General features: G+C 48.4%; 2 protein-coding genes across 5 annotated transcripts; both read left to right on the top strand.

Annotated features, from left to right (window-relative positions):
- The first annotated feature begins 22,583 nt into the window (after positions 1 to 22,583).
- On the top strand, positions 22,584 to 49,320 carry LOC136588110 (oocyte zinc finger protein XlCOF7.1-like). Its single transcript, XM_066587079.1, has 7 exons — positions 22,584 to 22,717; positions 35,579 to 35,730; positions 37,507 to 37,659; positions 41,129 to 41,252; positions 41,337 to 41,431; positions 42,108 to 42,237; positions 45,386 to 49,320. Exons 2-7 carry the CDS (start codon positions 35,653 to 35,655, stop codon positions 46,264 to 46,266), a joined length of 1,461 nt encoding a protein of 486 aa, XP_066443176.1. The 5' UTR covers positions 22,584 to 22,717; positions 35,579 to 35,652; the 3' UTR covers positions 46,267 to 49,320.
- A 5,694-nt stretch (positions 49,321 to 55,014) lies between these two features.
- On the top strand, positions 55,015 to 70,966 carry LOC136588105 (uncharacterized). 4 transcript variants are annotated; one of them, XM_066587072.1, is made up of 15 exons: positions 55,015 to 55,172; positions 58,634 to 58,753; positions 58,954 to 59,139; positions 59,206 to 59,329; positions 59,412 to 59,512; positions 62,259 to 62,361; positions 62,448 to 62,536; positions 63,003 to 63,140; positions 65,095 to 65,283; positions 65,351 to 65,453; positions 65,740 to 65,792; positions 66,318 to 66,389; positions 66,480 to 66,572; positions 68,590 to 68,686; positions 70,707 to 70,966. In XM_066587072.1, the coding sequence occupies exons 2-15, from the start codon at positions 58,676 to 58,678 to the stop codon at positions 70,712 to 70,714; spliced, it is 1,434 nt and encodes a 477-aa protein (XP_066443169.1). In that variant the 5' UTR covers positions 55,015 to 55,172; positions 58,634 to 58,675; the 3' UTR covers positions 70,715 to 70,966. The 4 variants fall into 4 exon arrangements, with proteins under 4 accessions (XP_066443169.1, XP_066443168.1, XP_066443167.1 ...); XM_066587071.1 differs by having other exon boundaries at positions 58,954 to 59,329; positions 62,451 to 62,536; XM_066587070.1 differs by having other exon boundaries at positions 58,954 to 59,329.
- Positions 70,967 to 72,089: the final 1,123 nt, after the last annotated feature.

Raw genomic sequence — 72,089 nt, 5'->3', positions numbered from 1 at the left:
TACAGGGATCAGTGTATAATGTGTCCCCCTCTTGCTATATATACTATACATACTACAGGGATCAGTGTATAATGTGTCCCCTCCTGCTATATATACTGTACATACTACAGGGCTCAGTGTATAATATGTCCCCTCCTGCTATATATACTATACATACTACAGGGCTCAGTGTATAATATGTCCCCTCCTGCTATATATACTATACATACTACAGGGCTCAGTGTATAATGTGTCCCTTCCTGCTATATATACTGTACATACTACAGGGCTCAGTGTATAATATGTCCCCTCCTGCTATATATACTATACATACTACAGGGCTCAGTGTATAATGTGTCCCCCTCCTCTATATATACTATACATACTACAGGGCTCAGTGTATAATGTGTCCCCCTCCTCTATATATATATATATACTATACATACTACAGGGCTCTGTGTATAATGTGCCCCCTCCTGCTATATATACTATACATACTACAGAGATCAGTGTATAATGTGTCCCCCTCCTGCTATATATACTATACATACTACAGGGCTCAGTGTATAATGTGTCCCCTTTCTGCTATATATACTATACATACTACAGGGCTCAATGTATAATGTGTCCCCCTCCTGCTATATATACTATACATACTACAGGGCTCAGTGTATAATGTGTCCCTCCTGCTATATATACTATACATACTACAGGGATCAGTGTATAATGTGTTCCCTCCTGCTATATATACTAAACATACTACAGGGCTCAGTGTATAATGTGTCCCCCTCCATCTATATATACTATACATACTACAGGGCTCAGTGTATAATGTGTCCCCCTCCTGCTATATTTACTATAGATACTACAGGGATCAGAGTATAATGTGTCCCCCTCCAGCTATATATACTATACATACTACAGGGCGCAGTGTATAATGTGTCTCTCCTGCTGTATATACTATACATACTACAGGGCTCAGTGTATATTGTCCCCCTCCTGCTATATATACTATACATACTACAGGGCTCAGTGTATAATGTGTCCCCTCCTGATATATATACTATACATACTACAGGGCTCAGTGTATAATGTGTCCCTCCTGCTATATATGCTATACATACTACAGGGCTCAGTGTATAATGTGTCCCCTCCTGCTATATATACTATACATACTACAGGGCTCAGTGTATAATGTGCCCGCTCCTGCTATATACACTATACATACTACAGGGCTCAGTGTATAATGTGTCCCCCTCCTGCTGTATATACTATACATACTACAGGGATCAGTGTATAATGTGTCCCCCTCTTTCTATATACACTATACATACTAAAGGGCTCAGTGTATAACGTGCCCCCTCCTGCTGCATATACTATACATACTACAGGGCTCAGTGTATAATGTATCCCTCCTGCTATATATACTATACATACTACAGGGCTCAATGTATAATGTGTCCCCCTCCTACTATATATACTATACATACTATAGGGCTCAGTGTATAATGTTCCCCCTCCTGCTATATATACTATACATACTACAGGGATCAGTGTATAATGTGCCCCCTCCTGCTATATATACTATACATACTACAGGGCTCAGTGTATAATGTGTCCCCTCCTGCTATATATACTATACATACTACAGGGATCAGTGTATAATGTGTCCCCTTCTGCTATATATACTATACATACTACAGGGATCAGTGTATAATGTGCGTCCTCATGCTATATATACTATACATACTACAGGGATCAGTGTATAATGTGTCCCCTTCTGCTATATATACTATACATACTACAGGGCTCAGTGTATAATGTGTCCCCTCCTGCTATATATACTATACATACTACAGGGATCAGTGTATAATGTGTCCCCTTTCTGCTATATATACTATACATACTACAGGGCTCAATGTATAATGTGTCCCCCTCCTGCTATATATACTATACATACTGCAGGGCTCAGTGTATAATGTGTCCTCCTCCTGCTATATATACTATACATACTACAGGGCTCAGTGTATAATGTGTCCCTCCTGCTATATATACTATACATACTACAGGGCTCAGTGTATAATGTGTCCCTCCTGCTATATATACTATACATACTACAGGTATCAGTGTATAATGTGTTCCCTCCTGCTATATATACTATACATACTACAGGGCTCAGTGTATAATGTGTCCCCCTCCAGCTATATATACTATACATACTACAGGGCTCAGTGTATAATGTGTCCCCCTCCTGCTATATATACTATACATACTTCAGGGCTCAGTGTATAATGTGTCCCCTCCTGCTATATATACTATACATACTTCAGGGCTCAGTGTATAATGTGTTCCCTCCTGCTATATATACTATACATACTACAGGGCTCAGTGTATAATGTGTCCCCCTCCAGCTATATATACTATACATACTACAGGGCTCAGTGTATAATGTGTCCCCCTCCTGCTATATATACTATACATACTACAGGGATCAGTGTATAATGTGTCCCCCTCCTGCTATATATACTATACATACTACAGGGATCAGTGTATAATGTGTCCCCTCCTGCTATATATACTGTACATACTACAGGGCTCAGTGTATAATATGTCCCGTCCTGCTATATATACTATACATACTACAGGGCTCAGTGTATAATATGTCCCCTCCTGCTATATATACTATACATACTACAGGGCTCAGTGTATAATGTGTCCCTTCCTGCTATATATACTGTACATACTACAGGGCTCAGTGTATAATATGTCCCCTCCTGCTATATATACTATACATACTACAGGGCTCAGTGTATAATGTGTCCCCCTCCTCTATATATACTATACATACTACAGGGCTCAGTGTATAATGTGTCCCCCTCCTCTATATATATATATATACTATACATACTACAGGGCTCTGTGTATAATGTGCCCCCTCCTGCTATATATACTATACATACTACAGAGATCAGTGTATAATGTGTCCCCCTCCTGCTATATATACTATACATACTACAGGGCTCAGTGTATAATGTGTCCCCTTTCTGCTATATATACTATACATACTACAGGGCTCAATGTATAATGTGTCCCCCTCCTGCTATATATACTATACATACTACAGGGCTCAGTGTATAATGTGTCCCTCCTGCTATATATACTATACATACTACAGGGATCAGTGTATAATGTGTTCCCTCCTGCTATATATACTATACATACTACAGGGCTCAGTGTATAATGTGTCCCCCTCCATCTATATATACTATACATACTACAGGGCTCAGTGTATAATGTGTCCCCCTCCTGCTATATATACTATACATACTTCAGGGCTCAGTGTATAATGTGTCCCCTCCTGCTATATATACTATACATACTTCAGGGCTCAGTGTATAATGTGTCCCCCTCCTCCTATATATACTATACATACTACAGGGATCAGTGTATAATGTGTCCCCCTCCTGCTATATATACTATACATACTACAGGGATCAGTGTATAATGTGTCCCCTCCTGCTATATATACTGTACATACTACAGGGCTCAGTGTATAATATGTCCCCTCCTGCTATATATACTATGCATACTACAGGGCTCAGTGTATAATATGTCCCCTCCTGCTATATATACTATACATACTACAGGGCTCAGTGTATAATGTGTCCCCTCCTGCTATATATACTGTACATACTACAGGGCTCAGTGTATAATATGTCCCCTCCTGCTATATATACTATACATACTACAGGGCTCAGTGTATAATGTGTCCCCCTCCTCTATATATACTATACATACTACAGGGCTCAGTGTATAATGTGTCCCCCTCCTCTATATATACTATACATACTACAGGGCTCTGTGTATAATGTGCCCCCTCCTGCTATATATACTATACATACTACAGGGCTCAGTGTATAATGTGTCCCCCTCCTGCTATATATACTATACATACTACAGGGCTCAGTGTATAATGTGTCCCCCTCCTCTATATATACTATACATACTACAGGGATCAGTGTATAATGTGTCCCCCTCTTTCTATATACACTATACATACTAAAGGGCTCAGTGTATAATGTGTCCCCTCCTGCTGCATATACTATACATACTACAGGGCTCAGTGTATAATGTATCCCTCCTGCTATATATACTATACATACTACAGGGCTCAATGTATAATGTGTCCCCCTCCTGCTATATATACTATACATACTATAGGGCTCAGTGTATAATGTTCCCCCTCCTGCTATATATACTATACATACTACAGGGCTCAGTGTATAATGTGTCCCCCTCCTGCTATATATACTATACATACTTCAGGGCTCAGTGTATAATGTGTCCCCTCCTGCTATATATACTATACATACTTCAGGGCTCAGTGTATAATGTGTCCCCCTCCTGCTATATATACTATACATACTACAGGGATCAGTGTATAATGTGTCCCCCTCCTGCTATATATACTATACATACTACAGGGATCAGTGTATAATGTGTCCCCTCCTGCTATATATACTGTACATACTACAGGGCTCAGTGTATAATATGTCCCCTCCTGCTATATATATATACATACTACAGGGCTCAGTGTATAATGTGTCCCCCTCCTCTATATATACTATACATACTACAGGGCTCAGTGTATAATGTGTCCCCCTCCTCTATATATACTATACATACTACAGGGCTCAGTGTATAATGTGTCCCCCTCCTGCTATATATACTATACATACTACAGGGCTCAGTGTATAATGTGCCCCCTCCTGCTATATATACTATACATACTACAGGGCTCAGTGTATAATGTGTCCCCCTCCTGCTATATATACTATACATACTACAGGGCTCAGTGTATAATGTGTCCCCCTCCTGCTATATATACTATACATACTACAGGGCTCAGTGTATAATGTGTCCCCCTCCTGCTATATATACTATACATACTACATGGTTCAGTGTATAACGTGCCCCTCCTGCTATATATACTATGCATACTACAGGGCTCAGTGTATAATGTGTCCCCTCCTGCTATATATACTATACATACTACAGGGATCTGTGTATAATGTGTCCCCTCCTGCTATATATACTATACATACTACAGGGCTCAGTGTATAATGTGTCCCCTCCTGCTATATATACTATACATACTACAGGGCTCAATGTATAATGTGTCCCCCTCCTGCTATATTTACTATAGATACTACAGGGATCAGAGTATAATGTGTCCCCCTCCAGCTATATATACTATACATACTACAGGGTGCAGTGTATAATGTGTCTCTCCTGCTGTATATACTATACATACTACAGGGCTCAGTGTATATTGTCCCCCTCCTGCTATATATACTATACATACTACAGGGCTCAGTGTATAATGTGTCCCCTCCTGATATATATACTATACATACTACAGGGCTCAGTGTATAATGTGTCCCTCCTGCTATATATGCTATACATACTACAGGGCTCAGTGTATAATGTGTCCCCTCCTGCTATATATACTATACATACTACAGGGCTCAGTGTATAATGTGCCCCCTCCTGCTATATACACTATACATACTACAGGGCTCAGTGTATAATGTGTCCCCCTCCTGCTGTATATACTATACATACTACAGGGATCAGTGTATAATGTGTCCCCCTCTTTCTATATACACTATACATACTAAAGGGCTCAGTGTATAACGTGCCCCCTCCTGCTGCATATACTATACATACTACAGGGCTCAGTGTATAATGTATCCCTCCTGCTATATATACTATACATACTACAGGGCTCAGTGTATAATGTGTCCCCCTCCTGCTATATATACTATACATACTTCAGGGCTCAGTGTATAATGTGTCCCCTCCTGCTATATATACTATACATACTTCAGGGCTCAGTGTATAATGTGTCCCCCTCCTGCTATATATACTATACATACTACAGGGATCAGTGTATAATGTGTCCCCCTCCTGCTATATATACTATACATACTACAGGGATCAGTGTATAATGTGTCCCCTCCTGCTATATATACTGTACATACTACAGGGCTCAGTGTATAATATGTCCCCTCCTGCTATATATACTATGCATACTACAGGGCTCAGTGTATAATATGTCCCCTCCTGCTATATATACTATACATACTACAGGGCTCAGTGTATAATGTGTCCCCTCCTGCTATATATACTGTACATACTACAGGGCTCAGTGTATAATATGTCCCCTCCTGCTATATATACTATACATACTACAGGGCTCAGTGTATAATGTGTCCCCCTCCTCTATATATACTATACATACTACAGGGCTCAGTGTATAATGTGTCCCCCTCCTCTATATATACTATACATACTACAGGGCTCTGTGTATAATGTGCCCCCTCCTGCTATATATACTATACATACTACAGGGCTCAGTGTATAATGTGTCCCCCTCCTGCTATATATACTATACATACTACAGGGCTCAGTGTATAATGTGTCCCCCTCCTCTATATATACTATACATACTACAGGGATCAGTGTATAATGTGTCCCCCTCTTTCTATATACACTATACATACTAAAGGGCTCAGTGTATAATGTGTCCCCTCCTGCTGCATATACTATACATACTACAGGGCTCAGTGTATAATGTATCCCTCCTGCTATATATACTATACATACTACAGGGCTCAATGTATAATGTGTCCCCCTCCTGCTATATATACTATACATACTATAGGGCTCAGTGTATAATGTTCCCCCTCCTGCTATATATACTATACATACTACAGGGCTCAGTGTATAATGTGTCCCCCTCCTGCTATATATACTATACATACTTCAGGGCTCATTGTATAATGTGTCCCCTCCTGCTATATATACTATACATACTTCAGGGCTCAGTGTATAATGTGTCCCCCTCCTGCTATATATACTATACATACTACAGGGATCAGTGTATAATGTGTCCCCCTCCTGCTATATATACTATACATACTACAGGGATCAGTGTATAATGTGTCCCCTCCTGCTATATATACTGTACATACTACAGGGCTCAGTGTATAATATGTCCCCTCCTGCTATATATACTATACATACTACAGGGCTCAGTGTATAATATGTCCCCTCCTGCCATATATACTATACATACTACAGGGCTCAGTGTATAATGTGTCCCCTCCTGCTATATATACTGTACATACTACAGGGCTCAGTGTATAATATGTCCCCTCCTGCTATATATATATACATACTACAGGGCTCAGTGTATAATGTGTCCCCCTCCTCTATATATACTATACATACTACAGGGCTCAGTGTATAATGTGTCCCCCTCCTCTATATATACTATACATACTACAGGGCTCAGTGTATAATGTGTCCCCCTCCTGCTATATATACTATACATACTACAGGGCTCAGTGTATAATGTGCCCCCTCCTGCTATATATACTATACATACTACAGGGCTCAGTGTATAATGTGTCCCCCTCCTGCTATATATACTATACATACTACAGGGCTCAGTGTATAATGTGTCCCCCTCCTGCTATATATACTATACATACTACAGGGCTCAGTGTATAATGTGTCCCCCTCCTGCTATATATACTATACATACTACATGGTTCAGTGTATAACGTGCCCCTCCTGCTATATATACTATGCATACTACAGGGCTCAGTGTATAATGTGTCCCCTCCTGCTATATATACTATACATACTACAGGGATCTGTGTATAATGTGTCCCCTCCTGCTATATATACTATACATACTACAGGGCTCAGTGTATAATGTGTCCCCTCCTGCTATATATACTATACATACTACAGGGCTCAATGTATAATGTGTCCCCCTCCTGCTATATTTACTATAGATACTACAGGGATCAGAGTATAATGTGTCCCCCTCCAGCTATATATACTATACATACTACAGGGTGCAGTGTATAATGTGTCTCTCCTGCTGTATATACTATACATACTACAGGGCTCAGTGTATATTGTCCCCCTCCTGCTATATATACTATACATACTACAGGGCTCAGTGTATAATGTGTCCCCTCCTGATATATATACTATACATACTACAGGGCTCAGTGTATAATGTGTCCCTCCTGCTATATATGCTATACATACTACAGGGCTCAGTGTATAATGTGTCCCCTCCTGCTATATATACTATACATACTACAGGGCTCAGTGTATAATGTGCCCCCTCCTGCTATATACACTATACATACTACAGGGCTCAGTGTATAATGTGTCCCCCTCCTGCTGTATATACTATACATACTACAGGGATCAGTGTATAATGTGTCCCCCTCTTTCTATATACACTATACATACTAAAGGGCTCAGTGTATAACGTGCCCCCTCCTGCTGCATATACTATACATACTACAGGGCTCAGTGTATAATGTATCCCTCCTGCTATATATACTATACATACTACAGGGCTCAATGTATAATGTGTCCCCCTCCTGCTATATATACTATACATACTATAGGGCTCAGTGTATAATGTTCCCCCTCCTGCTATATATACTATACATACTACAGGGATCAGTGTATAATGTGCCCCCTCCTGCTATATATACTATACATACTACAGGGCTCAGTGTATAATGTGTCCCCTCCTGCTATATATACTATACATACTACAGGGATTAGTGTATAATGTGCCCCCTCCTGCTATATATACTATACATACTACAGGGCTCAGTGTATAATGTGTCCCTCCTGCTATATATACTATACATACTACAGGGATCAGTGTATAATGTGTCCCCCTCCTGCTATATATACTATACATACTACAGGGCTCAGTGTATAATGTGTCCCCCTCCTCTATATATACTATACATACTACAGGGCTCAGTGTATAATGTGTCCCCCTCCTGCTATATATACTATACATACTACATGGTTCAGTGTATAACGTGCCCCTCCTGCTATATATACTATGCATACTACAGGGCTCAGTGTATAATGTGTCCCCTCCTGCTATATATACTATACATACTACAGGGATCTGTGTATAATGTGTCCCCTCCTGCTATATATACTATACATACTACAGGGCTCAGTGTATAATGTGTCCCCTCCTGCTATATATACTATACATACTACAGGGCTCAATGTATAATGTGTCCCCCTCCTGCTATATTTACTATAGATACTACAGGGATCAGAGTATAATGTGTCCCCCTCCAGCTATATATACTATACATACTACAGGGTGCAGTGTATAATGTGTCTCTCCTGCTGTATATACTATACATACTACAGGGCTCAGTGTATATTGTCCCCCTCCTGCTATATATACTATACATACTACAGGGCTCAGTGTATAATGTGTCCCCTCCTGATATATATACTATACATACTACAGGGCTCAGTGTATAATGTGTCCCTCCTGCTATATATGCTATACATACTACAGGGCTCAGTGTATAATGTGTCCCCTCCTGCTATATATACTATACATACTACAGGGCTCAGTGTATAATGTGCCCCCTCCTGCTATATACACTATACATACTACAGGGCTCAGTGTATAATGTGTCCCCCTCCTGCTGTATATACTATACATACTACAGGGATCAGTGTATAATGTGTCCCCCTCTTTCTATATACACTATACATACTAAAGGGCTCAGTGTATAACGTGCCCCCTCCTGCTGCATATACTATACATACTACAGGGCTCAGTGTATAATGTATCCCTCCTGCTATATATACTATACATACTACAGGGCTCAATGTATAATGTGTCCCCCTCCTGCTATATATACTATACATACTATAGGGCTCAGTGTATAATGTTCCCCCTCCTGCTATATATACTATACATACTACAGGGATCAGTGTATAATGTGCCCCCTCCTGCTATATATACTATACATACTACAGGGCTCAGTGTATAATGTGTCCCCTCCTGCTATATATACTATACATACTACAGGGATCAGTGTATAATGTGTCCCCTTCTGCTATATATACTATACATACTACAGGGATCAGTGTATAATGTGCGTCCTCATGCTATATATACTATACATACTACAGGGATCAGTGTATAATGTGTCCCCCTCCTGCTATATATACTATACATACTACAGGGCTCAGTGTATAATGTGTCCCCCTCCTGCTATATATAATACAGGGCTCAGTGTATAATGTACCCCCTCATGCTATATATACTATACATACTACAGGGATCAGTGTATAATGTGTCCCCCTCCTGCTATATATACTATACATACTACAGGGCTCAGTGTATAATGTGTCCCCCTCCTGCTATATATACTATACATACTACAGGGATCAGTGTATAATGTGTCCCCTCCTGCTATATATACTATACATACTACAGGGATCAGTGTATAATGTGTCCCCTTTCTGCTATATATACTATACATACTACAGGGCTCAATGTATAATGTGTCCCCCTCCTGCTATATATACTATACATACTACAGGGCTCAGTGTATAATGTGTCCTCCTCCTGCTATATATACTATACATACTACAGGGCTCAGTGTATAATGTGTCCCCCTCCTGCTATATATACTATACATACTACAGGGCTCAGTGTATAATGTGTCCCTCCTGCTATATATACTATACATACTACAGGTATCAGTGTATAATGTGTTCCCTCCTGCTATATATACTATACATACTACAGGGCTCAGTGTATAATGTGTCCCCCTCCAGCTATATATACTATACATACTACAGGGCTCAGTGTATAATGTGTCCCCCTCCTGCTATATATACTATACATACTTCAGGGCTCAGTGTATAATGTGTCCCCTCCTGCTATATATACTATACATACTTCAGGGCTCAGTGTATAATGTGTCCCCCTCCTGCTATATATACTATACATACTACAGGGATCAGTGTATAATGTGTCCCCCTCCTGCTATATATACTATACATACTACAGGGATCAGTGTATAATGTGTCCCCTCCTGCTATATATACTGTACATACTACAGGGCTCAGTGTATAATATGTCCCCTCCTGCTATATATACTATACATACTACAGGGCTCAGTGTATAATATGTCCCCTCCTGCTATATATACTATACATACTACAGGGCTCAGTGTATAATGTGTCCCTTCCTGCTATATATACTGTACATACTACAGGGCTCAGTGTATAATATGTCCCCTCCTGCTATATATACTATACATACTACAGGGCTCAGTGTATAATGTGTCCCCCTCCTCTATATATACTATACATACTACAGGGCTCAGTGTATAATGTGTCCCCCTCCTCTATATATATATATATACTATACATACTACAGGGCTCTGTGTATAATGTGCCCCCTCCTGCTATATATACTATACATACTACAGAGATCAGTGTATAATGTGTCCCCCTCCTGCTATATATACTATACATACTACAGGGCTCAGTGTATAATGTGTCCCCTTTCTGCTATATATACTATACATACTACAGGGCTCAATGTATAATGTGTCCCCCTCCTGCTATATATACTATACATACTACAGGGCTCAGTGTATATTGTCCCCCTCCTGCTATATATACTATACATACTACAGGGCTCAGTGTATAATGTGTCCCCTCCTGATATATATACTATACATACTACAGGGCTCAGTGTATAATGTGTCCCTCCTGCTATATATGCTATACATACTACAGGGCTCAGTGTATAATGTGTCCCCTCCTGCTATATATACTATACATACTACAGGGCTCAGTGTATAATGTGCCCCCTCCTGCTATATACACTATACATACTACAGGGCTCAGTGTATAATGTGTCCCCCTCCTGCTGTATATACTATACATACTACAGGGATCAGTGTATAATGTGTCCCCCTCTTTCTATATACACTATACATACTACAGGGCTCAGTGTATAATGTGCCCCCTCCTGCTATATACACTATACATACTACAGGGCTCAGTGTATAATATGTCCCCTCCTGCTATATATACTATACATACTACAGGGCTCAGTGTATAATATGTCCCCTCCTGCTATATATACTATACATACTACAGGGCTCAGTGTATAATGTGTCCCTTCCTGCTATATATACTGTACATACTACAGGGCTCAGTGTATAATATGTCCCCTCCTGCTATATATACTATACATACTACAGGGCTCAGTGTATAATGTGTCCCCCTCCTCTATATATACTATACATACTACAGGGCTCAGTGTATAATGTGTCCCCCTCCTCTATATATATATATATACTATACATACTACAGGGCTCTGTGTATAATGTGCCCCCTCCTGCTATATATACTATACATACTACAGAGATCAGTGTATAATGTGTCCCCCTCCTGCTATATATACTATACATACTACAGGGCTCAGTGTATAATGTGTCCCCTTTCTGCTATATATACTATACATACTACAGGGCTCAATGTATAATGTGTCCCCCTCCTGCTATATATACTATACATACTACAGGGCTCAGTGTATATTGTCCCCCTCCTGCTATATATACTATACATACTACAGGGCTCAGTGTATAATGTGTCCCCTCCTGATATATATACTATACATACTACAGGGCTCAGTGTATAATGTGTCCCTCCTGCTATATATGCTATACATACTACAGGGCTCAGTGTATAATGTGTCCCCTCCTGCTATATATACTATACATACTACAGGGCTCAGTGTATAATGTGCCCCCTCCTGCTATATACACTATACATACTACAGGGCTCAGTGTATAATGTGTCCCCCTCCTGCTGTATATACTATACATACTACAGGGATCAGTGTATAATGTGTCCCCCTCTTTCTATATACACTATACATACTAAAGGGCTCAGTGTATAACGTGCCCCCTCCTGCTGCATATACTATACATACTACAGGGCTCAGTGTATAATGTATCCCTCCTGCTATATATACTATACATACTACAGGGCTCAATGTATAATGTGTCCCCCTCCTGCTATATATACTATACATACTATAGGGCTCAGTGTATAATGTTCCCCCTCCTGCTATATATACTATACATACTACAGGGATCAGTGTATAATGTGCCCCCTCCTGCTATATATACTATACATACTACAGGGCTCAGTGTATAATGTGTCCCCTCCTGCTATATATACTATACATACTACAGGGATCAGTGTATAATGTGTCCCCTTCTGCTATATATACTATACATACTACAGGGATCAGTGTATAATGTGCGTCCTCATGCTATATATACTATACATACTACAGGGATCAGTGTATAATGTGTCCCCCTCCTGCTATATATACTATACATACTACAGGGCTCAGTGTATAATGTGTCCCCTCCTGCTATATATAGTATACATACTACAGGGATCAGTGTATAATGTGTCCCCTTTCTGCTATATATACTATACATACTACAGGGCTCAATGTATAATGTGTCCCCCTCCTGCTATATATACTATACATACTACAGGGCTCAGTGTATAATGTGTCCTCCTCCTGCTATATATACTATACATACTACAGGGCTCAGTGTATAATGTGTCCCCCTCCTGCTATATATACTATACATACTACAGGGCTCATTGTATAATGTGTCCCTCCTGCTATATATACTATACATACTACAGGTATCAGTGTATAATGTGTTCCCTCCTGCTATATATACTATACATACTACAGGGCTCAGTGTATAATGTGTCCCCCTCCAGCTATATATACTATACATACTACAGGTATCAGTGTATAATGTGTTCCCTCCTGCTATATATACTATACATACTACAGGGCTCAGTGTATAATGTGTCCCCTTCTGCTATATATACTATACATACTACAGGGATCAGTGTATAATGTGCGTCCTCATGCTATATATACTATACATACTACAGGGCTCAGTGTATAATGTGTCCCCCTCCTGCTATATATACTATACATACTTCAGGGCTCAGTGTATAATGTGTCCCCTCCTGCTATATATACTATACATACTTCAGGGCTCAGTGTATAATGTGTCCCCCTCCTGCTATATATACTATACATACTACAGGGATCAGTGTATAATGTGTCCCCCTCCTGCTATATATACTATACATACTACAGGGATCAGTGTATAATGTGTCCCCTCCTGCTATATATACTGTACATACTACAGGGCTCAGTGTATAATATGTCCCCTCCTGCTATATATACTATACATACTACAGGGCTCAGTGTATAATATGTCCCCTCCTGCTATATATACTATACATACTACAGGGCTCAGTGTATAATGTGTCCCTTCCTGCTATATATACTGTACATACTACAGGGCTCAGTGTATAATATGTCCCCTCCTGCTATATATACTATACATACTACAGGGCTCAGTGTATAATGTGTCCCCCTCCTCTATATATACTATACATACTACAGGGCTCAGTGTATAATGTGTCCCTCCTGCTATATATACTATACATACTACAGAGATCAGTGTATAATGTGTCCCCCTCCTCTATATATATATATATATACTATACATACTACAGGGCTCTGTGTATAATGTGCCCCCTCCTGCTATATATACTATACATACTACAGAGATCAGTGTATAATGTGTCCCCCTCCTGCTATATATACTATACATACTACAGGGCTCAGTGTATAATGTGTCCCCTTTCTGCTATATATACTATACATACTACAGGGCTCAATGTATAATGTGTCCCCCTCCTGCTATATATACTATACATACTACAGGGCTCAGTGTATAATGTGTCCCTCCTGCTATATATACTATACATACTACAGGGATCAGTGTATAATGTGTTCCCTCCTGCTATATATACTATACATACTACAGGGCTCAGTGTATAATGTGTCCCCCTCCATCTATATATACTATACATACTACAGGGCTCAGTGTATAATGTGTCCCCCTCCTGCTATATTTACTATAGATACTACAGGGATCAGAGTATAATGTGTCCCCCTCCAGCTATATATACTATACATACTACAGGGCGCAGTGTATAATGTGTCTCTCCTGCTGTATATACTATACATACTACAGGGCTCAGTGTATATTGTCCCCCTCCTGCTATATATACTATACATACTACAGGGCTCAGTGTATAATGTGTCCCCTCCTGATATATATACTATACATACTACAGGGCTCAGTGTATAATGTGTCCCTCCTGCTATATATGCTATACATACTACAGGGCTCAGTGTATAATGTGTCCCCTCCTGCTATATATACTATACATACTACAGGGCTCAGTGTATAATGTGCCCGCTCCTGCTATATACACTATACATACTACAGGGCTCAGTGTATAATGTGTCCCCCTCCTGCTGTATATACTATACATACTACAGGGATCAGTGTATAATTTGTCCCCCTCTTTCTATATACACTATACATACTAAAGGGCTCAGTGTATAACGTGCCCCCTCCTGCTGCATATACTATACATACTACAGGGCTCAGTGTATAATGTATCCCTCCTGCTATATATACTATACATACTACAGGGCTCAATGTATAATGTGTCCCCCTCCTGCTATATATACTATACATACTATAGGGCTCAGTGTATAATGTTCCCCCTCCTGCTATATATACTATACATACTACAGGGATCAGTGTATAATGTGCCCCCTCCTGCTATATATACTATACATACTACAGGGCTCAGTGTATAATGTGTCCCCTCCTGCTATATATACTATACATACTACAGGGATCAGTGTATAATGTGTCCCCTTCTGCTATATATACTATACATACTACAGGGATCAGTGTATAATGTGCGTCCTCATGCTATATATACTATACATACTACAGGGATCAGTGTATAATGTGTCCCCCTCCTGCTATATATACTATACATACTACAGGGCTCAGTGTATAATGTGTCCCCTCCTGCTATATATACTATACATACTACAGGGATCAGTGTATAATGTGTCCCCTTTCTGCTATATATACTATACATACTACAGGGCTCAATGTATAATGTGTCCCCCTCCTGCTATATATACTATACATACTACAGGGCTCAGTGTATAATGTGTCCTCCTCCTGCTATATATACTATACATACTACAGGGCTCAGTGTATAATGTGTCCCTCCTGCTATATATACTATACATACTACAGGGCTCAGTGTATAATGTGTCCCTCCTGCTATATATACTATACATACTACAGGTATCAGTGTATAATGTGTTCCCTCCTGCTATATATACTATACATACTACAGGGCTCAGTGTATAATGTGTCCCCCTCCAGCTATATATACTATACATACTACAGGGCTCAGTGTATAATGTGTCCCCCTCCTGCTATATATACTATACATACTTCAGGGCTCAGTGTATAATGTGTCCCCTCCTGCTATATATACTATACATACTTCAGGGCTCAGTGTATAATGTGTCCCCCTCCTGCTATATATACTATACATACTACAGGGATCAGTGTATAATGTGTCCCCCTCCTGCTATATATACTATACATACTACAGGGATCAGTGTATAATGTGTCCCCTCCTGCTATATATACTGTACATACTACAGGGCTCAGTGTATGATATGTCCCCTCCTGCTATATATACTATACATACTACAGGGATCAGTGTATAATGTGTCCCCTCCTGCTATATATACTGTACATACTACAGGGCTCAGTGTATGATATGTCCCCTCCTGCTATATATACTATACATACTACAGGGCTCAGTGTATAATATGTCCCCTCCTGCTATATATACTATACATACTACAGGGCTCAGTGTATAATGTGTCCCTTCCTGCTATATATACTGTACATACTACAGGGCTCAGTGTATAATATGTCCCCTCCTGCTATATATACTATACATACTACAGGGCTCAGTGTATAATGTGTCCCCCTCCTCTATATATACTATACATACTACAGGGCTCAGTGTATAATGTGTCCCCCTCCTCTATATATATATATATATATACTATACATACTACAGGGCTCTGTGTATAATGTGCCCCCTCCTGCTATATATACTATACATACTACAGAGATCAGTGTATAATGTGTCCCCCTCCTGCTATATATACTATACATACTACAGGGCTCAGTGTATAATGTGTCCCCTTTCTGCTATATATACTATACATACTACAGGGCTCAATGTATAATGTGTCCCCCTCCTGCTATATATACTATACATACTACAGGGCTCAGTGTATAATGTGTCCCTCCTGCTATATATACTATACATACTACAGGGATCAGTGTATAATGTGTCCCCTCCTGCTATATATAGTATACATACTACAGGGCTCAGTGTATAATGTGTCCCCCTCCATCTATATATACTATACATACTACAGGGCTCAGTGTATAATGTGTCCCCCTCCTGCTATATATACTATACATACTTCAGGGCTCAGTGTATAATGTGTCCCCTCCTGCTATATATACTATACATACTTCAGGGCTCAGTGTATAATGTGTCCCCCTCCTGCTATATATACTATACATACTACAGGGATCAGTGTATAATGTGTCCCCCTCCTGCTATATATACTATACATACTACAGGGATCAGTGTATAATGTGTCCCCTCCTGCTATATATACTGTACATACTACAGGGCTCAGTGTATAATATGTCCCCTCCTGCTATATATACTATGCATACTACAGGGCTCAGTGTATAATATGTCCCCTCCTGCTATATATACTATACATACTACAGGGCTCAGTGTATAATGTGTCCCCTCCTGCTATATATACTGTACATACTACAGGGCTCAGTGTATAATATGTCCCCTCCTGCTATATATACTATACATACTACAGGGCTCAGTGTATAATGTGTCCCCCTCCTCTATATATACTGTACATACTACAGGGCTCAGTGTATAATGTGTCCCCCTCCTCTATATATACTATACATACTACAGGGCTCTGTGTATAATGTGCCCCCTCCTGCTATATATACTATACATACTACAGGGCTCAGTGTATAATGTGTCCCTCCTGTTATATATACTGTTCATACTACAGGGCTCAGTGTATAATGTGTCCCTCCTGTTATATATACTGTACATACTACAGGGATCAGTGTATAATGTGTCCCTCCTGCTATATATACTATACATACTACAGGGCTCAGTGTATAATGTTCCCCCTCCTGCTATATATACTATACATACTACAGAGATCAGTGTATAATGTGTCCCCCTCCTGCTATATATACTATACATACTACAGGGCTCAGTGTATAATGTGTCCCCCTCCTCTATATATACTATACATACTACAGGGATCAGTGTATAATGTGTCCCCCTCTTTCTATATACACTATACATACTAAAGGGCTCAGTGTATAATGTGTCCCCTCCTGCTGCATATACTATACATACTACAGGGCTCAGTGTATAATGTATCCCTCCTGCTATATATACTATACATACTACAGGGCTCAATGTATAATGTGTCCCCCTCCTGCTATATATACTATACATACTATAGGGCTCAGTGTATAATGTTCCCCCTCCAGCTATATATACTATACATACTACAGGGCTCAGTGTATAATGTGTCCCCCTCCTGCTATATATACTATACATACTTCAGGGCTCAGTGTATAATGTGTCCCCTCCTGCTATATATACTATACATACTTCAGGGCTCAGTGTATAATGTGTCCCCCTCCTGCTATATATACTATACATACTACAGGGATCAGTGTATAATGTGTCCCCTCCTGCTATATATACTGTACATACTACAGGGCTCAGTGTATAATATGTCCCCTCCTGCTATATATACTATACATACTACAGGGCTCAGTGTATAATATGTCCCCTCCTGCCATATATACTATACATACTACAGGGCTCAGTGTATAATGTGTCCCCTCCTGCTATATATACTGTACATACTACAGGGCTCAGTGTATAATATGTCCCCTCCTGCTATATATATATACATACTACAGGGCTCAGTGTATAATGTGTCCCCCTCCTCTATATATACTATACATACTACAGGGCTCAGTGTATAATGTGTCCCCCTCCTCTATATATACTATACATACTACAGGGCTCAGTGTATAATGTGTCCCCCTCCTGCTATATATACTATACATACTACAGGGCTCAGTGTATAATGTGCCCCCTCCTGCTATATATACTATACATACTACAGGGCTCAGTGTATAATGTGTCCCCCTCCTGCTATATATACTATACATACTACAGGGCTCAGTGTATAATGTGTCCCCCTCCTGCTATATATACTATACATACTACAGGGCTCAGTGTATAATGTGTCCCCCTCCTGCTATATATACTATACATACTACAGGGCTCAGTGTATAATGTGTCCCCTCCTGCTATATATACTATACATACTACAGGGATCAGTGTATAATGTGTCCCCCTCCTGCTATATATACTATACATACTACAGGGCTCAGTGTATAATGTGTCCCCCTCCTCTATATATACTATACATACTACAGGGCTCAGTGTATAATGTGTCCCCCTCCTGCTATATATACTATACATACTACATGGCTCAGTGTATAATGTTTCCCCCTCCTGCTATATATACTATACATACTACAGGGCTCAATGTATAATGTGTCCCCCTCCTGCTATATATGCTAGCATACTACAGGGCTCAGTGTATAATGTGTCCCCCTCCTCTATATATACTCTACTTACTACAGGGCTCAGTGTATAATGTGTCCCCCTCCTCTATATATACTATACATACTACAGGGCTCAGTGTATAATGTGTCCCCCTCCTCTATATATACTATACATACTACAGGGCTCAGTGTATAATGTGCCCCCTCCTGCTATATATATATATTTATATACACACTGTACATACTACATGGTTCGGTTCAATGTTTGCATTCAGTAGCTCTTAAACCCCTTGTTGTCTCCCTGAGTCCCTTGCGGTGTGAGGGGTTCTTCTCTGCAGCAGGGAAGGGGTTACAGACCCTCCAGCAGTGTTTGGGGTCCTCAGGCTGGAGTCTCCAGCAGTGAAGGGGTTACTGACCCTCCAGCAGTGTTTGGGGTCCTCAGGCTGGAGCCCCCGCAACTGTATGGCAGGGTTCACACGGGGCGGATTCCCGTCGGAAATCTCGCGGTTTGGCCGCAGCAAAAACCGCGAGATTTCCGCCGCGACGTAAATAAACAAAAAACCGAAAGTAAACAGACACCTCGTCCACATGGCTGGCTAATCCCGAGATTAGCGGCCGCGGGCGGATCTGCTGCGGCAAAACCGCCCTGTGTGAACCCAGCCATAGATGGAGGTCCTGTGATGATATCACCACACCAGTAATGACGGAGGATTGCCGCTGGGGGTCAACAGAGAGGAGGAGGGCGGTGGGGGGGGGGGGGGGATTTAGTATTCTGAGCCTGATGATCCGATTACTAGGAAGAGACGGAAGCTCCATCACTAAATCCTAGTATTTTAGCCCTGCAGTGCAGTAGTATTAGTAGGAGTAGTATTAGTAGGAGTAGTATTAGTAGGAGTAGTTTTAGTAGCAGCAGTATTAGTAGTATTTGTAAATGGAGTAGTATTAGTAGTCACAGAAACAGTATTAGTAATAATAGAATTAGTAGCATTAATATGAGTATTAGTAGTAGTATAAGTAGCAGCAGTAGTAGCAGTATTAGTAATATTTGTGATAGTAGCAGTAGTACCGTAGTAGTATTAGCAGCAGTAGTATTAGTAGGAGTAGTATTAGTAGGAGTAGCAGTAGTATTAGTAAGAGCTGTAGAGGTAGTAGCAGTAGTATTAGTAGTCAAAGTTTTAGTAGGAGTGGTAAAGGTAGGAGCAGTAGTATTAGTAGTAGAGGTAGTATAGTAGTAGGAGTAGTATTAGTAGGAGTAGTAGAGGTAGCAGCAATAGTAAAAGTAGGTCGGCACTATTAGTAGGACTAGTATTAGTATTATCAGTAGTATTAGGAGTAGTAGTGGTAGTATTAGTAGTTGCAGTAGTAGTAGTATTAGCAGGAGTAGTAGAGGTAGTAGCAATAATGAGTAGTAGCGGTGGTATTAGCAGTAGTATTAGTATTAGTAGTAGCGGTATTATTAGTAGTAGCAGTAGGAATAGTAGAGGCAGTAGCAGTAGTATTAGTAGTAGAAGTATTAGTAAGAGTAGGTCGGCATTATTAGTAGGAGTAGTAGTGGTAGTATTAGTATTATCAGTAGTATTAGGAGTAGTAGCGGTAGTATTATTAGGAGTAGTAGTGGTAGTAGTAGCAGTAGGAATAGGAGAGTCAGTAGCAGTAGTATTGGTAGTAGAAGTATTAGTAAGAGTTGGTTGGCAATATTAGTAGGAGTAGTAGAGGTAGTAGAAATAGTATGAGTAGTAGCGGTGGTATTAGCAGGAGTATTAGTAGTAGAAGTATTAGTAAGAGTAGGTCGGCACTATTAGTAGGAATAGTAGGGGTAGTATTAGCAGTTGAATTAGCAGTAGTAGCGGTAGTATTAGTAGGAGTAGTAGTGGTAGTAGTAGCAGTAGGAATAGTAGAGGCAGTAGCAGTAGTATTAGTAGTAGAAGTATTAGTAAGAGTAGGTTGGCATTATTAGTAGGAGTAGTAGCGGTAGTATTAGTATTATCAGTAGTATTAGGAGTAGTAGTGGTAGTATTAGTAGCAGTATTAGTAAGAGAAGTAGAGGTGGTAGTATTAGTAGTAGAGGTAGGAGCAATAGTATGAGTAGTAGCGGTGGTATTAGTATTATCAGTAGTATTAGGAGTAGTAGTGGTAGTATTATCAGTAGTATTAGGAGTAGTAGCGGTAGTATTAGTAGTAGTATTAGTAAGAGTAGTAGAGGTGGTAGTATTAGTAGGAGTAGTAGCGGTAGTATTATCAGTAGTATTAGGAGTAGTAGCGGTAGTATTATCAGTAGTATTAGGAGTAGTAGCGGTAGTATTATCAGTAGTATTAGGAGTAGTAGCGGTAGTATTAGTAGTAGTATTAGTAAGAGTAGTAGAGGTGGTAGTATTAGTAGTAGTATTAGTAGTAGTATTAGTAAGAGTAGTAGTATTAGTAGGAATAGTAGAGGTAGGAGCAATAGTATGAGTAGTAGCGGTGGTATTAGTATTATCAGTAGTATTAGGAGTAGTAGCGGTAGTATTAGTAGTAGTATTAGTAAGAGTAGTAGAGGTGGTAGTATTAGTAGGAGTAGTAGCGGTAGTATTATCAGTAGTATTAGGAGTAGTAGCGGTAGTATTAGTAGTAGTATTAGTAAGAGTAGTAGAGGTGGTAGTATTAGTAGGAGTAGTAGCGGTAGTATTATCAGTAGTATTAGGAGTAGCAGCGGTAGTATTATCAGTAGTATTAGGAGTAGTAGCGGTAGTATTAGTATTATCAGTAGTATTAGGAGTAGTAGTATTAGTAAGAGTAGTAGTATTAGTAGGAATAGTAGAGGTAGTAGCAATAGTATGAGTAGTAGCGGTGGTATTAGCAGTAGTATTAATAGTAGGTTGGCACTATTAGTAGGAGTAGTAGAGGTAGTATTAGTGTAGCTGGTGGTCTCTGACAAGATGGCCGCCTGTATAACCCGCGGACACTTCTACAAAGCTGCTCTTCTACTGGTTCTGGGCTACGGAGTTGGTGGTTCGGTGGGATGGAGGACTACAGTTCCCAGGATTCCCCGCTCCGGCGCGTACTAGTGACGTCATCACGGCGCTGACCGCGGGTCTATATTGTGTGGTGACTGGCAGGAGCCGCAGACAGAGGTGAGTTGCTGCGGTACGTTGTTGAACTGCTGCGCTCCGGTATCCGCCGAGTGAAGACGGTCGATGTGTGTCCGCTGCTGCAGCCCCCCTGGTTGCCCGTGCGCCCCTCACCGCCTCCGGCCGGCCGGGGGGAGAGTTGTCATATAATGTAACAATGATGGAGGCTCTGTGACCGTCAGCCAATGAGACGCGCCGGGAGGGATCACGTGACAATCGTGTGGCCTCATTCACACAAGTGCAGTCCGCTCGCAGCTCTTGGGGCGGCTTTACATTTGTGTTTGATTGTGTTATCTGTCCCCGCGGGGCGGAGTTATACCTTGTCAGCTGTGTTTACCCTGTGGTGTCCGCCCTCCCAGGATCGCTGTGGCAGTACGCAGAGACCCCGCAGCCCCCTGCTCTCTACCCGCCTGTTACACCTCATCCTGTACGCAGAGACCCCGCAGACCCCCTGCTCTCTACCCGCCTGTTACACCTCATCCTGTACGCATAGACCCGCAGACCCCCTGCTCTCTACCCGCCTGTTACACCTCATCCTGTACGCAGGGACCCGCAGACCCCCTGCTCTCTACCCGCCTGTTACACCTCATCCTGTACGCAGGGACCCGCAGACCCCCTGCTCTCTACCCGCCTGTTACACCTCATCCTGTACGCATAGACCCGCAGACCCCCTGCTCTCTACCCGCCTGTTACACCTCATCCTGTACGCAGGGACCCGCAGACCCCCTGCTCTCTACCCGCCTGTTACACCTCATCCTGTACGCAGAGACCTGCAGACCCCCTGCTCTCTACCCGCCTGTTACACACACCTCATCCTGTACGCAGAGACCGCAGACCCCCTGCTCTCTACCCGCCTGTTACACCTCATCCTGTACGCAGAGACCGCAGACCCCCTGCTCTCTGCATGCCTGTTACACACACCTCATCCTGTACGCAGAGACCGCAGACCCCCTGCTCTCTACACATCTGTTACACACACCCCATCCTGTACGCAGAGACCCGCAGACCGCCTGCTCTCTACATGCCTGTTACACACACCCCATCCTGTACGTAGACCTGCAGACCCCCTGCTCTCTACCCGCCTGTTACACACACCTCATCCTGTACGCAGAGACCTGCAGACCCCCTGCTCTCTACACACCTGTTACACACACCTCATCCTGTACGCAGAGACCCGCAGACCCCCTGCTCTCTACCCGCCTGTTACACACACCTCATCCTGTACGCAGAGACCGCAGACCCCCTGCTCTCTACCCGCCTGTTACACACACCTCATCCTGTACGCAGAGACCGCAGACCCCCTGCTCTCTACCCGCCTGTTACACACACCTCATCCTGTACGCAGAGACCGCAGACCCCCTGCTCTCTACACGCCTGTTACACACACCTCATCCTGTACGCAGAGACCCGCAGACCCCCTGCTCTCTACCCGCCTGTTACACACACACCTCATCCTGTACATAGACCCGCAGACCCCCTGCTCTCTACACGCCTGTTACACACACCTCATCCTGTACGCAGAGACCCCGCAGACCCCCTGCTCTCTACCCGCCTGTTACACACACCTCATCCTGTACGCAGAGACCCCGCAGACCCCCTGCTCTCTACCCGCCTGTTACACACACCTCATCCTGTACGCAGAGACCCCGCAGACCCCCTGCTCTCTACCCGCCTGTTACACACACCTCATCCTGTACGCAGAGACCTGCAGACCCCCTGCTCTCTACACACCTGTTACACACACCTCATCCTGTACGCAGAGACCCGCAGACCCCCTGCTCTCTACCCGCCTGTTACACACACCTCATCCTGTACGCAGGGACCCGCAGACCCCCTGCTCTCTACAAATCTGTTACACACACCCCATCCTGTACGCAGAGACCCGCAGACCCCCTGCTCTCTACCCGCCTGTTACACACACCTCATCCTGTACGCAGAGACCGCAGACCCCCTGCTCTCTACCCGCCTGTTACACACACCTCATCCTGTACGCAGAGACCGCAGACCCCCTGCTCTCTACACGCCTGTTACACACACCTCATCCTGTACGCAGAGACCCGCAGACCCCCTGCTCTCTACCCGCCTGTTACACACACCTCATCCTGTACGCAGAGACCCGCAGACCCCCTGCTCTCTACCCGCCTGTTACACACACACCTCATCCTGTACGCAGAGACCCCGCAGACCCCCTGCTCTCTACACGCCTGTTACACACACCTCATCCTGTACGCAGAGACCCCGCAGACCCCCTGCTCTCTACCCGCCTGTTACACACACCTCATCCTGTACGCAGAGACCTGCAGACCCCCTGCTCTCTACCCGCCTGTTACACACACCTCATCCTGTACGCAGAGACCGCAGACCCCCTGCTCTCTACATGCCTGTTACACACACCTCATCCTGTACGCAGAGACCGCAGACCCCCTGCTCTCTACCCGCCTGTTACACACACCTCATCCTGTACGCAGAGACCGCAGACCCCCTGCTCTCTACCCGCCTGTTACACACACCTCATCCTGTACGCAGAGACCCGCAGACCCCCTGCTCTCTACCCGCCTGTTACACACACCTCATCCTGTACGCAGAGACCGCAAACCCCCTGCTCTCTACACGCCTGTTACACACACCTCATCCTGTACGCATAGACCCGCAGACCCCCTGCTCTCTACCCGCCTGTTACACCTCATCCTGTACGCAGAGACCTGCAGACCCCCTGCTCTCTACACACCTGTTACACACACCTCATCCTGTACGCAGAGACCCGCAGACCCCCTGCTCTCTACCCGCCTGTTACACACACCTCATCCTGTACGCAGGGACCCGCAGACCCCCTGCTCTCTACAAATCTGTTACACACACCCCATCCTGTACGCAGAGACCCGCAGACCCCCTGCTCTCTACCCGCCTGTTACACACACCTCATCCTGTACGCAGAGACCGCAGACCCCCTGCTCTCTACCCGCCTGTTACACACACCTCATCCTGTACGCAGAGACCGCAGACCCCCTGCTCTCTACACGCCTGTTACACACACCTCATCCTGTACGCAGAGACCCGCAGACCCCCTGCTCTCTACCCGCCTGTTACACACACCTCATCCTGTACGCAGAGACCCGCAGACCCCCTGCTCTCTACCCGCCTGTTACACACACACCTCATCCTGTACGCAGAGACCCCGCAGACCCCCTGCTCTCTACACGCCTGTTACACACACCTCATCCTGTACGCAGAGACCCCGCAGACCCCCTGCTCTCTACCCGCCTGTTACACACACCTCATCCTGTACGCAGAGACCTGCAGACCCCCTGCTCTCTACCCGCCTGTTACACACACCTCATCCTGTACGCAGAGACCGCAGACCCCCTGCTCTCTACATGCCTGTTACACACACCTCATCCTGTACGCAGAGACCGCAGACCCCCTGCTCTCTACCCGCCTGTTACACACACCTCATCCTGTACGCAGAGACCGCAGACCCCCTGCTCTCTACCCGCCTGTTACACACACCTCATCCTGTACGCAGAGACCCGCAGACCCCCTGCTCTCTACCCGCCTGTTACACACACCTCATCCTGTACGCAGAGACCGCAAACCCCCTGCTCTCTACACGCCTGTTACACACACCTCATCCTGTACGCATAGACCCGCAGACCCCCTGCTCTCTACCCGCCTGTTACACCTCATCCTGTACGCAGAGACCGCAGACCCCCTGCTCTCTACCCGCCTGTTACACACACCTCATCCTGTACGCAGAGACCGCAGACCCCCTGCTCTCTACCCGCCTGTTACACACACCTCATCCTGTACGCAGAGACCCGCAGACCCCCTGCTCTCTACCCGCCTGTTACACACACCTCATCCTGTACGCAGAGACCGCAAACCCCCTGCTCTCTACACGCCTGTTACACACACCTCATCCTGTACGCATAGACCCGCAGACCCCCTGCTCTCTGCCCGCCTGTTACACCTCATCCTGTATGCAGAGACCGCAGACCCCCTGCTCTCTACCCGCCTGTTACACACACCTCATCCTGTACGCAGAGACCCCGCAGACCCCCTGCTCTCTACCCGCCTGTTACACACACCTCATCCTGTACGCAGAGACCGCAGACCCCCTGCTCTCTACCCGCCTGTTACACACACCTCATCCTGTACGCAGGGACCCGCAGACCCCCTACTCTCTACACATCTGTTACACACACCCCATCCTGTACGCAGAGACCCGCAGACCCCATGCTCTCTACCCGCCTGTTACACACACCTCATCCTGTACGCAGAGACCGCAGACCCCCTGCTCTCTACCCGCCTGTTACACACACCTCATCCTGTACGCAGAGACCGCAAACCCCCTGCTCTCTACACGCCTGTTACACACACCTCATCCTGTACGCATAGACCCGCAGACCCCTTGCTCTCTACCCGCCTGTTACACCTCATCCTGTACGCAGAGACCGCAGACCCCCTGCTCTCTACCCGCCTGTTACACACACCTCATCCTGTACGCAGAGACCCCGCAGACCCCCTGCTCTCTACCCGCCTGTTACACACACCTCATCCTGTACGCAGAGACCGCAGACCCCCTGCTCTCTACCCGCCTGTTACACACACCTCATCCTGTACGCAGGGACCCGCAGACCCCCTGCTCTCTACACATCTGTTACACACACCCCATCCTGTACGCAGAGACCCGCAGACCCCCTGCTCTCTACCCGCCTGTTACACACACCTCATCCTGTACGCAGAGACCGCAGACCCCCTGCTCTCTACCCGCCTGTTACACACACCTCATCCTGTACGCAGAGACCGCAGACCCCCTGCTCTCTACACGCCTGTTACACACACCTCATCCTGTACGCATAGACCCGCAGACCCCCTGCTCTCTACCCGCCTGTTACACCTCATCCTGTACGCAGAGACCCGCAGACCCCCTGCTCTCTACCCGCCTGTTACACCTCATCCTGTACGCAGAGACCGCAGACCCCCTGCTCTCTACCCGCCTGTTACACACACCTCATCCTGTACGCAGAGACCCGCAGACCTCCTGCTCTCTACCCGCCTGTTACACACACCTCATCCTGTACGCAGAGACCGCAAACCCCCTGCTTTCTACACGCCTGTTACACACACCTCATCCTGTACGCATAGACCCGCAGACCCCCTGCTCTCTACCCGCCTGTTACACCTCATCCTGTACGCAGAGACCCGCAGACCCCCTGCTCTCTACCCGCCTGTTACACCTCATCCTGTACGCAGAGACCGCAGACCCCCTGCTCTCTACCCGCCTGTTACACACACCTCATCCTGTACGCAGAGACCCCGCAGACCCCCTGCTCTCTACCCGCCTGTTACACACACCTCATCCTGTACGCAGAGACCGCAGACCCCCTGCTCTCTACCCGCCTGTTACACACACCTCGTCCTGTACGCAGGGACCCGCAGACCCCCTGCTCTCTACACATCTGTTACACACACCCCATCCTGTACGCAGAGACCCGCAGACCCCCTGCTCTCTACCCGCCTGTTACACACACCTCATCCTGTACGCAGAGACCGCAGACCCCCTGCTCTCTACCCGCCTGTTACACACACCTCATCCTGTACGCAGAGACCGCAGACCCCCTGCTCTCTACACGCCTGTTACACACACCTCATCCTGTACGCATAGACCCGCAGACCCCCTGCTCTCTACCCGCCTGTTACACCTCATCCTGTACGCAGAGACCCGCAGACCCCCTGCTCTCTACCCGCCTGTTACACCTCATCCTGTACGCAGAGACCGCAGACCCCCTGCTCTCTACCCGCCTGTTACACCTCATCCTGTACGCAGCGACTGCAGACCCCCTGCTCTCTACATGTCTGTTACACCTCATCCTGTACGCAGAGACCCGCAGACCCCCTGCTCTCTACCCGCCTGTTACACCACATCCTGTACGCAGAGACCGCAGACCCCCTGCTCTCTACCCGCCTGTTACACACACCTCATCCTGTACGCAGAGACCGCAGACCCCCTGCTCTCTACCCGCCTGTTACACACACCTCATCCTGTACGCAGAGACCGCAGACCCCCTGCTCTCTACCCGCCTGTTACACCTCATCCTGTACACAAAGACCCGCAGACCCCCTGCTCTCTACCCGCCTGTTACACACACCTCATCCTGTACATAGACCTGCAGACCCCCTGCTCTCTACCCGCCTGTTACACACACCTCATCCTGTACGCAGAGACCCGCAGACCCCCTGCTCTCTACCCGCCTGTTACACACACCTCATCCTGTACGCAGAGACCGCAGACCCCCTGCTCTCTACCCGCCTGTTACACACACCTCATCCTGTACGCAGGGACCCGCAGACCGCCTGCTCTCTACACATCTGTTACACACACCCCATCCTGTACGCAGAGACCCGCAGACCCCCTGCTCTCTACCCGCCTGTTACACACACCTCATCCTGTACGCAGAGACCGCAGACCCCCTGCTCTCTACATGTCTGTTACACCTCATCCTGTACGCAGAGACCCGCAGACCGCCTGCTCTCTACATGCCTGTTACACACATCTCATCCTGTACGCAGAGACCGCAGACCCCGTGCTCTCTACACACCTGTTACACACACCTCATCCTGTACGCAGAGTTCGAAGACCCCCTGCTCTCTAGACTCCTGTTACACCTCATCCTGTACGCAGAGACCCGCAGACCCCCTGCTCTCTAGACTCCTGTTACACCTCATCCTGTACGCAGAGACCCGCAGACCCCCTGCTCTCTACATATCTGTTACACCTCATCCTGTACGCAGAGACCCGCAGACCGCCTGCTCTCTACATGTCTGTTACACCTCATCCTGTACGCAGAGACCCCGCAGACCCCCTGCTCTCTACCCGCCTGTTACACACACCTCATCCTGTACGCAGGGACCCCGCAGCCCCTCTGCTCTCTACCCGCCTGTTACACACACCCCATCCTGTACATAGACCTGCAGACCCCCTGTTCTCTACATGCCTGTTACACCTCATCCTGTACGCAGAGACCGCAGACCCCCTGCTCTCTAGACACCTGTTACACCACATCCTGTACGCAGAGACCGCAGACCCCCTGCTCTCTAGACACCTGTTACATCCCATCCTGTACGCAGAGACCCGCAGACCCCCTGCTCTCTACATGCCTGTTACACCCCATCCTGTACGCAGAGGCCACAGACCCCCAGCTCTCTACACGCTTGTTACACACACCTCATCCTGTATGCAGAGACCCGCAGACCCCCTGCTCTCTACATGCCTGTAACACACACCTCATCCTGTACGCAGAGACCCGCAGACCGCCTGCTCTCTACTCACCTGTTACACACACCCCATCCTGTACATAGACCTGCAGACCCCCTGCTCTCTACATGCCTGTTACACCCCATCCTGTACATAGACCTGCAGACCCCCTGCTCTCTACATGCCTGTTACACCCCATCCTGTACGCAGAGACCGCAGACCCCCTGCTCTCTGGACGCCTGTTACACCCCATCCTGTACGCAGAGACCACAGACCCCCTGCAATCTACACACCTGTTACACACACCTCATCCTGTAGATAGACCCGCAGCCTCCCTGCTCTCTACAAGCCTGTTACACCCCATCCTGTACGCAGAGACCGCAGACCCCCTGCTCTCTGGACGCCTGTTACACCCCATCCTGTACGCAGAGACCACAGACCCCCTGCAATCTACACACCTGTTACACACACCCCATCCTGTACATAGACCTGCAGACCCCCTGCTCTCTACATGCCTGTTACACCTCATCCTGTACGCAGAGACCGCAGACCCCCTGCTCTCTGGACGCCTGTTACACCCCATCCTGTACACAGAGACCGCAGACCCCCTGCTCTCTGGACGCCTGTTACACCCCATCCTGTACGCAGAGACCCGCAGACCCCCTGCTCTCTACATGCCTGTTACACCCCATCCTGTACGCAGAGACCGCAGACCCCCTGCAATCTACATGCCTGTTACACACACCTCATCCTGTACGCAGAGACCCGCAGACCCCCTGCTCTCTGCACACTTTTGCACATACCCCATCCTGTAAGTTCAGACCTGCAGACCCCCTGCTCTCTACCCGCCTGTTACACCTCATCCTGTACGCAGAGACCGCAGACCCCCTGCTCTCTACATGCCTGTTACACCCCATCCTGTACGCAGAGACCTGCAGACCCCCTGCTCTCTACATGCCTGTTACACACACCTCATCCTGTACGCAGAGACCGCAGACCCCCTGCTCTCTACATGCCTGTTACACCCCATCCTGTACGCAGAGACCCCGCAGACCCCCTGCTCTCTACCCGCCTGTTACACCTCATCCTGTACGCAGAGACCCCGCAGACCCCCTGCTCTCTACCCGCCTGTTACACCCCATCCTGTACACAGAGACCCCGCAGCCCCCTGCTCTCTACCCGCCTGTTACACACACCTCATCCTGTACGCAGAGACCGCAGACCCCCTGCTCTCTACCCGCCTGTTACACCTCATCCTGTACGCAGAGACCGCAGACCCCCTGCTCTCTACCCGCCTGTTACACACACCTCATCCTGTACGCAGAGACCGCAGACCCCCTGCTCTCTACACGCCTGTTACACACACCTCATCCTGTACGCATAGACCCGCAGACCCCCTGCTCTCTACCCGCCTGTTACACCTCATCCTGTACGCAGAGACCCGCAGACCCCCTGCTCTCTACCCGCCTGTTACACCTCATCCTGTACGCAGAGACCGCAGACCCCCTGCTCTCTACCCGCCTGTTACACACACCTCATCCTGTACGCAGAGACCCGCAGACCTCCTGCTCTCTACCCGCCTGTTACACACACCTCATCCTGTACGCAGAGACCGCAAACCCCCTGCTTTCTACACGCCTGTTACACACACCTCATCCTGTACGCATAGACCCGCAGACCCCCTGCTCTCTACCCGCCTGTTACACCTCATCCTGTACGCAGAGACCCGCAGACCCCCTGCTCTCTACCCGCCTGTTACACCTCATCCTGTACGCAGAGACCGCAGACCCCCTGCTCTCTACCCGCCTGTTACACACACCTCATCCTGTACGCAGAGACCCCGCAGACCCCCTGCTCTCTACCCGCCTGTTACACACACCTCATCCTGTACGCAGAGACCGCAGACCCCCTGCTCTCTACCCGCCTGTTACACACACCTCGTCCTGTACGCAGGGACCCGCAGACCCCCTGCTCTCTACACATCTGTTACACACACCCCATCCTGTACGCAGAGACCCGCAGACCCCCTGCTCTCTACCCGCCTGTTACACACACCTCATCCTGTACGCAGAGACCGCAGACCCCCTGCTCTCTACCCGCCTGTTACACACACCTCATCCTGTACGCAGAGACCGCAGACCCCCTGCTCTCTACACGCCTGTTACACACACCTCATCCTGTACGCATAGACCCGCAGACCCCCTGCTCTCTACCCGCCTGTTACACCTCATCCTGTACGCAGAGACCCGCAGACCCCCTGCTCTCTACCCGCCTGTTACACCTCATCCTGTACGCAGAGACCGCAGACCCCCTGCTCTCTACCCGCCTGTTACACCTCATCCTGTACGCAGCGACTGCAGACCCCCTGCTCTCTACATGTCTGTTACACCTCATCCTGTACGCAGAGACCCGCAGACCCCCTGCTCTCTACCCGCCTGTTACACCACATCCTGTACGCAGAGACCGCAGACCCCCTGCTCTCTACCCGCCTGTTACACACACCTCATCCTGTACGCAGAGACCGCAGACCCCCTGCTCTCTACCCGCCTGTTACACACACCTCATCCTGTACGCAGAGACCGCAGACCCCCTGCTCTCTACCCGCCTGTTACACCTCATCCTGTACACAAAGACCCGCAGACCCCCTGCTCTCTACCCGCCTGTTACACACACCTCATCCTGTACATAGACCTGCAGACCCCCTGCTCTCTACCCGCCTGTTACACACACCTCATCCTGTACGCAGAGACCCGCAGACCCCCTGCTCTCTACCCGCCTGTTACACACACCTCATCCTGTACGCAGAGACCGCAGACCCCCTGCTCTCTACCCGCCTGTTACACACACCTCATCCTGTACGCAGGGACCCGCAGACCGCCTGCTCTCTACACATCTGTTACACACACCCCATCCTGTACGCAGAGACCCGCAGACCCCCTGCTCTCTACCCGCCTGTTACACACACCTCATCCTGTACGCAGAGACCGCAGACCCCCTGCTCTCTACATGTCTGTTACACCTCATCCTGTACGCAGAGACCCGCAGACCGCCTGCTCTCTACATGCCTGTTACACACATCTCATCCTGTACGCAGAGACCGCAGACCCCCTGCTCTCTACACACCTGTTACACACACCTCATCCTGTACGCAGAGTTCGAAGACCCCCTGCTCTCTAGACTCCTGTTACACCTCATCCTGTACGCAGAGACCCGCAGACCCCCTGCTCTCTAGACTCCTGTTACACCTCATCCTGTACGCAGAGACCCGCAGACCCCCTGCTCTCTACATATCTGTTACACCTCATCCTGTACGCAGAGACCCGCAGACCGCCTGCTCTCTACATGTCTGTTACACCTCATCCTGTACGCAGAGACCCCGCAGACCCCCTGCTCTCTACCCGCCTGTTACACACACCTCATCCTGTACGCAGGGACCCCGCAGCCCCTCTGCTCTCTACCCGCCTGTTACACACACCCCATCCTGTACATAGACCTGCAGACCCCCTGTTCTCTACATGCCTGTTACACCTCATCCTGTACGCAGAGACCGCAGACCCCCTGCTCTCTAGACACCTGTTACACCACATCCTGTACGCAGAGACCGCAGACCCCCTGCTCTCTAGACACCTGTTACATCCCATCCTGTACGCAGAGACCCGCAGACCCCCTGCTCTCTACATGCCTGTTACACCCCATCCTGTACGCAGAGGCCACAGACCCCCAGCTCTCTACACGCTTGTTACACACACCTCATCCTGTATGCAGAGACCCGCAGACCCCCTGCTCTCTACATGCCTGTAACACACACCTCATCCTGTACGCAGAGACCCGCAGACCGCCTGCTCTCTACTCACCTGTTACACACACCCCATCCTGTACATAGACCTGCAGACCCCCTGCTCTCTACATGCCTGTTACACCCCATCCTGTACGCAGAGACCGCAGACCCCCTGCTCTCTGGACGCCTGTTACACCCCATCCTGTACGCAGAGACCACAGACCCCCTGCAATCTACACACCTGTTACACACACCTCATCCTGTAGATAGACCCGCAGCCCCCCTGCTCTCTACAAGCCTGTTACACCCCATCCTGTACGCAGAGACCGCAGACCCCCTGCTCTCTGGACGCCTGTTACACCCCATCCTGTACGCAGAGACCACAGACCCCCTGCAATCTACACACCTGTTACACACACCCCATCCTGTACATAGACCTGCAGACCCCCTGCTCTCTACATGCCTGTTACACCTCATCCTGTACGCAGAGACCGCAGACCCCCTGCTCTCTGGACGCCTGTTACACCCCATCCTGTACGCAGAGACCCGCAGACCCCCTGCTCTCTACATGCCTGTTACACCCCATCCTGTACGCAGAGACCGCAGACCCCCTGCAATCTACATGCCTGTTACACACACCTCATCCTGTACGCAGAGACCCGCAGACCCCCTGCTCTCTGCACACTTTTGCACATACCCCATCCTGTAAGTTCAGACCTGCAGACCCCCTGCTCTCTACCCGCCTGTTACACCTCATCCTGTACGCAGAGACCGCAGACCCCCTGCTCTCTACATGCCTGTTACACCCCATCCTGTACGCAGAGACCTGCAGACCCCCTGCTCTCTACATGCCTGTTACACACACCTCATCCTGTACGCAGAGACCGCAGACCCCCTGCTCTCTACATGCCTGTTACACCCCATCCTGTACGCAGAGACCTGCAGACCCCCTGCTCTCTACATGCCTGTTACACACACCTCATCCTGTACGCAGAGACCGCAGACCCCCTGCTCTCTACCCGCCTGTTACACCTCATCCTGTACGCAGAGACCCCGCAGACCCCCTGCTCTCTACCCGCCTGTTACACCCCATCCTGTACACAGAGACCCCGCAGCCCCCTGCTCTCTACCCGCCTGTTACACACACCTCATCCTGTACGCAGAGACCGCAGACCCCCTGCTCTCTACCCGCCTGTTACACCTCATCCTGTACGCAGAGACCGCAGACCCCCTGCTCTCTGCACGCCTTTTACACACACCTCATCCTGTAGGCAGAGAGCTGCAGATGCTGTAAGACAAAATATCTGTTCATCCGTGGGATGCCCCTTTCCTGCTCCCGTAACGCCACAGATGTGAAGGCATCCTTAGGGCAGTTTCACATGGCTGAGAAAAATGTGCAAGATTTGTGCGTTGCAATGGAGTCATACATGCGAAATATTGATGTAAATCTTTATGTATTTTCCCATTTCTGCCTGCATGCGGCATCTTATCTTTGGGGTCCGTTGGAACGCCTTGCCCATTGTTTTCAGTGAGGCCGGAAAAAACCTTGGACGGCGTACGTTGTGCATGCGATGCAATTTGAGGTTTTCCATTGAAAGCGATGGGAAATACTTGCCACCCCGGAGGATCACTACTTCCCTGAAGTGACGGGGGGAGGTTGTGACACACAAATGCCTCGCGGGGACATCGCACGTTCCCGAGCGCGATGTCTGGCTGAGTTTGACGGCCTGCTGCCGCGCTCGCCCGTGTGACAGCAGCTTACTCTGAGCTTTTCTTCCCATTGTGGCCTGCAGGGTATTATCGCAGCTAATGGCGGATGTTTCTTCCGCAGTGCATGAAGGGGTCATGGATGCGCCGGGAACGGACCTCATGTACAAGTAAAGTTATTTCATACCTACCACCAGAATGAGCATGGACCGAAGTCACATGACTGAGAAGATCTTGAGCCTTACCTTGGAGATTATCTACCTGCTAACGGGAGAGGTGAGGAATTCTGGGAATTATGTCAGACATCGACTTTATCATCGGTGTGCCGTTTAACCCCTTCTTGCCCAAGGATGTACTTCTACGTATATTTACGCCAGAAGATGAGCCAGTGACAGCCAGCTGGGACTTGCAACTGGCCTCTTGCTGTAGCAGCGGGGATCAGTGAAAACTCTGATCCCTGCTGTTAACCTCCTACATCCAGCCTTTGTTGTGGCATATAAGTGATTAACAGAGGTAGAGCGCTGCCTTGTGATGTCATGGCACATGGGCGACAGTCAAAGACATCCAGGTCTACCATGGTTTGTCATAGGCAGGAAGAGGGATGGTATACAGAAGTACTGCAGTGTACTAGCTGAGAGATCTTCAGATCTCAGGTTCAATTCCCCAAAGGAACATGGGGAAAAATAGTCCCAAAAAAGATTTTAAAAAAACCAACACATTTGCTATCGTTGCATCCGTAATGAACCGTACAATAAACACAATTTTCGATCCAGCATGACTAATGCTATTTAACCCCTTAATGACGGTCTTGTTTTCCATTTTTAGTTTTTCCTCTCCACTTTTAAAAAATCATGACTGTTTTATCGAGGTCGCTGTCTGAGGGTTGTTTTTTGTGGGACGGGTTGTATTTTTCAGCGATACTATGTGATGCGCCGTACAATATACTGTAAACTTTTTAAAAAATTCTAAGTAGAGTGAAATGGAAAAATAAAATCCGCCATCTTTAGGGGTCTTGTTTCTATGGCGGATAACTTTATTTTATGGGTCGGAACGATCACTATCATAACAAATTCGTACAGTTGTTGTTGTTGTTTTTTTTTAATTTTGCTGCACTACTTTTAAAAAATAAAATATTTTTGGGAAAAAAATAATTGATTCTCTGCCACCAGAACTTTTTTATTTTTTCTTCAAGATAATTGTCTGAGGGCTCGTTTTTTGCGTGACGCACATACTGATGTACATATGACTTTTTGATCGCTTTTTATTTGTTTGGGGTTTTTTTCCTCTCTCTTGGAGACGGTGACCGATAAAGCACAATTGTGACGTTGTGTATTTTTTTTCTGACGGCGTTCATCGAGCGCGGTAAATAACGCATTACTTGTATAGATCGGACTCTTATGGATGCAGCGATACCAAATATGTTTAGGGGTTTTTGTATTTACGTTTTTTTATTATAAATATAAGAAAAGGTGGGGGGGGCGTGAACTTTTTAAAATAATAAAAGTTTTTTTTTTAACTGATTTTTTTACATTCTACCACCATAGTATTACATTACACCACGATCTGACAGGCAACCAAACGGCACCCCGCAATCTCATCGTGGGGGGCTGTATGGGACTGCTGGACTCTGATCAGGGCATTTAAATGCTGCTGTTGGAATTGATGGCGGCATTTAAAGGGTTAACATTTGTAATTGGTGGCAGCGCCAATCGTGGCGGCTGCAGGGGGGTGTCAGTTATAAGAAACAACCAGTACCCACAATGCATGGTGCCTGATTCCCCTCCATACAAACACCAAACCTCCAGGACATAACTGTACCTCATGGAGCACTAAGAGGTTAAAAGAAGAAGCACAGTCATTGTATGTTCATTGCGCCTCTCTCTGTCCGGTAAGCTACGAGCCGCCGCACAGCCGCGTCCATGGAAGGGTTAAGGAGTTGTATCTTTAGGAATGAAGATCTCAAAAAGGTCCTCAGGTCCAAAATAGGCCACGTCCTTAAGGGGTTAAATGCATTAGCAAAGACTGACAGTGAGTTTCCTCATGTATTCATAGGATTATGGACCTATGAAGAAGTCCAGCACACCCCAAGCATTGAGAGAACAAAGCCTCATCATGGAAGCCCCTCTCTTACTGATAAGGGAGAGAAACCTAGAGCAGAAGATCCTGGACCTCACTAGCAAGATCACGGAGCTGCTGACCGGAGAGGTGAGCGCTGCTGGGGAGGATGGGGCGTTATACAGTAATAATAGGGGAGGAGGAGGATGACCGGAGAGGTGAGCACTGCTGGGGAGGATGGGGCATTATACAGTAATAATATGGGAGGAGGAGGATGACCGCAGAGGTGAGCGCTGCTGGGGAGGATGGGGCGTTATACAGTAATAATAGGGGAGGAGGAGGATGACCGGAGAAGTGAGCGCTGCTGGGGAGGATTGGGCATTATACAGTAATAACAGGGGAGGATGAGGATGACCGGAGAGGTGAGCGCCGCGGGGTAGGATGGGGCATATACAGTAATAACAGGGGAGGAGGAGGATGACCGGAGAGGTGAGCACTGCTGGGGAGGATGGGGAGTTATACAGTAATAATGGGAGGAGGAGGATGACCGCAGAGGTGAGCGCTGCTGGGGAGGATGGGGCATTATACAGTAATAATAGGGGAGGAGGAGGATGACCGGAGAGGTGAGCGCTGCTGGGGAGGATGGGGCATATACAGTAATAACAGGGGAGGAGGAGGATGACCGGAGAGGTGAGCGCTGCTGGGGAGGATGGGGCATTATACAGTAATAATAGGGGAGGAGGAGGATGACCGGAGAGGTGAGCACTGCTGGGGAGGATGGGGCATTATACAATAATAATAGGGGAGGAGGAGGATGACCGGAGAGGTGAGCGCTGCTGGGGAGGATGGGGCATTATACAGTAATAACAGGGGAGGAGGAGGATGACCAGAGAGGTGAGCACTGCTGGAGAGGATGGGGCATTACACAGTAATAATAGGGGGGGAGGAGGAGGAGGACCGGAGAGGTGAGCGCTGCTGGGGAGGATGGGGCATTATACAATAATAACGGGAGGAGGAGGATGACCGGACAGGTGAGCACTGCTGGGGAGGATGGGGCATTATACAGTAATAATAGGGGAGGAGGATGACCGGAGAGGTGAGCACTGCTGGGGAGGATGGGGCATTATACAGTAATAATAGGGGAGGAGGAGGATGACCGGAGAGGTGAGCACTGCTGGGGAGGATGGGGCATTATACAGAAATAATAGGGGAGGAGGAGGATGACCGGAGAGGTGAGCGCTGCTGGGGAGGATGGGGCATTATACAGTAATAATAGGGGAGAAGGAGGATGACTGGAGAGGTGAGCACTGCTGGGGAGGATGGAAAAAGGAGGAGGAGGAGGATGACCGGAGAGGTGAGCGCTGCTGGGGCATATACAGTAATAACAGGGGAGGAGGAGGATGACCGGAGAGGTGAGCACTGCTGGGGAGGATGGGGCATTATACGGTAATAACGGGAGGATGAGGATGACCGCAGAGGTGAGCGCTGCTGGGGAGGATGGGGCATTGTACAGTAATAACGGGAGGATGAGGATGACTGGAGAGGTGAGCACTGCTGGGGAGGATGGGGCATTATACAGTAATAACGGGAGGATGAGGATGACCGCAGAGGTGAGCGCTGCTGGGGAGGATGGGGCATTATACAGTAATAATAGGGGAGGAGGAGGAGGATGACTGGAGAGGTGAGCACTGCTGGGGAGGATGGGGAGTTATACAGTAAAATAGGGGAGGAGGAGGATGATGACCGGAGAGGTGAGCACTGCTGGGGAGGATGGGGCATTATACAGTAAAATAGGGGAGGAGGAGGATGACCGCAGAGGTGAGCACTGCTGGGGAGGATGGGGCATTATACAGTAATAATAAGGGAGGAGGAGGATGACTGGAGAGGTGAGCGCCGCGGGGTAGGATGGGGCATATGCAGTAATAACAGGGGAGGAGGAGGATGACCGGAGAGGTGAGCACTGCTGGGGAGGATAGGGCGTTATACAGTAATAATAGGGGAGGAGGAGGATGACCGCAGAGGTGAGCGCTGCTGGGGAGGATGGGGCATATACAGTAATAACAGGGGAGGAGGAGGATGACCAGAGAGGTGAGCACTGCTGGAGAGGATGGGGCATTACACCGTAATAATAGGGGGGGAGGAGGAGGAGGACCGGAGAGGTGAGCGCTGCTGGGGAGGATGGGGCATTATACAATAATAACGGGAGGAGGAGGATGACCGGACAGGTGAGCACTGCTGGGGAGGATGGGGCATTATACAGTAATAATAGGGGAGGAGGATGACCGGAGAGGTGAGCACTGCTGGGGAGGATGGGGCATTATACAGTAATAATAGGGGAGGAGGAGGATGACCGGAGAGGTGAGCACTGCTGGGGAGGATGGGGCATTATACAGAAATAATAGGGGAGGAGGAGGATGACCGGAGAGGTGAGCGCTGCTGGGGAGGATGGGGCATTATACAGTAATAATAGGGGAGAAGGAGGATGACTGGAGAGGTGAGCACTGCTGGGGAGGATGGAAAAAGGAGGAGGAGGAGGATGACCGGAGAGGTGAGCGCTGCTGGGGCATATACAGTAATAACAGGGGAGGAGGAGGATGACCGGAGAGGTGAGCACTGCTGGGGAGGATGGGGCATTATACGGTAATAACGGGAGGATGAGGATGACCGCAGAGGTGAGCGCTGCTGGGGAGGATGGGGCATTGTACAGTAATAACGGGAGGATGAGGATGACTGGAGAGGTGAGCACTGCTGGGGAGGATGGGGCATTATACAGTAATAACGGGAGGATGAGGATGACCGCAGAGGTGAGCGCTGCTGGGGAGGATGGGGCATTATACAGTAATAATAGGGGAGGAGGAGGAGGATGACTGGAGAGGTGAGCACTGCTGGGGAGGATGGGGAGTTATACAGTAAAATAGGGGAGGAGGAGGATGACCGGAGAGGTGAGCACTGCTGGGGAGGATGGGGCATTATACAGTAAAATAGGGGAGGAGGAGGATGACCGCAGAGGTGAGCACTGCTGGGGAGGATGGGGCATTATACAGTAATAATAAGGGAGGAGGAGGATGACTGGAGAGGTGAGCGCCGCGGGGTAGGATGGGGCATATGCAGTAATAACAGGGGAGGAGGAGGATGACCGGAGAGGTGAGCACTGCTGGGGAGGATAGGGCGTTATACAGTAATAATAGGGGAGGAGGAGGATGACCGCAGAGGTGAGCGCTGCTGGGGAGGATGGGGCATTATACAGTAATAATAGGGGAGGAGGAGGAGGATGACCAGTGAGGATGGGGCATTATACAGTAATAATAGGGGAGAAGGAGGATGACTGGAGAGGTGAGCGCTGCTGGGGAGGATGGGGCATTATACAGTAATAATAGGGGAAGAGGAGGATGACTGGAGAGGTGAGCACTGCTGGGGAGGATGGGGCTTTATACAGTAATAATAGGGGAGGAGGAGGATGACCGGAGAGGTGAGCGCTGCTGGAGAGGATGGGGCATTATACAGTAATAATAGGGGAGGAGGAGGAGGATGACCGGGGAGGTGAGCGCTGCTGGGGAGGATGGGGCATTATACAGTAATAATAAGTGAGGAGGAGGATGACCAGATATTGTGTTGTCAGGTTCCCATAAGGTATCAGGACGTCACCGTCTACTTCTCCATGGAGGAGTGGGAGTATGTAGAGGGACACAAGGACCTGTATGAGGACGTCCTGATGGAGGACCACCAGACCCTCGCCTCACCGGGTAAGGGACATATCTACATACACAGATCCACTGATAAATCCTATATAGACAATAGATTCAGTCGCTGTATGGATGTTGTTACAGATGACTCCTGTAAGAGGAATACCCCCCAGAGATGTCCCAGTCCTGTCTGCCCACAGGATTGTGTGAAGGAAGATCATATGTCCGAGGGCTACTTGGTAATGACAATGCATGAATAATAAAGGTCCTAGTGGATTGTTCTCTGAGTGTCAAGAAACAATTCTGTGTGTGGGAAAGTCTCCGTCATCTTACATGTAGGTGCCTTAGAACATCGGACAGATGGACAAGAACATGTTTTGTTATACTTGCTTATATATTTTTAGTATTTAGATAAAAGCCAAATTTTAAACTTGCGCTTCAATTCTTCTTGAGGCTTGCCATGAACTAGTCGTCACGCAGACTTTTGGGAGATTGTGCCCCTAAGGCCGAATGCACACGGCCGGGTCTGATTCCGACTGCGAGATTCTCTCAGCCGGATGCGACCCGTGCCCCTGCATTGACCTCTCGCTTACCCATCTGGCGTCTTCTCTATCTGCTCTTCGATGTGCCGGCTGGTACATGGCAGTGCGAGGCTCGGACAGAAATAGGGCATGCCACAAGTTTGTTATCGCTCGGATTGCGTGCACGTATGCGATCCACTGGCAGCGCGCAACGGCGGAAATTCCTTGCGGAATCTTCGCTCGTGGGCAATTAGGCCTAAAAGTTCCGAAATAATAAGTCCTGCTGTATGATTAGATTGAGGGGCCGTTGGTTACCAGTTTTTCTGAAAATGAAAAAAACTAATAATAATATCAAAATAATGTATAAATGTTACATTTTCTTTCTCTCTCCCAGAATCAGGAGGATAACTTGAATATTATAGTTGTTGATTTTGTACCGAAAGCTGAACAGAAAGATAAGATGAAGATTAAAGAGGAGGAGGAGGAGGAGGAGGAGGAGGATGCTGGCGGTCGTCTCGCCGCTGGTGAGTATAGTTGTTCAGTGTAAATTAGCTTGGCACAGTGGAGGCGGCGCAGGAAACCGTAGAACAGGCGACTAAACTGCGCTTATTACCTTATTATCAATGTGTGTTTAATTCTAAAAAGGAAATGAAAAAAATATTTTTCTAAATGGGGTCCAGAAAAAAAGAAAATGCTCCATTATTGGGATACTAATTGCTATGAACTTCTGCACGATCTCCTGGGACATTTCCCCATGATCATATCCATACATTTCCCATCCCGCGCACCCCACTCTGCCCACACACTCAGACTAAACACCCCTCTAATACGATCCTCACACGCTCGCCTCCAGGACTTCACCAGAGCTGCACCAACACTATGGAACGCTCTACCCAAAGACATCCGGACAATCCTTGATGCATGGATTTTCAGACGCGCCCTAAAGACTCACCTCTTCAAAGAAGCATACAACTCTCCTAATTTAGTCCTCCTCCCTTAAATTGCACCTATCATGTACATTTTCTGCCCCCATACCTCCTGTACCACCCCACGCCGTCCTGATTGAGCTCCCCCATGCATCGAAAACGTTGGCACCATACAAATAAAGATGATTATTATTATCTCCATCCGTAGAATGTGAGATCTCGGGACCAGGCTTTAAAAGGGAAAAAAGTTGTTACCTTCTGTATTAGAGGTTAGTGATTGTGTGCTGCTATACTAATATGGAAAATAGTAGTTTAAGCCCGAATGTGAGATCTCGGAATAACTAGTAAGATGCCACATTCCGAGAGTGGAAACGGCCATGGGGGATGCTGGGAGGATATCAAGTGGAAGTTTGTAGCTGACTTCTGTTGGAAGTTGGACATTTAACAGCTCAGCAATAGAATGGGTCGGCTTTATCTATTTTTTCATTTAAGACCATGTTTATTTTAGTGGGGGAACAATTGATTTTTAAAAGAAGACCATAGTAATATTGTGTAATGGTCGCTCTTTAAGTTTGTTAATCACACATTCCAGAACAATAAATCCCGATATTTGGTGGTTTCAAAACAGGGATTCTGGATTGGCAGGTACGGGACTAAAGGGGTTTTCCCAGGCAGTGCCGACTGTCAGTGCTGGGACATGCAGGCATCGGTGCAAAAAATTCTGCTCCGATCCCTGTGTAGTGGCCGGCGCTTAGAATTGCAGGCGCAGCTCTCGCTGATTTCAGTAAAACTCTAGCTTGCAATTACAAGTGCCGACCACCACACAGGGGACAGAGCAGCGGCTTCTGCCAGCCCCCTATGCACTGAGAGACGGCACTGCCTAGAAAGCCCCTCAATGGAATTTTGCTTTAACTGATACCTGAGTCCTTCCGAGTTTAGCTGCAGCACACTGGTCCACTGGCTATCTTTATGGTATAGGGGTAACTCTTTTTGATAATTCAAATGTAAAAATTCTGACCCTCACCGGAAGGCGGTAAAGATTCTAATAATGTCAATAAACCCGACTCCCCGCATAGAATCTGAAACGTAACTTTTAATACAAATGCTTAAATAACATTTGAGCAGATAGTAAAAAACAGATACAACAATGCAAAGAGACAAAACCAGGCCTGCAATAACAGTCATCCAGTCCCAGGCGTTCACACAAGTCCTGCGCAGGGAGATAATGCTTATCGTAGATGTATAGAGGGAGTCGTTCCAATCTTCCCCACTCATCAATAGCAGACAAAGGTAAGTAGCCCCGAACAGAGTAGGATGAACTGCAGTATCATGTATATCCAATTAAAGGGGTTGTCTCGCGAAATCAAGTGGGGTTAAGTACTTCTGTATGGCCATATTAATGCACTTTGTAATGTACATCGTGCATTAAATATGAGCCATACAGAAGTTATTCACTTACCTGCTCCATTGCTAGCGTCCTCGTCTCCATGGTTCCGTCTAATTTCGGGGTCTTCTTGCTTCTTTAGACGCGCTTGCGCTGTGCGGTCTTCTCCCTTCGGCTCTGCTCGGCAGCATCAGCGTTTTGGCTCCGCCCCTTGTACGCGTCATCGCGTAGCTCCGCCCCCGTCACATGACTCCTGATTGGCTGGAATCGGCACGTGACGGGGGCGGAGCTACGCAATGATGCGTACAAGGGGGCTGAGCCAAAACGCCGATGCTGCCGAGCAGAGCCGAAGGGAGAAGACCGCACAGCGCAAGCGCGTCTAAAGAAGCAAGAAGACCCCGAAATTAGACGGAACCATGGAGACGAGGACGCTAGCAATGGAGCAGGTAAGTGAATAACTTCTGTATGGCTCATAATTAATGCACGATGTACATTACAAAGTGCATTAATATGGCCATACAGAAGTGTATAGACCCACTTGATTTCGCGAGACAACCCCTTTAAGGCTTTCTATGCAGCGTAGAGAATCCCCTATAGAGACCCAAAGGGTGCTACTGTAAAGATAGCATGAATGACTATGACAAGGGACAATTAACATGGTCCAAGAATGCTGCATTACCTCATCAGGAGTGTCCTATACCCCACAGCCCCCACCTCGCACAAGGACTGCCAGCGGCGCAATTTCATTACATGAAATATTTTCTATTTGGGCATGGATATGCCGGTGGAACTGTTGGATGGTTTTGCCCACATAATTCTTGGGACAGGGGCCTGAAACTACTTCCTTGGCGGTCCATGGGTGAGATCCTCATAATGATACCACTGACGGTATAAACTTTCAGGGTATTGAGAACCGCTTGACTTTCCCCATTAATCCTCCTCTCTTTACCCTGCCTATGTGCTGTGGATCATCATTAAGAGACATAGTAACATATATCTTCATATTCGATCTACTGTCGGTCGTTACTGTAGTATTTCCGAGAGGTGAAGATTGTGTGTAATGACTCCCTCTATATATCTACGATAAGCTTCATCCCCCCCGCAGGACTTGTGTGAACGCCTGGGATTGGATTACTGTTGTTGCAGGCCTGCTTTTGTCTCTTTGTATTGTTGCATTTATTTTTTACCATCTGCTCAATTTTTATTTGAACTATTTATATTAAAAGTTACATTTTAGATTCTATTCAGGGGCTTTATAAAAAATTCTGAAGCCTATAGTGCAAAAATCTCAAATCAGTGCTGGAATGTTTGGTTTCAGCTCCATTTATTTAACTCTGATATGTGTTTTTGTTTTTTTTCTAGACAATGGAGTAATCTACAGCAGTGAAGCCCCGACGTTACAAGAAAGTTCGCAGGGTATTAGCCAGGTTGACCTTTCAGAGCTCTCCAGTGGTCAGTCTGATCCAGATACTCTTAAACAATATATTTGTCCAGATTGTGGGAAATATTTTTCTCGTCTCTCACATTTCACCATCCATCGGCGAATTCACACAGGGGAGAAACCGTACATATGCTCAGAATGTGGAAAGAGCTTTTCCTGTAATTCCTATTTGGTGAAGCACCAGCGGAGCCACACAGGGGAGAAGCCATTCGCCTGCTCAGAGTGTGGGAAGTGCTTTAATCAGAGTTCTAACCTCTTCAAGCACCAGAAAACTCACACCGGTGATAAACCATTTATGTGCTCACTGTGCGGGAAGTGCTTCACCCAAAAATCCCATCTCGCCATCCACCAGATCATCCACACCGGTGAAAAAAGATTCAACTGTCCCGAGTGCGGAAAGTGCTTCAGCAATAATGCCAGGCTGGTTGCTCATATACGGGTTCACACAGGAGAAAAGCCTTTTGGTTGTTCTCTATGCGACAAACGCTTCACACAGAAGTCCCATTTAGTGAAACATCAAGTGGTTCACACTGGAGAGAAACCGTTTGGGTGTTCGGAATGCGGAAAGTGTTTTATTAGTAACTCGCATCTTGTGATACACCAAAGAATCCACACAGGAGAGAAGCCATTTTCCTGTAAAGAATGTGGAAAGAGTTTCACCCAAAAATCAGACATGGTTCGCCATGCTAAAATCCACATAGGAGAGAAACCATATTCATGTACAACATGTGGGAAACAGTTCCTTTGTAAGGCTTATTTAGTCCAACATCACAAAGTGCACAGAGTGGAGAAGGGAACGTGATCTGCAAAGAAAAAGCGAAAAATAAAAACTTTTTAAGCTGTTGTACAAAAAAAAAAAAAGAAAAGCAATATAAAATGAAATTATTTTACTCTGTGGGTCATATTATCTACTGGCATGTCTGTGGAAGAGGCTGGAATGAAACAATGGACAGTACTGTAGAGCGTTTCTGGCTGATGCGCGGGTGTAGTGCTCTTTTCTAGATTTAGGTTGCTGGTGTAGTTGTATATTACTTTATCGCAGGACAAAAAGCTTTCTTATTCCAGACTATTTTAAGCTTGAATATTGAAAGCAATCGTAAAAGAAAAGGGTTGCCCAGAATGATACTAAACAGAAGTATTTGTTCCTCATCCTCATGTCTAGAGATGAGCGAGCACCCAAATGCTCGAGTCCCCGTTATTCGATTCGAGCTTTTCGTAAAATTCGAGAGCTCTACTCGAGTAACGAACCCCATTGACCTCTCTCGCGCGCGCGGCGGGGAGGAGCCAAAAACTGGGGCGGGGTCGAACTCGGCTTGATGCGAGTACGCTAATACTCGAACGAGCATCAAGCTCGGCAGAGTATGTTCGCTCTACTCTCGTCCAATCAGCTGTATCTGTATTGCAACCCGTCCCCTTACCTAGAATACTGGATACTACAGCGTGCTGCCATGTCTGTGAAAACTGTAGTTTTTTTCATTTTTCCTATTCCCTAAAGGCACTCACATGGTGATCAGTTGATCGCCACCGGCTCCTGGAAGTATTGCCCAGCTATACATTTCCTCTGCTGCAGCCAACACAGAATAGAAGTAGTAAATTATGACACTGTAGTATAGTATCAAATCAATGGCTGACCATGTAATACATGAACGGCCTGGTTCATCACAGCAGAAGCTGCTCTTTTTAGGCTGTTCTGGCTGATACAGGGGAGGTGGGGAGTGCCCCTCAATGATGCCCATACACCTTAATAGGCTATATTACTGTTCTTGTAGACATGATGAGTAAAGGGATTACTGATCCAATAGTGATGGATATCTGACGCTGTTCCCTTCACTTTCCTTTGGATTCCGCTCGTAGCGTTGAGACTGTGGCATTGTCCTGGTTGCCAGTAGTGTTGTATCTGTATGTGTGTTCTCTATACATACAGCTGCAATTTAGTAATTATTTAACCCCCATTGTAATTTAGTTTATTTGACAAGTTTAATAACGTTCTGCTATTTACAAAAAAAACAAGCAATCAAACAAGAATGATTATGGCCAATGGGGCAGATGTGATACTTAGCCAAACACCAGATTGTGGCAGCGTTCCTGGGGAATCTTAGCTCATGCCTCATGGTCAAAGGCCTCCAGTTCACTCGTTGTATTGGGTATTGCTACAATCGCCTTCTTGAAACTTCACCAAAGATTTTCTATGGGCTTCAAGTCAGGCAACTGTGACAACTACTCCAGAGTCTTCCAGGATTTCCTCTGAAACCAAGCCTTGGTGGACTTTGAAGTAGGCTTGGGATCATTGTCTGGTTGGAAGGTCCTGAGACAGCCAAGCTTCAGCTTCCTCGCAGAAGATATGACATTTTCTCCTAGGATTTCCTGATACCTGTCCTCCACACAGGTCTCCAGTGCCAGAGAAGTAAAGCTGCCCCAGGGCATCATGGAGCCACTGCCATGCTTCACTGCAGGCAGGGGGCTCTTTTCAGCATATGCTTCATTCTTCCTCCTCCAGACATACCGAAGATCCAGAGGCCAGAAATGTTCAGCTTTGTTTTATTTCTCCGCAAAACAGAATTCCAGCATACTGGAGCCGGCTTCATGTGCTTTTGGGTCAGAGATGAACGTCTTGGAGTTCTGGCATGAAGGCCTTCAGTGTTTAGTCTGCACCTTGCTGTGTAAACTTAATCCTCAGTGCCTGCTGCCACCAAATCTTGCTGCAGGTCTTTTTAGTCATTAGAGGTTTTTGATCACTTACCTCCTCAGGAATCTAGTGGCAACCGGTGATACAGTAGCTTTGTTCTCTCTGTCATGTCCAGGTAGTGGAGCCAGTGTTCCTTTAACTTTGAAGTTGTGAGCTACACTTCCAACTGTGAAGGTTCTTTCATACAGGACAAATGGCAAGAGCTTAAATGTCTGCCATCATTCACCGTAAACAGGCAGTTGTTCATAGATGAACTGCCTGTTTACACAGGTGATCGTTATTTGATTTTTATGCCTGCAGAAATTGAAAGACGAATGAGTTAGTGTTCGTTTGGTCGCTGCCGGCATTCACCCTAAACATTATTCAGATTCCCTCAATACAGAGAGAATCTGGACGATATCATTCCGTGTAAAAGAGCCCCAAGTCTAGGAATATTTAGTGCCTTTTCTTTCCTTTTTATATCCATTTGCTTGTTCATACAAGGCTTCTCTTCTCTCCTTACTTTTCGAGTCATTCTCTTGAATTATGGTCCTTTTTCACAGACGAGCTGTCGGGTAAACGATGCCTGGCACTCGTCCCAGTGCTGCTCTCTTCTGTGCTGTTACAGAGGAGTGAGTATCACATGGAGGTGGATGGGGCCGAGGAGCGTTCTCCTGCTGCCTCCATTCACTGTAAGCAGATAATTGTTCAGAACTGACCAACTGCTGTTTACACTGAACGGCGCGTTGTTCAGTTTCCTGAATACACAAACTGAATGGCTGAACAATTCTCTTCCAGTCTCTGCATGCGTTTACACGGGGCGATTTATTGTTTAAATTTCTGCGGGAGCGCGAGAATCTGAATGACACACTTCGTATTTAAGGGCCATTACCCATATTTCTAAGATTCGGTCAAGCATCACATTCAACCAAGCCCTAGCTAGTCCGGGTATTTTATCTCAAGCACACCTGATGCAACTAATCAAGCCCTTGATTTTTTTTTTCAAGTAAAAGGTTTTAGTTTTGCCGTTTTTAACAATAGCAATACAAAATACAAGTGCAAATAAACATAAAACCTTGAACAATCACATTCGGCAATATTCATATAGAATTTGGAAGGCCAAGAAATCTTTTATGACCTGAAAGTATATAAGAATGTATGTTTTTAACAAAATAAAGAGAATTGACCTAATGGAAAGCAGAGTTGCTTGTGATTACTCGACATGGCACAAAAAGACAAAACCAAGCACAGGCATACCCATGTAGCAAGAACACATACCTGCCCCTGCCCTCCCCATAATCTCGTGTTATACAGGGTGATCCGGTGGTATAGAAATAAATAGACGGGAACACCACGTCACGTAACAATTCCAGATACATGGCACCAGTAAGGTTGCAGTTGAAGGGCCCACTATCTTTATACCCCACGCACCGCACAACGCCATGCCAACCATCTTGGAGAGATCTGTCCAGTGCGGGCATGTGTCAGACCTGGTTTCGTTTGTTCACATCTCCGTTCACATAGAAGTTTGCTTCATCATTAAACAATCTCTGAGAAATGTGGGTCCCGTTGCAATTCCTGTGACACCTATTTGCAAATCCAATACTGCTATTGGGGTCGTCCTCATTGAGATGATGGAGCAAACTGGATCTTGTATGGGTGCCATTTATGCATAGCCAGTATCTGCCCGGTGGTGGTTCGACTCACCCCACTCTCCAGTGACGACATGGTGGTGTAATGTGGGTTTTTGCAGAGGGATGCCAGCACAGCCATTGTTATTGCTTCGTCTGTGGCAGTTTTGTTATGTCCACTTTTTGGCAGGTCCAATACAGAATCTGTTTGTCCAGATGGGGCAAGCAATTTTCCAACTGTCATGGCAGATGGGAAATCTGTTTGGGCGCGAACCGTTGAAATTCACTGCAATGACTTGGGCACTGCACTCCCTAGAAATCCGCACAATCTCTACTCTTTGTGTGTTAATCTTGCAGCCATATCTGTGTCTGTTACAAAGAAATAACTGAGAACTTTGGCAAGAATAAGGGTATGTCACATTTAGGCACAAATTTTGATTCCTTGTCAAATTCTCTATCAGATACATTTGAAAATATTGACTTGGTTCCAGGATGGTTGCTTTCAAATGGCGATCAAGTTAAACACTGCTCCTCCCGGATTTGCCCCTGTGGGGGGTCAAACTGAGACCGTTGAGCTGATGCTGTCTGCTTCCAAATTGGTCTTTAGAGGTGAGTACTCAGACGACACAAATGGACAGCCACATGCAAGATGGGATTGCCATGAGTGAAGTAAGTGGTTTATTCAGAGTTACAGAAGATATAGGAAAGGTTTGCTGATGTATTGATTTGATTACTGCGCATGCCCAAGGCTACATAACATCTGCAGATTTTAATTAACAATACATATCTTTCAAAGACATCTCCTACATGAACAATACATCAATGTCCGGTGACAACTGTATCAAAACAAAATGTTCTTGGACGCTTCTTACTAGAAGGGAGTGAGCTTTCTCAAGGAAAGGAGACATGAGAGAAAGAAAGCTGATAAGACATATGTGAACATATTCAAGGTCATTATAATTGGGATCTAACATCTTTCTAGGTTGAAATTAATACAGATACATGTATTAAAGCAAAACAAGCAAAGAGATACAAAATGGAGTCTCTGTAGTCTATTTTTAAAGCGTTGGCCCTTACACGTATAAGCTTAAACCTTTAGCAGAAGAAGACGCAAATTATAAACACATAAGTATTCTGTGAAATACACTTATCAATTTAAAGGCATAAACCTGAATTAACCCCTCACACCCCATACGCCTTAGCAACATGCCATGAACAAGATGGTATCCCCAACCACAGTTTTCAATTTATTCAGATGTCCATACCTTTGGACCACCCTGAAGATCAATCTCTTGGGATAGCAGTGGGTACAGGAGTGTAGACCCAACCAGCCCAGATCTACTCGTTGATCCCCCTCACTATCTAATATCTAATCTGTGTCTCCTCCCTTTCAGTTTCATCCCATTGCTTCCAGTCTTTCCTTGTGCAGATGAGAATAGGGCTGATCCCTCTGCGCTGTGACAGCCCTTCAGTTAAATCAAGGCCCTAAATCTTAGCAACCAAGAAGGGGAGGGTCCTTCTACTTCTAGAATCAGAGTAATATTGTGTTTTGTTTCTCTGCTAACGCCTGATGTTCTAGGCTGAATTAACAGGGCGATATGGAGAGTTGCACCCGAGAAACATGGGTGCAACTTGCATTGCACAGCATATGGACACCCATCGATCTGCTGTCTGATCTCTACAGACCATGCACTTTGCATGTTGTATTCTCTTCTACGAAAATAGGACATGTAGAGATTATTTTCGCACGGGCCGTGAACACCCGCCCATGTGTATTGCCTCATAGCGTAAACAGGCAGGGCAGAGCAGTGCAGAGGTGAGTGGAATAGCAGTAGAGGAAAGGATTTTTTCCTGGAGTTACTGGGCCCAGTTCACTCGGCTCAGTTACATGACTAATGTATAAACTAGATGTAATAAGCAGCATTAACAATCACTATATATTGTGATACTAAGGTATTGCAGTATATACTGTGTTTGCCCGAAAATAAGATGCTGTCATATTAATTTTTGCTTCAAAAGAGGCACAGTGTCTTATTTTCGGGGGTGTCTTCTACTTACCCAGCCGCCGGAGTCTGTGTCCATCGTGCTGGTCCCTGCGCTGCTGCAGTCCTCAGCGCTGACAAGATTCTCTTCTCTGGTAACGGCTCTGATTGGCCGGCGCTCAATCGATTCTCAGCGCTTACCGGAGGCAGGGTATTCAAAGCCCTGTTACCAGGAGAAGAGAATCCCGTCAGTGCTGGGAACTGCAGCAGTGCAGGGACCGGCGCGAGGGACGCAGACGCCACAGCGACGGAGACCGGCGCGAGGGACGCAGACGCCACAGCGACGGAGACCGGCGCGAGGGACGCAGACGCCACAGCGACGGAGACCGGCGCGAGGGACGCAGACGCCACAGCGACGGAGACCGGCGCGAGGGACGCAGACGCCACAGCGACGGAGACCGGCGCGAGGGACGCAGACGCCACAGCGACGGAGACCGGCGCGAGGGACGCAGACGCCACAGCGACGGAGACCGGCGCGAGGGACGCAGACGCCACAGCGACGGAGACCGGCGCGAGGGACGCAGACGCCACAGCGACGGAGACCGGCGCGAGGGACGCAGACGCCACAGCGACGGAGACCGGCGCGAGGGCCGCAGGCGCCACAGCGACGGAGACCGGCGCGAGGGCCGCAGGCGCCACAGCGACGGAGACCGGCGCGAGGGCCGCAGGCGCCACAGCGACGGAGACCGGCGCGAGGGCCGCAGGCGCCACAGCGACGGAGACCGGCGCGAGGGACCCAGGCGCCACAGCGACGGAGACCGGCGCGAGGGACCCAGGCGCCACAGCGACGGAGACCGGCGCGAGGGACGCAGGCGCCACAGCGACGGAGACCGGCGCGAGGGACGCAGGCGCCACAGCGACGGAGACCGGCGCGAGGGACGCAGGCGCCACAGCGACGGAGACCGGCGCGAGGGACGCAGGCGCCACAGCGACGGAGACCGGCGCGAGGGACGCAGGCGCCACAGCGACGGAGACCGGCGCGAGGGACGCAGGCGCCACAGCGACGGAGACCGGCGCGAGGGACGCAGGCGCCACAGCGACGGAGACCGGCGCGAGGGACGCAGGCGCCACAGCGACGGAGACCGGCGCGAGGGACGCAGGCGCCACAGCGACGGAGACCGGCGCGAGGGACGCAGGCGCCACAGCGACGGAGACCGGCGCGAGGGACGCAGGCGCCACAGCGACGGAGACCGGCGCGAGGGACGCAGGCGCCACAGCGACGGAGACCGGCGCGAGGGACGCAGGCGCCACAGCGACGGAGACCGGCGCGAGGGACCCAGGCGCCACAGCGACGGAGACCGGCGCGAGGGACCCAGGCGCCACAGCGACGGAGACCGGCGCGAGGGACCCAGGCGCCACAGCGACGGAGACCGGCGCGAGGGACCCAGGCGCCACAGCGACGGAGACCGGCGCGAGGGACCCAGGCGCCACAGCGACGGAGACCGGCGCGAGGGACGCAGGCGCCACAGCGACGGAGACCGGCGCGAGGGACGCAGGCGCCACAGCGACGGAGACCGGCGCGAGGGACGCAGGCGCCACAGCGACGGAGACCGGCGCGAGGGACGCAGGCGCCACAGCGACGGAGACCGGCGCGAGGGACGCAGGCGCCACAGCGACGGAGACCGGCGCGAGGGACGCAGGCGCCACAGCGACGGAGACCGGCGCGAGGGACGCAGGCGCCACAGCGACGGAGACCGGCGCGAGGGACGCAGGCGCCACAGCGACGGAGACCGGCGCGAGGGACCCAGGCGCCACAGCGACGGAGACCGGCGCGAGGGACCCAGGCGCCACAGCGACGGAGACCGGCGCGAGGGACGCAGGCGCCACAGCGACGGAGACCGGCGCGAGGGACGCAGGCGCCACAGCGACGGAGACCGGCGCGAGGGACGCAGGCGCCACAGCGACGGAGACCGGCGCGAGGGACGCAGGCGCCACAGCGACGGAGACCGGCGCGAGGGACGCAGGCGCCACAGCGACGGAGACCGGCGCGAGGGACGCAGGCGCCACAGCGACGGAGACCGGCGCGAGGGACGCAGGCGCCACAGCGACGGAGACCGGCGCGAGGGACGCAGGCGCCACAGCGACGGAGACCGGCGCGAGGGACGCAGACGCCAGCGGCTAGGTGAGTATGTTTTCTTTTATTTTTTAACCTAATGTAGCTAGGGCTTATAGTTCAAGCCCCCCCTCAAAGCTAGGGGTAGGGCTTATTATCGGGGAATCAGGGTAGTACAAACGTTCATGTGATTTCAAGTTCAAATTCCCTGTGGGGGCTAACTGAAAATATAGGAAAGGTCGAATAAAAATGTTTCAGTAGGGATCAAAAAGAAAAAAGGTGCAGAATGACGGAACAGCTGCCAGAAACATGGATAAAAAGGGATTGTACCCCAAAGTGGTCCTAATAATAAACAATCGCTCTATTCTGATGAGCCGGTCTGAAAATCTTATTAAGAAAAGGGTTAAAGTACTAAAAGTTCCACGATGTAAGTCCGCCGCCCCGCAGAGCCGGTTATGTCATTTACTGCACTGGTGAACACCGAATAAAGACTCAACCCCTAAAATAATGGCGCAGCGGCAGGGCTGTCATGTATTTATAACGGCTTATGTTTAACCCCTTCACGACCACCGATACGCCTTCTAAGGGCTCCGCACACCGGGAGATGTATTGAGGGGGATCGCCGGATGACCCCCGACCGTTTCTCACAGCTGACACCCGCTGGCAACAGCTCCGATCAGCCGGGCGGCTAATCAGAGCTAGTAACCCTTTAAATACCGGCCCCTCGCGATGAGATCGCAGGGAGCCGAGCGGGTGTCATGGCAGCCAGGGGCCTTTTGAAAGGGGCAGACGGCAGCAGGCATATTAGCCTCTTACTAAGCTCAGTACTATGGAGCTATTCCAGCAATCTCATTGGTTCTGATTCACAATTCCAGCAACCTGATTGGTTGTTAGGGCCGAGCTTGAGAGTAATATAGATTTATGCCGGCGGCGGCACGAGCCCCCATACACGCGGCGTTATTCTCATCGGACTCTGTAAGCCTGGTCACTGCACTCCACGGGGGCCGGAAGTCATCCGTATCACATGACCAGACACTGCCACGTGACACCCGCAATCCAATTCAAAAGCCGGAAATGCCTTGTGAAGAGATCAGGCAGCGCGCTGCAGAGAGGGGCACGTGACCTAAGGCTCCGCCCACAGCACAAGATAAACGGAAAGGAACATAAAACCGTAAGCGCCTTGGAACGCACAACCCGGAAGTGGTCGGGCCGTCAGCCTCGGGGATTCCCGCACGTTGGTCCTGGCGTTGAAGAGGCTACTTTGGCTTCTAGGAGAAGGGCTCCTCCCGGGCCGCTGTGTGCAGGGGGCGGGCGGAGGTACTGACTACAGTGACACTGCTGAGCCTGCGGGAAGGGGTGACTGCTGGCTCTCCTCATGCACGTTACTGGCAGTTAGCAGCGGTTTCCAGTAGGTTTTCTGGCTGTGCAGCCGGGTGGGACCAACCCCCTCAGCCGGCTGCTGCATCCCTGCAGGGGGCGCTGTGGCTGCTCTCTCCTCTGCAGTTCCTGCTCAGCTACTCTATACTGCAGTGTATTACTGCCCCCGCGGCGCTCCTCTAACATGCTGCGGTGTATTACTGCCCCCCGGCGCTCCTCTAACCTGCTGCGGTGTATTACTGCCCCCCCGGCGCTCCTCTAACCTGCTGCGGTGTATTACTGCCCCCCCGGCGCTCCTCTAACATGCTGCGGTGTATTACTGCCCCCCGGCGCTCCTCTAACATGCTGCGGTGTATTACTGCCCCCCCCCCCGGCGCTCCTCTAACATGCTGCGGTGTATTACTGCCCCCCGGCGCTCCTCTAACATGCTGCAGTGTATTACTGCCCCCGCGGCGCTCCTCTAACATGCTGCGGTGTATTACTGCCCCCCGGCGCTCCTCTAACCTGCTGCGGTGTATTACTGCCCCCCCGGCGCTCCTCTAACCTGCTGCGGTGTATTACTGCCCCCCCGGCGCTCCTCTAACATGCTGCGGTGTATTACTGCCCCCCGGCGCTCCTCTAACATGCTGCGGTGTATTACTGCCCCCCCCCCCGGCGCTCCTCTAACATGCTGCGGTGTATTACTGCCCCCCGGCGCTCCTCTAACATGCTGCAGTGTATTACTGCCCCCGCGGCGCTCCTCTAACATGCTGCGGTGTATTACTGCCCCCCGGCGCTCCTCTGACATGCTGCGGTGTATTACTGCCCCCCGGCGCTCCTCTAACATGCTGCGGTGTATTACTGCCCCCCGGCGCTCCTCTAACATGCTGCGGTGTATTACTGCCCCCCCCGGCGCTCCTCTAACCTGCTGCGGTGTATTACTGCCCCCCCGGCGCTCCTCTAACCTGCTGCGGTGTATTACTGCCCCCCCGGCGCTCCTCTAACCTGCTGCGGTGTATTACTGCCCCCCCGGCGCTCCTCTAACCTGCTGCGGTGTATTACTGCCCCCCGGCGCTCCTCTAACATGCTGCGGTGTATTACTGCCCCCCTCCCCCCCCCCCGGCGCTCCTCTAACATGCTGCGGTGTATTACTGCCCCCCGGCGCTCCTCTAACATGCTGCAGTGTATTACTGCCCCCCGGCGCTCCTCTAACATGCTGCGGTGTATTACTGCCCCCCCCGGCGCTCCTCTAACATGCTGCGGTGTATTACTGCCCCCCGGCGCTCCTCTAACATGCTGCGGTGTATTACTGCCCCCCGGCGCTCCTCTAACATGCTGCGGTGTATTACTGCCCCCCGGCGCTCCTCTAACATGCTGCGGTGTATTACTGCCCCCCGGCGCTCCTCTAACATGCTGCGGTGTATTACTGCCCCCCCCCCCCCGGCGCTCCTCTAACATGCTGCGGTGTATTACTGCCCCCCGGCGCTCCTCTAACCTGCTGCGGTGTATTACTGCCCCCCCGGCGCTCCTCTAACCTGCTGCGGTGTATTACTGCCCCCCCCCCGGCGCTCCTCTAACCTGCTGCGGTGTATTACTGCCCCCCCCCCCCCGGCGCTCCTCTAACCTGCTGCGGTGTATTACTGCCCCCCCCCCCGGCGCTCCTCTAACCTGCTGCGGTGTATTACTGCCCCCCCCCCCCGGCGCTCCTCTAACCTGCTGCGGTGTATTACTGCCCCCCCCCCCCGGCGCTCCTCTAACCTGCTGCGGTGTATTACTGCCCCCCCCCCCCGGCGCTCCTCTAACCTGCTGCGGTGTATTACTGCCCCCCCCCCGGCGCTCCTCTAACCTGCTGCGGTGTATTACTGCCCCCCCCCGGCGCTCCTCTAACCTGCTGCGGTGTATTACTGCCCCCCCCCGGCGCTCCTCTAACCTGCTGCGGTGTATTACTGCCCCCCCCCCGGCGCTCCTCTAACCTGCTGCGGTGTATTACTGCCCCCCCCCGGCGCTCCTCTAACCTGCTGCGGTGTATTACTGCCCCCCCCCGGCGCTCCTCTAACCTGCTGCGGTGTATTACTGCCCCCCCCCGGCGCTCCTCTAACCTGCTGCGGTGTATTACTGCCCCCCCCCGGCGCTCCTCTAACCTGCTGCGGTGTATTACTGCCCCCCCCCGGCGCTCCTCTAACCTGCTGCGGTGTATTACTGCCCCCCCGGCGCTCCTCTAACCTGCTGCGGTGTATTACTGCCCCCCCGGCGCTCCTCTAACCTGCTGCGGTGTATTACTGCCCCCCCGGCGCTCCTCTAACCTGCTGCGGTGTATTACTGCCCCCCCGGCGCTCCTCTAACCTGCTGCGGTGTATTACTGCCCCCCGGCGCTCCTCTAACCTGCTGCGGTGTATTACTGCCTTACTAATATCTTTCCTGTGTGACTATACTGTTATTACTATCCCGTGTAGCTGAGCTGCAGTATAAGGGGTTACTGTGCGGTCTTACCTGGTCAGTTGGTTGTTGTGGGCTCCGCTTCTGATCCCGCGCCATCCACAGGGCGGGCGTACCTTGATGTCCCGTGGCGTTTAGTACCCCGCAGCCGGGACTTACCTTTTGTCCTGTGGCATTAAGTGGTTAAAAAAGGAAGCACCGCACCGCCCGTCCTCGCCCTTCTTGGGTCCCCGCGGATCCTGCATGTCCGTTCACTTTGCCGGGTCTATTTACAAGCTGCGTTCGCCCCTCGCTGATTTGCGGCAGATCTGCAGATTTCACTCTTTTAATTGATTTCAAATTAAACCGCTGAAATCTACTGTAGCAAATCCCCGCCGTGTCTGCGCCGTCCGCCCAGTCAGAGAAGCCGGTCAGCCATCTTTGTTTCTCCCGGCCCGGAGGGTCAGCTTAACTCGCAATGAAGGCTGATAATTGTTTATCGCTTGCAGTTCCTCCAATTCCCCGGCTCTGGGTCCAATCTTCAGACTACCTCATTCCCCTCAGTTCCTTGGTAGCGTTAGACTGCACCTGCTTTCTGATTGGCCAGAGTCGCTCACATGATCAGCTCTGGCCAATCAGAGTAATGTAGTGTGAATTAGGTAGACAATTGCTTTGGCCATCTTGGACAGCTGCTGTCACTACACCGCCTTACTCTTCCAGGACGGAGGGCTCCTTCACACTTGCGATAAAATGGCGCAAAAACACAGAATTATGAAACCAATGATTTTCAATTGAGAAGTTGAGAAGGTTGTTGGTCAATGAAAGTGCCGAACCAGGGAAGGGGCCGCGTGGGCGAGCGGCATATGTCTACAAGACGCACCAGATCCGCTGTTTGCACTCGCAGCTGGTCCTCTCATGACTCTAACCCCCACGCCATGAACTCTCCGACCACCACAAAGATTTGCCGCATATTATAAGCCTAGTTGATTTTGGTCTTGTTCTTTCAGAGGTGACGCACCCCACCCCCGACCGCTCGCGGGGTCTGCAGGATGGACGTGGATAGCAGTGACCTGAATGAAAGGGCGTTGAAGCTTGCCTTGGAGATCATGTACCTGCTGACCGGAGAGGTGAGGGAGCATGGTGTCACACACTACCCCATGTGGGCTGCTGGGACGGTGTGACCATGCCTTCTACAGAGAACGTTCTGGGGTCGCCGGCCTGCGTACTAGTCTCTCGTCGTATAGTCCAGCTCTTCCTCTTTGCACTTATGTCGCACATGGATAGCGGTTTTATAGTGTTAAACGTCTTGTATTTATTTACTGTGTAGGTTTATGTCATCATAAAAAAACTTGTTGACAGAGCAACGTGGGGCGGCGTCCCTCATGTGTCCGGAGGGTGGAACCTTACCCAGAACACACTGGTGGTGCCGTCACCTCATTCAGAGACCGGGGAGAAGAACGAGGAAAAAATCCTAGAAATCACCAAAAAGATCATTGCGCTGCTGACGAGAGAGGTAAGAGCTGCTGGGACAGTAACACAAGGGTTAATGTGTCTGGATGACGACGCTATCATTGCGCAGGTCCCTATGAGGAGTCAGGACGTCACCGTCTACTTCTCCATGGAGGAGTGGGAGTATCTAGAAGGACACAAGGATCTGTATGAGGACGTCATGATGGAGGACCACCAGACCCTCGCGTCACCGAGTAAGAGGGCAATGCTGGTAAAGGGGAAAGTGTCTCGGGCTTCACCTTCATACATCCATCATTTGATCACTGTTCCCTATAGGTGGTTCCAGCAGAAGAAGCGCAGAAGCGGACACTCGGTCTAGTCTGCCTCATTATCCTGGAGCCAACAATGGCTCACAGGAGCAACATGTGGTTTTAATGGTGAGTATTTCAAAAGATCAATCTACATCATACGGCATATTGATACATTGCAATGTTCTAACCTGATTAAATATCGATTTGTTGGCCACTTACAGTTACGGCCCATTTAGACACAACGATTCTCGCTCAAAATTCGCTCAAAGCCGTCTTTTGAGCGATTAACTGTTGCGTCTAAATGCACGGACATCGTGCAGTTTTCGTGCGCGATTCGTTCCTTGCCCAATTCTAGTTTTCTAGAACTGAGCGATGAACTCTTATCAGCGGTCCAGGCTGTTATCACAGTTGGCAGCGCTGATGAGATTCTTTCAGCTCGTGTCCCGCTGGTAGTTCACAGCGGGACGCGAGCTGTAAGCGCGTAGAACAATGCAGCTGTTTGCTTATCCAAAACAGCTGTATTGTTCTCCGAGCTATAGCATCAGTGTCCCGCTCCGCCTGCATAATAGCTCTTTAGTAGCTACTTGGCTACTATAGACTATGCAAAGATGATCAATCGGGTCTTAGAGAATCTCTCTAGAACAGTACAAAGTTTTGGAGGAATGTCCTTTTTTTTTTTTTTTTTTTTTTTTTAAGGAATTAACTCCTCCCCTCCTTGAAATATAGTAATGAATTTACGGAGGAGAGGGGGATAATTCTGGGCATATAATGATGCATAAGATTAAAGGCCCATTTAGACACAACGATTATCGCTCAAAAGCAATCTTTTGAGAGATAATCGTTGTGCGCATTTAAACGGCAAGATGAGCGCTCAAAATTCTCGCAAACGGTAGTTTGAGTGACAGTTTTGAGCGTTCACTTTGCATAAGCTCTTATCAGTGTGTAAATAAAAGTTCCCGCTGTATACAGAAGACAGCTGGAGTGCTGTCTTCTGCATTCATCAGCTGTGTTCTCAGAGCACTCAGCTGGTACACAGCTGAGCGCTCCGAGTGGGGTATGCAGAAGACAGCTGGAGCGCTGTCTTCTGTATATAGCTCCTTTCTTCTACACACTTTCAGCTGGTGACCCGCTGAGAGAATCTTATCAGCGCTGCCGGCTAAAATATCGGCCTGCGCCGGTGATAAGTCATCGCTCATTTCTAGAAAACTAGAAGTGAGTGGTGAACGAACAATGCACGATGGCCGCGCATTTAGACGCAACAGTTATCGCTCAAAAGTTGGCTTTTGCGCAACAATCGTTGTCTAAATGGGCATTTAGTCAAACGGGCTCTCAGATAATAAATGACCCTTGAAAGGGAAGTTCGATTGAAGCTGAGAGACCAGCTATAGGGACAACGTTAAATTGAAGGCCTTTTATTTTGCGTTAATTGTGAGACCTGAAAGCGTCTCAAACCTAGACTGTTTCCAATGAACTCCATTTTCTCAGTTAGAAGCTCTCCAGTGGTGGCATGCCATGCCATCCTCTACACAGTATATGTGTGGCGTGCCGTGCCATCCTCTACACAGTATATGTATGGCATGCCATGCCATCCTCTACACAGTATATGTGTGGCGTGCCGTGCCATCCTCTACACAGTATGTGTGGCGTGCCGTGCCATCCTCTACACAGTATATGTGTGGCGTGCCGTGCCATCCTCTACACAGTATATGTGTGGCGTGCCGTGCCATCCTCTACACAGTATATGTGTGGCGTGCCGTGCCATCCTCTACACAGTATGTGTGGCGTGCCGTGCCATCCTCTACACAGTATATGTGTGGCGTGCCGTGCCATCCTCTACACAGTATATGTGTGGCGTGCCGTGCCATCCTCTACACAGTATATGTGTGGCGTGCCGTGCCATCCTCTACACAGTATATGTGTGGCGTGCCGTGCCATCCTCTACACAGTATATGTGTGGCGTGCCGTGCCATCCTCTACACAGTATATGTGTGGCGTGCCGTGCCATCCTCTACACAGTATATGTGTGGCGTGCCGTGCCATCCTCTACACAGTATATGTGTGGCGTGCCGTGCCATCCTCTGCACAGTATATGTGTGGCGTGCCGTGCCATCCTCTGCACAGTATATGTGTGGCGTGCCGTGCCATCCTCTGCACAGTATATGTGTGGCGTGCCGTGCCATCCTCTGCACAGTATATGTGTGGCGTGCCGTGCCATCCTCTGCACAGTATATGTGTGGCGTGCCGTGCCATCCTCTGCACAGTATATGTGTGGCGTGCCGTCCTCTGCACAGTATATGTGTGGCGTGCCATCCTCTGCACAGTATATGTGTGGCGTGCCATCCTCTGCACAGTATATGTGTGGCGTGCCATCCTCTGCACAGTATATGTGTGGCGTGCCATCCTCTGCACAGTATATGTGTGGCGTGCCATCCTCTGCACAGTATATGTGTGGCGTGCCGTCCTCTACACAGTATATGTGTGGCGTGCCGTCCTCTACACAGTATATGTCTATGGAGAGGATTGGAGCTCTGACTGATACTATATGTTTATATCGTTTTGGTCCTAGGAAGCTACATGATGATAAAATGTGGCTATTAATTTTAAATCGTGATGCCAAATCTTGACCAACTGACTGAGGCACCCCAAAAATGAGGTTTCTGACACTTTGGCAAGGCGTCCAGCACTCCGCAGTCACGTGGTGGCCTACACTCATTCTAGATGCACAAACAAGACTGAATGTTAGACATATGCTTAGATGCTGAGCCCATCAGACCGTCCACACGGCGTGGCCTTATTGGGGCGGCTGTACATGGTGGGGTCGGGGGCAGCTGATGGCGGCTGCAGTGCTTCTAAGGATCTGTATTGCATTTAGGATGGGATCGTAAAACGTATTAAAGTGGAAGTAGAAGACCCCTACCGGATCCCTTGCCCTCATCCGTGTAAGGAGGAAGAGGTTCCTACAGCTATCTGGCCAGGTGAGTAAGAGCCTTCAGGACGGACAGATGACCTGCAGATGTTTGCCCTGTTGGGATGTTTCATTCAATCACTTTGTGTCCTTCAGAAGCCGCCAGCATCAGAAATGCATCAGAGGGCCGTCCCAATAATCCATATGTAATGTGTAAGACGGAGGCGGATGCAGACTCGGTGCAGGTAAGTGTTCCGTATACACATTTGTATGTAGTGTTTCTGTCTGCAGCAACGGGATAGTATCGCCCTCTTGTAATGTTACATGATGAATATATGCTAGACAGTGCAGAGATGGGACATACAGCCATGTAATATAAGCATAATTATAATTGTTTATATGACGTAGTTTATAGTTGTGCTGGTCGGCTCGGCCTCCTGTAGTAACATAAGTCTTGCACTCCCGTTTAACCGGCATCCGATCCCGCTGCAGAGAGCCGGCACCAGGGCCATGTGACTGCTGCTGCCAATCGCTGGTTAGCTGCAGTGGTCACATGACCTGGCGCCAGGACATCATCACTTTGCAGCCAGTGGAGCGGGAAGGTGTGTATGACTTCTGCTGCTGCAGCCTGAGATGGTTTTTGCAGAAAGAAGGAAGGCGGGGGGGAGACAATGTTCCTAGATAACCTTTATAATACTTGTCTCATTTCAGAGGTCCCCTCGGAGTCCTCGGCACCCACTTACCCCGGGGTCTGTTTTCAGAGACCTGAAGACATATACAGAAAGAAGTCGCATGAATGAGAGGATCTTGGAGCTGACAATGGAGATCATCTACTTGCTGTCTAGAGGGGTGAGGTAGATTAGGAATTACACTGCCATGTTCTGGCGGCCGGCCGCTACAGACTAGTCCATAGAAGATAGAGCTGCTCACCTATTGAACCAGAGCTTTGCTGTGAAACGTATATATCACCGCTATTCTACAAGATATATGTAGTGTGCGACATGTTGGGTACAAGCAACCATAATGGAATAAAGCTACATAAAGGAAATGGATGTAAGCAGAATAACGGTGCAGCACATGTGGGTAATGAACCGAAATACCAGCAGGACAAAATAGAATATGGCTACACAACCAGATAAACACCGGCTGGAAAACCGTGTAATGCGCCAAAATATGGATACAAAACTAGTAAAAGACAAAACCGGGATGGAACAAATCCCAAGATGGCCCTCAATGTACGATCCCATCTCCTCCTCCATAAATACCCATCACACCCCAAATGATGAAGAGTCAGATACAAATAAAGTGCGGCTGCAAAGGAGCCGCTGAGCAAGAACAGAAGGACGTGCGAGATGTAAAGATGAAGGCCGCCATACGGCTCGGGGCACATCCGCCTTCGCCGGGGATAATGGAACCATATAATGCTCACTATTTAAAGCCACACCAACCAATCACGAGGCATGTGGGTCGGTCATTAAAAAATCAGCAAATTGCTGTAACCACCAACTGCCTAAAGCCCTGGATTATGCGTCCATCACGTGACGGGCAGCCAGTCGTGGCCACGGATGCCTGCCAGAAGTGGAAACCAAATAGTCGTGTTCTGGCAGCAGAGGAGTGCAGGGATCCGAGGACACAAATCGCAGCCACAGCAAAAAGCCGTACCAACTAAACATAACACGTCCGCGTCTGTGTGAATGGGCCTAATACATGATTAGTCTGCACCCAGGGATCACCACAAGGGGATGGCAGGACTTCAGAACTGCACGGGGTTCGCCACCTGAATGTACAGATGTTCCGTATTGTGCAGTCCTCCATGCTAGGAGTTGCATCGCTTGCTCTGCTGTCCAGTACGAGATTGTTGTCAGGAATCGGCCTCTGCGCTGGGCTCCCGCACCCGCCTCTGCGCTGGGCTCCCGCACCCGCCTCTGCGCTGGGCTCCCGCACCCGCCTCTGCGCTGGGCTCCCGCACCCGCCTCTGCGCTGGGCTCCCGCACCCGCCTCTGCGCTGGGCTCCCGCACCCGCCTCTGCGCTGGGCTCCCGCACACGCCTCTGCGCTGGGCTCCCGCACACGCCTCTGCGCTGGGCTCCCGCACACGCCTCTGCGCTGGGCTCCCGCACACGCCTCTGCGCTGGGCTCCCGCACACGCCTCTGCGCTGGGCTCCCGCACACGCCTCTGCGCTGGGCTCCCGCACACGCCTCTGCGCTGGGCTCCCGCACACGCCTCTGCGCTGGGCTCCCGCACACGCCTCTGCGCTGGGCTCAGTACTTCTGTCCTGTGTTTATTTGTATCTGACTTTTCATCATTTGGGGTGTAGCGGGTATTTATGGATGAGGAGATGGGATCGTACATTGAAGGCCATCTTTGGGGTTTGTTCCATCCCGGTTTTGTCCTTTTTACTAGTTGGCAATAAAAATATATTATAACTACAGTTTTGGCACGACCGGTTTCCTATTTGGTGTTTACACACAAGATATTTCCTGTGCTGCCAAACCAGCAGAAAATGGTGTCCGCAGGAACAGAAGGGCGCCGCCAGTCTTCATATAGACCCTTGTTTTAACCCTCCACTTGCCTTTCCCTTCTGTATGTTCCATTATGACTCGTGTAGTAACTTTGCTTGTTGGCTGGTCTGATAGAAGGTGTTTGTACCTCAAATGTTGCACAGAAACTGCTTGAAAGCGGGTGGAATTAGTTTTGTGGGCATACCAGAACTTCGGCGCATTCGGTCCTGTGAGCTGTGCTCCTCGGTGGGTCGTTCGCTGATGGAGGTTATTATAAACACACCTGTTCCTTCCAACCTTAGGATTATGTAATCCTGAAGTCATCCGGTGAGCATGTGATCCCCAGCAGCTCCATCCGTGGACTGGTGGGCCAGAGCAGTTCTCGCAGCTCCCTCATGATGCCCACCCCTAACTTGTTAAACCGTGAACTTCACAACGAGCAGAAGATCCTGGAGGTCACCAACAAGCTGAACGAGCTGCTGACCGGGGAGGTGAGCGCCGCCGGGCCTGTGCCGTTACACTGGTGTGGCTGGCTGACGCTTTACGATTGTCTCTCAGGTTCCTTTAAGGTGTCAGGACGTCACCGTCTACTTCTCCGTGGAGGAGTGGGAGTACTTCGAACAACACAAGGATCTGTATATAAAGCGCCTTACATCACCTGGTAAGAGGGAGCCCTGACTGATGGCAGCCATGCAAGTAACTGCGGGTCAGGGACAGCGGGGCTTAAATTGTCCAGTGATTTGGTTCTGGGCTGTCGGGAGGGATGTCATTGCATTTGGACACTAACGACCCCATGAAGAATCATGTGAACTAATGCAGGAGGTTAACGGCCTTGGACCCAAACAGTTTGGATATAATGGAGTTCGTGCAGTTTTCTTCTTGTCAGGGGCTTTTAGAGGAGAAAGAAATGTAGTTGAACTGGATGTGTTTTCTGTTTGTGCCCTCAGGTTATCGCAGCAGCCAAGGCTTCATGAAGAGGGATACGGAGCCGAGCAGAAATGTCAGTACTAATCCTATTAGACTGGGAAGTGGCAGATGCACCAAACTGTCTTTCACTCTTGGCGCCTGTTGCTACACATGTAGACCCCTCTAGCTTCACTTCCTATTGGTTCCTTTACATGGCTCTATTATATTCTTCACGTCCTATTGGTTCCTTTACATGGCTCTATTATATTCTTCACTTCCTATTGGTTCCTTTACATGGCTCTATTATATTCTTCACTTCCTATTGGTTCCTTTACATGGCTCTATTATATTCTTCACTTCCTATTGGTTCCTTTACATGGCTCTATTCTATTCTTCACTTCCTATTGGTTCCTTTACATGGCTCTATTATATTCTTCACTTCCTATTGGTTCCTTTACATGGCTCTATTCTATTGGCCCATATTATTGCTTCATGGCGAGAAGCTTGTCAGAATATAGAAGCGTTTTTTTTTGTAAAGTTGGAATGATTGTGTTTTTTCATCTCTTTTTTTATTTATTATCCCAGCACACTAATGTCCTCTAACACTCTGATTTTCTAGCCATCACAGAATACCCCTTATGGTCAACAGAATACAAACCAGGGAGATACGGACTTCTCTGATTCGGAAGAGGCATGTATCCTCACTGCTTTTCTAACTTTTCTGCTGTTTGGTTGCTGCGGTAGTTACGTGTCCTCATTTTATTTTTGGCTTGTACTTCAGACTGTGTCGGACAGTGAAGACTACGAAGATGATGAAAGCCTGTCAGAAACCGAAACAGAGGATGAAGTTCCCTTATCAAAAATAAATGACCCGGTAATGTATATTAACACATATAGATCATCTGAACATTTTAAAGGGACTGAAAAAGTAGCCCTAAGATTAAAGCCACAGAGTTCCACCATTCTTGGCAATTAACTCTTTCCTGCTGCAGGACACAAATGGACATCATGGCTGGGAAGGGGTTCCCGTGAATGGATCCTATATAACAGCAGGGATTGAGAACATGGATCCCAGCTGCTAACCCCTTACATGCCACAACCAATGTGGAACAAGTAGGAATTGAAAGAACAATTTCCCGCGCTCCGGATGGGGATATAACATGCAAAGTAACAACCAATATTAGATTGGAAGTCGACCGACATTGGAGTCCGTTCCACCCGAAGGACTCCTCTATTATCCCGGCCAACCTTCAGGCATGCCACATCCAGAAATGGTTTTTCCAATTTATTTTCTAATATGCAAAATTTGGCGTTCCGCTTCAGGGATTCTAGTGCTGGCCAGGATAATGGAGGAGTCCTAAGTGTTGGCTGTTACTTTGCATATTACAGGAATCTTTTCTTCCAATTCCTCCTGGTGGATACGACCGAGGCGCCTGCAGCGCTCTCCCGGTGGATCCAGAGACCCCTATGATTATATAAAAGGGACCCTTGGCCCGGCGGTGTGGGCGCCAGTCAACTGACAGGCGCTCCATACCAGGTGAGTCCATTCCAATTCTTATTGTATATAGAAATCTATGTATGTTTCCATTGTTTGGAACGCTATCTATACCTAAACAACCAATGTTGATCATGGCATGTAAGGTGCTCCCAGGCGGAGGGCACTCCCTCTGTCGTCCTGTGCAGAGGGCTGATGGGTCGCCATGATAACCGGACGTCAGGCAGTGCTGCTCGGGTCTGACGTGGCCTGTGATGCTTTGCAATATTTCTTTTTTTTTTATTAAATCACTTTTTATTGAAAAGATTTTCATTTACCAATGCAGTTAAAAGCGAAATCCTCCCTTCACACATTCCTACACCAGTACATAGGGAGTCTTGCGTTTTCAGTTTTAATGGCACAATATCTGAGGCCACATTTTAGCTCAAAGTTTTGTGATGTTCTGAAAAACAATAAAATTCCAAACTTTAAAATCAGGTTACTGTGTGAAGTTCGTACCATTCCCATTGTGTTCATAGGAGGTTACTGTTAATAATGGAGTAAGATACTTCCAACTAAATGTCACCAAACCTTCTCTGCACTTTCCAATCCTGCAAGTCGGGCGAGTCGTCTGCTTAGTTTTGTCTCCTAGCTTCAACTCCACAACCTCCAGTTCGGAAGTGAAGATCGGCAAAAAGAGACGGCATTGAAACTTACCCAAACTGTAGGGGAAAAACAAGAGAAGGAGGTGGCAATACCATCTGCATACTAAATAAAAGCGAAGTAGGAAAAAAAGGGTATACACCAGAGAATTGGGGAGGAGGGGGGGGGGGTGTCCAAGAAGAGTAACTTTCATTTATTCAATAAGCTCAAGTGGCAATGGGGATCAGCCCTATTCTCATCTGCACAAGGAAAGACTAGAAGCAATGGGATGAAACTGAAAGGGAGGAGACACAAATTAGATATTAGACAGTGAGGGGGATCAACGAGTGGAACAGGTTACCACAGGAGGTGGGGAGTTCTCCTTCAATGGAAGCGTTCAAATAAAGGCTGGACAAATATCTGTCTGGGATGATTTGGTGATCCTGACATGCATACGACTCTAAAAAAAGCAATATTGCTGCATAATTATGAAAGAAACCGGTGGCAGAATTTTGCGTGGCTTTTTTTTTCTCCTCCTCCCAGGCCTCCCAAAATTGTCTTAAAAGTTCTGCAATACTTTATATGTACCCAAAACATGACACCAATAAAAATTACAGACTTTTTGGATTTACATTGAAGTAGAACTAAATAACTAAAGTAAATAACATCGTTGTCTGGCCGACTGCACGGCTTCAGGCTAAGTGTTTGGGGTTTTTTTAACGATAAGTGGGGTGTATAACATTTTTATTTGTTTTTTCTTTTGGCCTCCATCTAGGATCTGCAAGTTCTCTTGAATAGGTTACGGAAAATGGTTAAGGAATCTGAAGACTACAACCCACAGTGCTTCCAAAATGATCCAGAGTGGGGACCAGGTGAGATGACCCCAGGCTCAACCCATTGAAGAATGCAGAAGGCCAATATCTAATAGTGTAGAGCCAACCCCCGAATGCAAATGCTGCAAAGCTTCTAGCTAAATATTTTGATTGGTGTAATTACCTTTGCCAATTCAATGATATGAATGAGCCCATAGTCTTAACTGTAAGTACATACTACAGATCTGTATTCCAAAGTTATCTTCTCTGTGAAACTTTGCTGCTATGCTTAACCCTTTATTTATTTTTTTTCCCCATAAGGATTTCTCTCCCATGTAGGGAGATATTTCAGTAGCCAGGGGTGTATGAGGATGCATATTTGCTAACAATGGCTCAGTCAGGCTATATTACAGCTAGAGCTCTGATCTTGGTATTATTTTATAGCAATGATACAATCTGAGAGAGCAAGTTGAAGCCAAAGTATTGTCCTAGCTTTGATCTAGCCTGAGGACAAGTTGAAGTAGGAGCTGCATATACTTCTCTCACTTCAGCCAAAGTGGAGGGGAGGGTGCAGCAGGGATGTGCTAACAAGCTATATGGAGAAGAAGATGATCACTACTGACTTTACAGTCTTCTCCTTACTACTGTGCATAGGGAGAAGTCTGTCATTCAGTGGCTGACGGGTGGGGTTAGTTTCCAGCTCAGGAATACTGAGGTCTCTAGAGCTCCCATGTCCAGTTAGACTCCTTACTCGCAACTAAAACTGTAAGGCCTCCAACATTTCCGTATGTGCGAGTTTCATCCAAGAGGCTCGAGCACAAGTCTCATCAGACCTCACATGGACATCTGTCAGTTACTGTCCTATCTATGGACTTGCAGCACATTGACTTCCTTTTAACATGTCCCAGTTTTTGCCCTTGCTACAGACAAGAATAGGACATGCAATGGGTCTTCATGCAGATCATTGATCCTTCTGGAAAAACATCCGTGCTGATGCTGTCGTAGCCCTATAATGGGGCCGTGTGCTGTCCGTGGACTAACGGAGAGCATATGGACCCAAACAAGCTAGTGTGCCAGAGGCCTAAGATGTACAAAACCTACACAATATTTAATATATGTGTGTCTGCCACTGACTTCATGCTACCAGGAGAATTCTCTCACTTTTGACGTGCAAAAAACTAAAACCTGAGTTACAAAATAAAAATAATCCTCCTTAAAACCCCATAACTTTTTCTGAAGGAGACCCGGCAATATGCCTCTTTGTACATATTACACCAGGAACGTTCTCATTTAGAAAAAGTTTTTAAGACGGTAGCACAAAGGTGCTGACAGATTCCCTTTTTTTAAATGGTTTTATGCACCTTTATTAATTCCCCCCCCCCCCCCACCCCACCCTAAAATTAAAAAAAATAAAAAAACAGTGCGTTGACTCATAAAATACATTTTCCATGTTTGCTCGGTTCATGTAGTTGTTACATCTTTTTTCCCCTTTAAACCCTCTATTTGGGGGGGAATGGAAAAAACTGACCACTCAAAACCCAACACGAAGCAAAAGAAAACTCTGTAAAAATCCTCCCCCCTCCTTGTTCTACCCACGTTTTAGCATAATTCCATATTCTAGTAATTTAAATGGGTTTTCCGGGAAAAATCCTATTGCTGACGTATCCTCAGGATAGGTCATCAATAACTGACCCCAACCAATCAGCTTCTTGTGCGCCCACTGACAGCCACAAATGCAGAGCTCTGAGTGGAAACCACGGATCCAACCTTTGTGTCGTGGCCAGCGCTGATGCAGCTCTCATTGACATCGATGAGACCTCAGCCTGCAGTTGCAAGCACCGGCCACTACACTGGTTGGAGCAGTGGCTTCTGCTCTGTGCCGCAAATACACAAGGGAACAATCAGCTGATCGGTCGGGGTCCCGAGGGGCAGACCTCAGCTGATCAGTTATTGATGACCTCTGCTGAGGATATGTCATCAATAGTATCTTCTGTCCAGGGGCGGTTGTAACTGAAACTGACATCGTGTCGTGGAACGGTCTGCGTTTGTGCATTTTTGGTTATTTTCTCTTTTCTCCTAGGATTTTAATGTTTCTGGTCCGGCTGTGTGAGGCTTACCTGCCCGAATAACTGAGAGCGCTCCGTTATGCGTTAACTAGGTGGCTGTACCCGGATCCGCATGGACATTACAATGGATTAGACTGGAGGCCTTGCTTCGGGCTCGTCATAAAAGAAGCTCCCACGTTTTTATATACAGGATTTTTTTTTTTTTTTTAAATAACATTTTTGTACAAATGTAGTATTTATGGTGCAAAAAATAAAATGTTAATTTTTCAATTTACAGTTTTTGGGGTTTTTTTCTTTAGTGCTCTACATGCCGCCCTCCACTGTAATTTTTGACTATTAGGAAATGTGGTCTTCGAATGGTCACAAGCTGTGACGGAAATATCCCTGCAGGGACAACCCCATTCACTTCCTGCATTAAATAAAGCCTTAGCCTTTTATATAGCCATTCTAGAGTATTCTTGTCACTGCGGTGCAGAGGCTGGCATTGCAGCCCGCGGACAGGAGCGGCGCTGTTCCTGGGAAAATAATGCCCTTAAATCCTGTACAAGATGCCAGAAGGTTATTTAGAAGGTACTCTGCGGAGAAGTGAATTAAAGTGAACCTGTCACCCGCCTACGGCGCCACTAACTTATAGTGCTGTTGGGCGGTGACAGGGATCCGGGCGCTGTATTTTACATACTAGCCCGCGTCCTGTTGCTCGGCACTAAAGTCCACATGCTGGCTGAAAATCTGACTCCAGAGTCCTGTCTGTGCGCTCGCCCGTAGACTTGTACAGGAGAACGCATGCAGAGGGCTCTGATAAGAGTCAGATTGTTGACCAGGGCCCAGACTTTACAGGCAGGAAGCAGGCAAGTATGAAAAATCCCTGTCTCCTCCACTAACGGCCCCGTAGGTTAGTTGGCCCTGTAGGTTAGTTGGCCCCGTAGGTTAGTTGGCCCCATAGGTTAGTTGGCACTGTAGATGGTGACGAGTTCACTTTAATTACTTGAAACCTGTTTTAGGACCATATAAAAATAAAAATGTCACTTGTTTCCCTGCTGCCCTCCTTCATCCTGCGTTCGTACAGTTGGAGAGTGGCTGCAGCAGCTTTTTGATTATGCGCCCCATGACCAGCTCTGCCCCTTGGTTACTGGGGCTGCGGGGAGGCTGTCGCGCCCCCCTCTAACCTCACTAGAATAAACTTCTAACAGGCTCTCACTACTATCATGGCTGACTAGAATTACTCCCGAGGCTTCGGACAACACGCTCTATAATAACAATAGAGGATCAGGATACAACTATATAGTATGTAAAGCCACTGCAGCCCCTGAATGTTGTGTACAAGGGACCCCCGACTGCAGCTACCAAAAGCTATTCTACGACTTGTTACAAATGCCTGGGGAATATCGGAGAGCGGA

This window comes from Eleutherodactylus coqui, chromosome 13 (assembly GCF_035609145.1).
Source record: "Eleutherodactylus coqui strain aEleCoq1 chromosome 13, aEleCoq1.hap1, whole genome shotgun sequence".
NCBI lineage: Eukaryota > Metazoa > Chordata > Amphibia > Anura > Eleutherodactylidae > Eleutherodactylus > Eleutherodactylus coqui.
Note: the sequence above shows the minus strand (reverse complement) of the source record. Positions and strands in the feature narration are given on the sequence as shown.

Bases quoted from the DNA above. Each gene is read 5' to 3' on its own strand.
- LOC136588110 (XM_066587079.1), top strand. From the start codon at position 35,653: ATGAGCATGGACCGAAGTCACATGACTGAGAAGATCTTGAGCCTTACC. The intron at 35,731-37,506 runs GTGAGGAATTCT...ATGTATTCATAG, and splicing joins TCTACCTGCTAACGGGAGAG to GATTATGGACCTATGAAGAA. The intron at 41,253-41,336 runs GTAAGGGACATA...ATGTTGTTACAG, and splicing joins CCAGACCCTCGCCTCACCGG to ATGACTCCTGTAAGAGGAAT.
- LOC136588105 (XM_066587070.1), top strand. From the start codon at position 58,676: ATGGACGTGGATAGCAGTGACCTGAATGAAAGGGCGTTGAAGCTTGCC. The intron at 59,513-62,258 runs GTGAGTATTTCA...TATTGCATTTAG, and splicing joins AGCAACATGTGGTTTTAATG to GATGGGATCGTAAAACGTAT. The intron at 65,284-65,350 runs GTGAGCGCCGCC...ATTGTCTCTCAG, and splicing joins ACGAGCTGCTGACCGGGGAG to GTTCCTTTAAGGTGTCAGGA.